The sequence below is a fragment of the Oryza brachyantha genome, chromosome 12 (genome assembly GCF_000231095.2).
Source record: "Oryza brachyantha chromosome 12, ObraRS2, whole genome shotgun sequence".
In the NCBI taxonomy this organism is placed as follows: domain Eukaryota; kingdom Viridiplantae; phylum Streptophyta; class Magnoliopsida; order Poales; family Poaceae; genus Oryza; species Oryza brachyantha.
Genome location: NC_023174.2, coordinates 14,471,857 through 14,540,445, shown reverse-complemented (window position 1 = coordinate 14,540,445; position 68,589 = coordinate 14,471,857). Strand labels below are relative to the sequence as shown.

At 41.2% G+C, this 68,589-nt stretch overlaps 10 protein-coding genes across 14 annotated transcripts; 6 read left to right on the top strand and 4 right to left on the bottom strand.

The window, feature by feature from the left end:
• The first annotated feature begins 13,259 nt into the window (after nt 1-13,259).
• On the top strand, nt 13,260-14,992 carry LOC107305432. 2 transcript variants are annotated; one of them, XR_001551586.2, is made up of 6 exons: nt 13,260-13,455; nt 13,814-13,951; nt 14,055-14,136; nt 14,285-14,401; nt 14,567-14,709; nt 14,797-14,992. XR_001551586.2 is itself a non-coding variant. In XM_015843119.2 (5 exons), exons 2-5 carry the CDS (start codon nt 13,830-13,832, stop codon nt 14,615-14,617), a joined length of 372 nt encoding a protein of 123 aa, XP_015698605.1. In that variant the 5' UTR covers nt 13,260-13,455; nt 13,814-13,829; the 3' UTR covers nt 14,618-14,992. The 2 variants fall into 2 exon arrangements, 1 of the variants encoding a protein (XP_015698605.1); XM_015843119.2 differs by having other exon boundaries at nt 14,567-14,992.
• Nucleotides 14,993-16,911: 1,919 nt separating this feature from the next.
• LOC102718046 (zinc finger protein 320-like) lies at nt 16,912-19,880 on the top strand. The gene is made up of 3 exons (XM_006664612.3): nt 16,912-17,183; nt 17,692-17,793; nt 18,425-19,880. The coding sequence occupies exon 3, from the start codon at nt 18,427-18,429 to the stop codon at nt 19,438-19,440; it is 1,014 nt and encodes a 337-aa protein (XP_006664675.1). The 5' UTR covers nt 16,912-17,183; nt 17,692-17,793; nt 18,425-18,426; the 3' UTR covers nt 19,441-19,880.
• Nucleotides 19,881-20,767: 887 nt separating this feature from the next.
• On the top strand, nt 20,768-23,751 carry LOC102717762. Of its 2 annotated transcripts, none has more exons than XM_015843290.2 (5): nt 20,768-20,872; nt 21,054-21,090; nt 21,224-21,305; nt 21,876-22,136; nt 22,703-23,751. In XM_015843290.2, exons 4-5 carry the CDS (start codon nt 21,974-21,976, stop codon nt 23,323-23,325), a joined length of 786 nt encoding a protein of 261 aa, XP_015698776.1. In that variant the 5' UTR covers nt 20,768-20,872; nt 21,054-21,090; nt 21,224-21,305; nt 21,876-21,973; the 3' UTR covers nt 23,326-23,751. The 2 variants fall into 2 exon arrangements, with proteins under 2 accessions (XP_015698776.1, XP_015698775.1); XM_015843289.2 differs by having other exon boundaries at nt 21,708-22,136.
• A 611-nt stretch (nt 23,752-24,362) lies between these two features.
• On the bottom strand, nt 24,363-27,351 carry LOC102708391. The gene is made up of 3 exons (XM_006664080.3): nt 27,274-27,351; nt 24,946-25,881; nt 24,363-24,796 (listed from the first exon to the last, which is right to left on the bottom strand). The coding sequence occupies exons 2-3, from the start codon at nt 25,849-25,851 to the stop codon at nt 24,695-24,697; spliced, it is 1,008 nt and encodes a 335-aa protein (XP_006664143.1). The 5' UTR covers nt 25,852-25,881; nt 27,274-27,351; the 3' UTR covers nt 24,363-24,694.
• Nucleotides 27,352-31,051: 3,700 nt separating this feature from the next.
• LOC102717487 lies at nt 31,052-34,871 on the top strand. 3 transcript variants are annotated; one of them, XR_001551644.1, is made up of 5 exons: nt 31,052-31,150; nt 31,294-31,373; nt 31,651-31,735; nt 31,813-33,475; nt 34,740-34,871. XR_001551644.1 is itself a non-coding variant. In XM_015843288.1 (5 exons), exons 4-5 carry the CDS (start codon nt 31,815-31,817, stop codon nt 33,222-33,224), a joined length of 1,218 nt encoding a protein of 405 aa, XP_015698774.1. In that variant the 5' UTR covers nt 31,052-31,150; nt 31,294-31,373; nt 31,651-31,735; nt 31,813-31,814; the 3' UTR covers nt 33,225-33,689. The 3 variants fall into 3 exon arrangements, 2 of the variants coding, with proteins under 2 accessions (XP_015698774.1, XP_015698773.1); XM_015843288.1 differs by lacking the exon at nt 34,740-34,871 and having other exon boundaries at nt 31,813-32,921; nt 33,114-33,689; XM_015843287.1 differs by lacking the exon at nt 34,740-34,871 and having other exon boundaries at nt 31,813-33,689.
• Nucleotides 34,872-37,964: 3,093 nt separating this feature from the next.
• LOC102717208 (probable galacturonosyltransferase 13) lies at nt 37,965-43,029 on the top strand. Its single transcript, XM_015843227.2, has 6 exons — nt 37,965-38,492; nt 39,717-39,775; nt 39,867-40,022; nt 40,704-41,291; nt 41,671-41,973; nt 42,316-43,029. The coding sequence occupies exons 1-6, from the start codon at nt 38,255-38,257 to the stop codon at nt 42,604-42,606; spliced, it is 1,635 nt and encodes a 544-aa protein (XP_015698713.2). The 5' UTR covers nt 37,965-38,254; the 3' UTR covers nt 42,607-43,029.
• Nucleotides 43,030-43,572: 543 nt separating this feature from the next.
• Nucleotides 43,573-47,864, bottom strand: LOC102707920 (heparanase-like protein 1). Its single transcript, XM_006664078.3, has 10 exons — nt 47,585-47,864; nt 46,533-46,753; nt 46,399-46,435; nt 45,723-45,906; nt 45,372-45,520; nt 45,044-45,274; nt 44,748-44,937; nt 44,539-44,664; nt 44,355-44,454; nt 43,573-44,127 (listed from the first exon to the last, which is right to left on the bottom strand). The coding sequence occupies exons 2-10, from the start codon at nt 46,740-46,742 to the stop codon at nt 43,735-43,737; spliced, it is 1,620 nt and encodes a 539-aa protein (XP_006664141.1). The 5' UTR covers nt 46,743-46,753; nt 47,585-47,864; the 3' UTR covers nt 43,573-43,734.
• A 2,370-nt stretch (nt 47,865-50,234) lies between these two features.
• On the bottom strand, nt 50,235-53,218 carry LOC102716924. The gene is made up of 3 exons (XM_006664609.2): nt 53,139-53,218; nt 51,154-52,609; nt 50,235-50,891 (listed from the first exon to the last, which is right to left on the bottom strand). The coding sequence occupies exons 2-3, from the start codon at nt 52,592-52,594 to the stop codon at nt 50,398-50,400; spliced, it is 1,935 nt and encodes a 644-aa protein (XP_006664672.1). The 5' UTR covers nt 52,595-52,609; nt 53,139-53,218; the 3' UTR covers nt 50,235-50,397.
• A 1,695-nt stretch (nt 53,219-54,913) lies between these two features.
• Nucleotides 54,914-59,994, bottom strand: LOC102716647 (chorismate mutase 1, chloroplastic-like). Its single transcript, XM_015842851.2, has 6 exons — nt 59,768-59,994; nt 57,547-57,763; nt 57,351-57,437; nt 56,290-56,433; nt 55,682-55,774; nt 54,914-55,510 (listed from the first exon to the last, which is right to left on the bottom strand). Exons 1-6 carry the CDS (start codon nt 59,950-59,952, stop codon nt 55,271-55,273), a joined length of 966 nt encoding a protein of 321 aa, XP_015698337.2. The 5' UTR covers nt 59,953-59,994; the 3' UTR covers nt 54,914-55,270.
• Nucleotides 59,995-63,522: 3,528 nt separating this feature from the next.
• Nucleotides 63,523-66,293, top strand: LOC102707636 (pentatricopeptide repeat-containing protein At3g29230). The gene has a single exon (XM_006664077.3). It carries the CDS (start codon nt 63,643-63,645, stop codon nt 65,464-65,466), a length of 1,824 nt encoding a protein of 607 aa, XP_006664140.3. The 5' UTR covers nt 63,523-63,642; the 3' UTR covers nt 65,467-66,293.
• Nucleotides 66,294-68,589: the final 2,296 nt, after the last annotated feature.

The window sequence follows — 68,589 nt, the reverse complement described above, 5'->3', positions numbered from 1 at the left end:
GACAATGGGGTGCTGAGGTAATCCGTGTGACCTCCTATCTGGAATATAATTATTTATTCACTTAATAATTTATTCCCTTTACTCCTGATGTTAGAATTCATTGGACGCTGCTGAGAGCGAATTAAGGCTGTTTATTCCGTTTTGATCGCTTCATTGAAGGTACTGTACGTATGACATTAGATGTGCTAATTTCTGGATTTCCCTTTGTATTAGCTGTCCGGAACAGCAAATTCACGTCCATGATTAGACTTTCAATAAATTTGACACTATCCCTGTGTGATTAGATTTTCAATAAATTTGGCACTATCACTGGATGATTAGATTTTCAATAAATTTTACAGTATCTCTCATGTATTCATATACTGACACTCGATTATCTCTAAAAAAATTATTAGGCTAGCGAAACACTCCTTTTCTTTTGCGTCACCGTATAGCCGCTGTATTTTGATGTAGATGGGGGAAAACAAAACGCCTTCACCACCTGGGAGAATGTCACTTTCTTGTGTGGCTCAAATGCAGATGTATGAGCCGGCTAGTAGTGAGGAGGCTAACCCAGTGATCATTGAACAAGAGCTGAAAAAGGGGGAGAGAGATAACAGTGCACGGGGGTGAAAATCAGTATCAACTATTTCTGGCCGTTGTTTTTATCTTCTAGCATCCAAGTCTCAGTCCAATAAAGCATTCACCTTAGGCAATCTTATGACATCCAAAGGTTTGGGTTGGGAAAACTATGATATCGAGTATATGCCAGTTCCATCAGGATACGCGGAATGGGGCGCTATAGTGCTAGCACATCACTCTTTAAATCTAAGGGGAGATGGGGAGGGCACTGATTATATTTATGGAGCTATTTACTGTTCACTATGTTGCTACTCCATCTCACCCTCTTTGTTGAAATGTTTGTTGGAGAGATGGAATCCAGCTACAAACACCTTCTTATTTCAGAGTGGTGAGCGTACTGTAGCTCTCTTAGATATGCATCGGATTGCGGGTTTGCCATTAGATGGAGAATTTTATGAGGAATTTATACCTCCTCGTCATAAACAAGACCCTTCTATGCTACTGTATCCAAAATGCTTATCCCAACTTCTAAAGGTATGGGAAGACCTGCAGGTGGGAGGTGAGGTATCGCTCCAAGAGTGGTGCGACCACTTATATAATCGGCCGGATGCTCCTCCCAACCATAATGACATTGAATGTTCTCTTGTTTATAAAGCGGCTTTCCTGTCGCTTTGGTTGTGTAGCTTCATTGTCATCGAGGGAGGACCACGCATTCGCCCTGGGTCATTAGTAATGGCATCTTGGATGGCTGTGGGGCGTCGATATGCTTTAGCACAGCCTGCTCTATGCTCATTATACTATTCTCTCCGATTGATCAGTACACACCCTGTTGGTCCTTCTTATATGAAGCGGTGTTGGCCTGTTCACTATATTATTGGTTGGATGGGAGTATACCTGAAAAATGTCTTTGGCGATAAAGTGAGGCGGACCTCTCTGCCTTTTTATAGCCATTCTTCCAGGAGGCCCCTGATGGCAAACACAATGTTTAGAACACCTAAGCGTTTTAGTCCTACATATGCATTTAAATTCTTACGCAAAGATGCCAATATCCTTTGGTGCCCCAAGCTAGCTCCTGCAAATCGCTCAATTGCACCGCCTTCGAACTGGGCCAATCGAATTTTTTGCTTATCTACTCGTCGTGGCATGCTCCCTTTTAGGCGTGCCGACTTATGCATCGCAGAACCATACCATCCAGATCGGGTGGCTCAGCAATTCAGACTTGATCAGCTCATTCCATATCCTCCACTGAAGAGCTTGTACACTGTAAAAGACTTTGGGATTGCGTATGCTTACTGGGCACATCTTTTACGTCCAACACAATAGGACCTAAGCTCCATCCCCGCTGAGAACGTATCGATAGCAGTTCAGTGTATTGGATCAAATGGTATAGGAATTTTTTTGAAACTTTCAATTCAGTTCTGGATAGCCTTAGCCATGGTAATGCTCATGGTAAGGTTCCTTATGAAGATAGAATTCAGCGAGCAGTGGACAGAGTCATGGTTCCATGCCGACTTTCCTCTGATGATTTTTTTATTGTACAAGTTGTGCCTGTACCGCAACAAGCTCAATATATTGCATCCATTAAGGCAAGCACAGAGGAAGCTAATGGGCCTTGGAGGAGGGTACTGTATGATTTTCTAAACAAGATGGTCGCCCCCTCAGTCCCGCCAGACCAAGTATGATTTTCACATATGTCAATTTTATCACCGGAATGTACGTATACATATGTATATATATATATATATATGTACATATGTACATATATATATACATATGTACATATATATATATATATATATATATATATATATATATTACCTATACTAACTTATGTCTCTCTGTTTTGTTACAGCAAGAGTATAATCTCTACGTGCGTCCCATAGAAGGACGCTGCACGGGGGTAGCCGATGAAATGGGATCAGATGGTGTCTTTGTTGGATCAGCATGCCCCATTCGGGCATCACCAAGAGAGAGATATATATACCCTCCCACTAGAGTGTACGCTTCTTCTTTGACTTGCGCTGTGACGTCTTGGATTTTTTGACCGATGAGGGGATGAACTCAGGTGCATCAGCTCGAAGTTGACTCGGTGATTTTGATGGGACTTCTCCGGGTACAGCTGCGCCTTGTGACCCCGTGTCGCCCGTCTCCACTGTCATTATGGCCTTCCCTTTGTCAAGTGGCTGCATGGGACAAGTGTGGTTCAACACCCCTTCTGTCAGTGCGGATGAAGGCAGCGCCATCATCGGCTCAGAGAGCGCAACCCCTAATATGCTTAGGGAATTTTCTGAAGATGTTACCCCTAGCTTTTTAGGGGCTACATTGAGTGGAACTGCAACCGGAGTCGATGGCGACTCCGCCCTGCACACTGGGGACATTTGGGTCCCTGAAGAATTGTTCTTTGTTGAAGCAACAATCTCGTTTGTGGAAGTTGCAGGCGTGCGCGTCACCGAGTCATGTGGTCACGTCTTTGGTGAACCGATTCGTATTTCACGAACAGGCACTCGCCCAGGGTCGTACGACGGAACCTTGGCGATGTTTCCTTGTTCTTGATGTTGATAGGTTATTTAGCATATCATAGAATTGGAACAATTATTTATTGCATGTATTAACAATACGCCAAGACATCATGGTGCGTAAGCGAAATGGATTTTCGCTTATCACGATAGTCGATTATCGCGACATTGTTATGAAGTTATAATATTTCACTTTTATTTTTACTACGGCATGTGTGGCTGTCAATCTGACCCTCCAAACAAATGGATGTGAAATATACAAATGTCGAAGTAAAATTATTTATGCTATGTATATAGCTTTATTTCTCAGAAAGGGGAAATGTTTTAGTTGATTAATTTTGTCTATCACCCATTCCTATCATAAAATAAAGTGATCCATTTATGAATACTCTTTCGCAACTCCACGCAGGTATTCATAGCAATTGAACCCCAGCGCGGAGTGTGGCGATGATATATTCTGTTAGCTTATTCTGACGTGATCTTTGGTATTCTTTCTTTTAATTGTGACTCATGGCAGGTATTCGTGATGAGCGAACCCATGCGCGGAGTACGGCGATTATATATTTTGTTATGTTATTTTAACTTGATTTTTTGTTTCTTTTCATTACGACTCATGGCAGGTATTCGTGATGAAAGAACCAGTGCGCGGAGTCTGGCGATTATATATTTTGTTTATATTTCTTTAATATGATTTTTGGTGTTGTTTCTTTTCATTGCGACTCATGGCAGGTATTCGTGATGAAAGCATATTTTGTTTATATTTCTTTAATATGATTTTTGGTGTTGTTTTTTTCATTGCGACTCATGGCAGGTATTCGTGATGAGTGAACCCGTGCGTGGAGTCCAACGATTTCGTTAGCTTTAGGAAGCATGATTTTAACATTTGCTCTTGATCTCGTATCAACGGACCGAGTCGAAGAAAAAGGCAGATCCCACCCTGGCATTGTATCAAAAGACCAAACCAAAGATTGGGGTCTTTATGCATCCCATTGTGATTTGTATCAAAAGACCAAACCTACAAACGGGGCTTTGATATGCTCTTGTTTTGTAAGAGAGCAATTAGGAGGAGGCCGAAACCAAGAGGATGGCAAGTTGCTTCATTTTCATGGAGCATCGAGGAGACGTTAGCACTTCACCTGTTCATTACCTTCTTGCCGGCGGAAGCTCACTGGCACCTCCCTCCTGTGTGGAACGATGGAGCAAGGAGGCAGAGTAGCAAGTTTGCAGCAGTGTATCCTGCGAGAGAAAAAGAAAATGACAGCAGTGTGCCAAGCCTCTCCCCCTCTTCTTCCTCTCTTCTCACTTTGCACCTCTATTTATAGGCAAGAGTAGAGCACTCGGATTTTTTTTGTGCGCAGGCAGCCTTGCGTGTAGTGGGTTTGACTGCATGCATGCTTTTTTTTATGCTCAACGTGCTAATCATGCATGCAGGAAGTGGAAAGATTGGGCTTGACTTGCTTGTGAGTTTGCGAGTTTGCTTGGATGACAAGTGGGCCCTGTTAATTTGAATATTTTATTAGTGAATATTTGCTAATCATAAGCGCATGGTGGTGAACATGTGAGGACTTGGTCCTCCACACGTCTATTATTTTTCGTGGCTCAACTAGAAAAAGGAGTGAGAATATTTTTCCACTGGTTGCACGTGTTTCCTTCTATTATTGGTTTTAGTTTAAATATTACCTAACATAAACACACACCCCTTTTATTATTTATTTATTTATTAAGCTTGTACATGTAATATATATATATATATATATATATATATATATATATTTATCCCATGTCCTTTTTGACGATTTATTTCTTGCCCTCAAGTCAACGATTATATGCGTGTGAACGAAGAGTCGATTTATTTTGTACGCGCTAATTAATTTATTTACGGGACACGCGTATGCATTATATTAAAGTCTACCTCTCCCATATTTTGTTTAGTGCTGACAAACATACGGGGCATTTCTTTATTTCGCAACAGCTAACCTGCACATATATAAAAGATATTATTTATTTTAGGCACCACTGGAAATAAATATTATACGGTCTGTGTATTTTTTTCTTTTTTTATTGCCTGTTGAGTATATGATATCACCCGCGGCTGAATATACACATATATTTTCGCCACACGTATATTGAATATATTTTTTATCCACGTTGTGAATATTTTTATCCACGTCGTGAATATTTTTATGCACGACGTGAATATTTTTATCTTTATCGTGAATATTTTTATGCACACCGTGAGTATTTTTTTGCATGCCACGAATATTTTTATCCACGCCGCGAATATTTTTATCCACGTCGTGAATATTTTTATCCACGTCGTGAATATTTTTCTCCACGTCGCGAATATTTTTTATCCACGTCGTGAATATTTTTCTCCACGCCATGAATATTTTTATCCGCGTCACGAATATTATTATCCATGTCGTGAATATTTTTATCCACGTTGTTAATATTTTTATGCACGCTATTAATATTTTTATCCATGTCGCGAATATTTTTATCCGACGCCATGAATATTTTTATCTACGTCATGAATATTTTTATGTATGCCGTGAATATTTTTATTCATATTTATTTTATATAACCTTTCGATCATTTCTATTATTTAGTCTGGATTATTATTTAAATATTAAATTCGTAGGGTATTAGGGACTATCTATTTAATTATATCTAATCGCGAGCCAAGACCCGCGTCAAAACAGATGGGGAGACAATTAATTAAGATGATTCTTGTCGCGCTCTTTGGCTGGCTGGCCCTACAAGAATGATCCCCTGGACGGACCTCGCCTGTACTTCGTTTCCTCCCCTCCGTCGAGTCACCATTCCCTCCCCTCCGTCGAGCCTAGAACGAACGTGTCGCCCCATCTGCATACTCCGTCCTAAAATAAATCAATTTTTCACTTTTTTTCTATAATTTTTAACTCTTCATCTTATTCAAAAAATTATTGCAATTGATATTTTTGTTTTTATTAGATGATAAATCATGAATAGTATTTTACGTGTGACTAATTTTTTTTAATTTTCTGAAAATTTTTCAAATAAGACGGTCAAACGTTGGACACGAAAACCGAAGAATTGTTTTTTTTAAGGACATGGGAAGTATATATGTATCACCTGATACATAGTAGGCACCGGTGGAGCTATAGGGTGGTCCAGACGGAGCTGTTTTTTTTTTTAATAACTGGGGTTCCGGTGGAAAAAAAAAAGTGGCGACGGAACCACTGTTATTAAAATAATAATAATAATAACAACGCAACCAATCACGCCGCATCTGCTGCTCCGCGCGCATGCCGTCATTAGTGAGACCGTGGAAGGAAACTGAAACCAAATTAAGAGTCTCACCACCACCAGCTAAGTGTCAGACTCATTTATTTCCTTTTCATGCACACAAGGTAGGTACATCGAATTGCTAAGTTCTACCCAAATGATTTTTCATGTTCTGAATTATTAAGACTATGCAACTTAAGAATTATATTGATCACGTGATAAAACACGATGGTTTTAAAGACCTAAACAATATATACTTGTATTGTACGTAAGTATTGACATCATTAGATTAACCGTGTTTAAGAAAAAAAATTCAGTCGCACCACCTATATTCTAAATCCTAGATCCGTTGTCCGATAGTAGGTACGTAACGTCCACGTCCACCCAGGAAGAAGTTTTTAGTACATGGGTGTATGTACACCCGTTGCTTGTATGTTATCTAAATAATCATTAAAAAATATAAAAAAATTTGACAAGATAGTTTAATATGAGTTATATCACTCCACCAACATGTAAGTTTAGTTATGTTTAAAGTTCTATTTAGGTGTCCGAATATTCGATACGATGTTTTAGGAAAAAATAAACGTGCCCTAATTGATGCGCTTCAGTTCCCTATTTATGTTGGGAATCCAGACAAAAAAAAAAACAACCATCCAAAAATAATTGTATATAGAACGTTATGTCTTAGCAATGAATACTTAATACACACACCACTCTCAAGGCGTTGATTTTGCGGGTAACCCTTATTTTATTTGTAAGCAACATAATTAAGAACAAGAGAAATTAAAAAAGATATATGGAAACCATTATTGCAATTATTCTTTGGAAACTGATCAAGAATGAAATATAGTTTTATTGTAAATTCAGTATATATATCTGCTCCGTAAAATTAAACTGGAGAGGCATTTCAAAGATAATAAATATCCTAATTAGGTATTGGCATACCGGTACGTAGATTTGTCATACTTCACACTTTCACAGATTACCGATCGATATAAATTTTATTATCCTTTAAGTAATCTGCACACATAAATAACAATAGTCCAAAAATATTGTAGAATTGTTATATAGTTATAAAGGCTGAAAAACCAGCGGGCCAGGTATAACAGATCACGTTTAGGCTCTCTTCGGAACACAGAAATTTTATAATAATTTTAGAGAAAATAGTTCAGTTCCTCCAAATTTCCTTTGAAAATCCTTCAAAGCGAATAGGTCCTATTAACCCTTGTCCATGTCAATTTGGTGCTTTAATTTCTTTTTCGAATAAATTGGAATACTGACGTAAGAACTTGTAAATTGTGTAAATCACTCGTTTCCGGCCGTGTATAAATTTGTCTAGTACGTGTTAACCAAAGCCAAAATGACATGTCATAACTAATTATTTTACTAAGTTATCTCATGTATGCTCGCACGGCAAAGACAATGCGTGCCATATGCAAATGCTCATGCTCATGCTCATCAAACATGAACTAGGTCGTGTTATGTATAAACAAAAGAGATATAAGATATAAAAGGAGTGTGAAGATACAAAACAATGGACAATAAAATTAAACAATGATTACATAAAGGATATTTGCATATGTGAAACATTTCTCATGATCTCATATGTGCACGTGACATCCTAATCAACCCTAACTCCAAGCATGATTTGTCACAATATATGTCGCTTTGGATTTGTTTGCATGCACTAAACAAGTTTGTGCATCATAATAAGTATTTTATGAGTTTATCTACTAAATTGCACTTGCTCGACAAATTTGCGTACCACTAACTAAATCTGCTATTTTTTTTTATTACATGCAACAGACATACTTACACATACTACCCTCAAGTGCACGTAGGGCCAACAACAAATCTTTAATCTCACTAAATTTATTTTGATATTTTCATAGAATTCCTTTCTTGGGCTAATTGATGTTAGCAAATAATCTTGTCATTAGTTCATATGCATATTTACTTTGGTAAGCATGTAGAGTGTATTTGTATAGGCTTTGCACAAGGTAGTATACTAATATGTGCGGCATTCAAGGTTATCTGAGGCAGTACGTGTGATATAATACGTGTGTGCTGAGATCTACGTGAATTAAGCGCCTGGACGAATTAAGATGCCGATGTCTACGATGTGCAAATAATTAAGGCCATTGCATTAACATGCACGTACTAGTGATTAGTTGCTGCATGCAAGCATTGAGTTGGATGTGTTGAGATGCATGTAGAGCTGCAGCTCAGGCTGGGAGGCCACTAATTAATTAAGTGATTTCTAGCTTAGTGGAAGAATAGGTCTAGCTAGTTAATTACCTTTGTTGCATGGCATTTGCACGCTGGATTAAGGCATGAGTCAAGGCTGCAATTTAGGACTTGTTTAGTTCCCAAATTTTTTTTCCCAAACATCACATCGAATTTTTAGACACATAAATAAAGCATTAAATATAGATAAACTAAAAAACTAATTGCACAGTTACGGAAAAATCTTGAGACCAATCTTTTGAGCCTAATTAGTTCATGATTAGCCATAAGTGTTACAGTAACCAATATGTGCTAATGATGGATTAATTAGGCTCAAAAGATTCGTCTCGCGGTTTTCAGGCTAGCCGTGAAATTCGTTTTTTCATTCATGTCCAAAAACCCCTTCTAATATCCGGTCAAACATTTGACGTGACATTTCTCTTAAAAATTTTCCTAATCTAAACACCACCTCAGTTGGCTGGTTCTTGTCTTTTGCATGTACTTTAAGTCTATATATAAAGAGGAAAATGGTGCGGCCGCATTGACCAAATCTCGAGTGTGTGTGTTCAGTTCTTGTGTGTTTGTGTCAGAGAGAGAGAGAGATCGCTGGCAATTGATATATATTGATGACATGGATAAAACTAAAGATAGCAATAATAGACCATATTATGACTTCATAATTAATTAAACTCGCTCTGGACACCACATCCACAAATAGTTCTGCAGCAAGTGCACACGCACATGCAATAACAGAAACCAGCACCAACTCAAACATACATGAAATGAAACATATTCCTCGAATTAATTAGCTAGTTTGAAATATATATATATATATATATATATAGATTTTATATCTCGTGTGTGTATATATATATATATAAAGCTTTTTTACCATCTTTGAGTAGATACCGAGAGATACGAAACTTTTAGTGTAAAATTTTGTACCTCCTACTATCTAAGGTGCCAAAGAGACACCAAATTTTACACTAAAATTGTCATATCTCTTGATGTCTTCTCAAGTACTGTAAAATTACTCATATATATGTAAAATTACTCATATATATGTATGTCACTCACGAGAATAATTTGTCCCCTTTGTCTTGGTTAGGAATTGATCAAGTTCCTCGGTGAGCCCTTTTCTCTTGAGGCACTTGGTGATGTGCCTTATGAGATGAGATGTACCGCCGATCGATTTTGCCGTCAATGGGTTTGAGCAGTGGATGCATGTTGCCATGTCTATGGAGGGTTCATCTATCTTCATGTGTTCCCATACTAGTGACCTCCTCCTTTTTGGAGGATTTCCTTTGCCATTTGGCATATTATTTTCCTCTCCCAACTGCCCTCCATCTCCCTCTCTCTCTCTCTCGATACTCTCTCTCTCTCTAGATCTCCCTCTCTCTCTCTAGATCTCTTTCTCTCTGCCGGGGGTGGATGGAGGGCCGGCTGGCCGGGTGTATGTTCGTCCGGCCGGCAAGTCGATCGGAGTGGCTAGCAGACGGCCGGCATGCACTGAGTGAAGCAAAGCTAGCGGGAAGAAAACACGAACAGACGATGCTAGCTAGCTTGGTGAAGAAGAAGATCGAGATTGTAATGTGACCGGGCAGTCGGGCGGGCTGTACGTACATGGAGTTGGCGGTGCATCCAGCAGGGTGTGTACTGTTCATCCGGCCGGCAAATCGGAGAGGTGAGGAGACGGACGGTGGCAGGAGGCGGATTAACTCGGCCGGCGCCTAGCTAGCAGCTAGCTTGTAAGTTGGAGTGAACGTACAAGGAAAGCATGCATGAGTTCAATTTTTTTTTTTTTGCCGGGATCGATGGCCAAGTAGACCATCCAAATTTCATTAAGATCAGAATGAGTTCACAGTTGTTGCTGCGCTTACGGCCGGCATGCTTGCTCTTGCTTGTGTGTGCACTGAGAGAAGAAGCAAAGTGCGCGGAAGAAGAAATTAACACACTCTAGTGATCGAACGATCATCCATTAATTGGTGAAGAAGATCGATGTTCGATCGAATGAGCCAAGAAAGATCTCTGATCGAAGAGCGCAAGCCATAACCATATACATATATATTACCTGCAGCTGGAGGGAGATGTAGATGATCAGCAGGCGGGACCTGGAAGGGATGAAGAAGATGATCCAGCTGATCATCCGCAACGCCGACGGTGTACAATTGGAGGCCTCGTCGTCCTTCCTCCATGGACGGACGAACGAGCTCGAGCTGAGGCGACTATGGCCTAAACTTCACTGCCCTGAAGGTCTTTATATAGAGAAGGGGCTTAGAGAGATCGAATATACGCAGATAATTCCAACCGGCATGAACAGTGTATTGGCAGATTACTTGCGGCCACTCAATAATACAAGTCAAGCAGTCACGACCGTTGCATTTTACTCGTAAGAAATTAAGATGCTCTGCGGGCGGAACAGATAGTTCTAAAAAGTGACTGTGTATTATATTTTAGAACAGAGAGTATCAAGCTGCGCGCCACTGCTCGGTTTTTGGCGCTGCATGCAGCTGGTTGAAATATTTATCTCTTCTTGTCACCGCTATAGCTAGGGCTAGGTTGTCAGCCCGCTACAGGTTGATTCATGTCATCGTAAAGCTAAGATATATTGCCACGCGGCAGCATGAGAACTAAAGGTGTGTTTGATTGCTGGGATTTTAAGGGTTAGGATAGAACCAGCCTGATTTTGTTCTTGTTTGAACGAGTGGGTTGGACGTAGAAATGAATATATCGCTCAGATTTGGGGCCAGGCCTTCCGTGAAATTTTGCCGGACCAGGCGAACCCAACCACGGGCGCGGCGCTCACATGAGAAGAGGGCCCACCCTAGCGTCACCGCTCCGAAAAAATCACCGCGACACCAGAGAAGCAGAGAGTTTCTGCCTCGGTGCGACGCCATAGCGTGGGGAGACGAGGCTGCGGCGGCGACAAGAACTCCCGGCCGGTGCCACCGGCGTGCTGGTTCTCCCCTCCCCTCCCCTCCCCTTCGTCTCCAGGTGAGGTCGCCGCCACCCTTCCTCTTCCTCTTCCTCTCCTCCCTCCGGGATCCTTCCTCTTTCCTGGTCAGTGAGAAGAGCTCGCCACCGCCGGAGGGGACAGGCCGGAGGTCGTCGCCGCCAACAGAGGGGACGGGACCGGGGGGGGGGGGAGAGCTCGTCGCTGCATGCCGCCCAGGGGAAGAGCTCGCCACTGCTGCCCGGGGGAAGAGCTCACCGCCGGATGGGATCGGGATGCTGTAGCCGGGTTGCTGTACTTGTTGTAGCTCTAGATTTTTTTCACTAGATGCTACATCGTTCTTACTGCTTCTTAATTTTATTTTATTTTTTGGCTCTGGATGCATGTAGCTGTCGCAAATGGTGGATGGTATATTGTGCTGTCATATAGCAAACTAGCAAATTTGTTGTTTGTCTGAATTTTGATTTGTAAAAATATGTCACCTTGCCATATGTGTGTCTCTATTTAGTTGTGGTTGTAGTTAATGGTAAAATGTCCACTCCTCATCATGTGTGTCTCTATTATTAAATTTTATTTAAATATTTTTAATACGTAACTATACATTTAATTACTTTACATTATTCCTAATATTTAATATTTTATTTTGATAAGAGGTAATCTCACCAACTTATTATAGAGAGGTAATCATATCCAACCATCTCACGTTCATCCCTCAAACCAAACAAATGATGGGTTCACTCTATCTCCTTCTATCCCTCCAACCAAACAAAAAACAGGGTACAACCCATCCCTCCAACCAAACAGAAAAATAGATCCAACCTATCCTGCAAAACAGTGATGAATCCAACCCACCATCCTATCTAGTCCACAAACCAAACACATCCTAAGGGGTTGTTTAGATAGGGCTAAACTTTTTAGCCTCATGTCACATCGGATGTTTGGACGCTAATTTGAAGTATTAAATATAGACTAATTAAAAAAACTAATTTCATAGATGAGTGGTAATCCACGAGACGAATTTTTTAAGCCTAATTAATTTATAATTAGAGCATGTTTACTTGTAGCATCACATATACCCAGCCCGCGGATGCGTACGAGTGTTGGGCCGGATGGGCTCTGCCTCGTTGGAGGGCTGAGGCCCACTTGTATTCGTGTTTAGCTCGAGCCATCCATCCTGTGCGGAATAAGTCCACTTGAGATCCCTCGACTTATCATCCAGTCTACTTTTTATCCTTGGATCATAAAACCAGATATAATCGGTCCCTGAACTGTCAAAACCGGCGCAGAAGAGGTCCCTCGGCGGTTTTGGCTGATTTGGCACCTACATGGCTAGTTGGCCTAAATTTCCGTCCCATGTGGCATTGACATGGCACTTACGTGGCAATTATATATCAAAAAAGCAGTGAGCCCACCTGTCAGCTACACAAAAAATGATTTAAAAATAACAGACCCACGTATGCTCACAGTTAGCTACCCAAAAGAAATAAATATAGTGGGGCCCACGTGGGTTCCACATGTTATTCCTTCTCCCTTCTCAGCTGATAGGTGGACTCACTATATTTTTGATATATAATTTTCACGTAAGCGTCATGTCAATACGACATGGGATGGAGAGCTAGTTAAACTAGCCATTGTGGCGCCAAGTTCAGTCAAAACCGTCGAGGGACCTATTTCGCACCGGTTTTAATAGTTTAGGGACTAGTTGTATCCAGTTTTATGGTCCAGACGGTATCTTAAATGGACTTATTCCATCCTGTGCTGCGCCGCGTGCGGCGGAGGGAGGTGCGGCGGCGCGAGCAGCGACGGCGACGGCGGCGGATCCAGGGGGGGCCGTTGGCTTGGCTCCCGTTGCTGGCGACGAGGCTACCAGGAGGCCGGACTGCATCCTCGGCCGTCCCCAGCCCGGCAGCAAGCCCTGCACCGATTCAGCCTGTGGGTATTTGGTTTGCCTTTTTTTTTTCCCTCTCTGTCTCGCTGTCAATTGCTGTGTATAATTTCAATTGGTAGGGTGAATTTTAGTCCGCAGAATTGATCCTAGTTGTGAGGGGATGTATATTTAGCTACTATTTTACGCTCACTTTATTTTATATTATAAGTCACTTTATGTTTGTTCCATGCCAAAACTCTTCGAGTTTAAAGCTAACCTTGATATCTATGATCTATGGCTGAAATGTTCTGCAATTGGCTGAAGATAATATATTGTCATTTTATTTACAGAGTTCTTTTCCAATCACTGGGCTACCGTTAACTGTGTGCATCAACTGATTTAATATTTCTTTCCTAACACCAGCATCACCTGCTGTGGAATGGATATTTTTTTCTACGAATGTAAGGAGGTCTTAAAGATCCAGAAGTTCCGGCGTATGGTGTCGTATGCTGGATTCTACTGCTTCACTACCCTCCTCACCTATGCTTATACGAGCAATACGTTACGTATAGTACTACTGAATTATCACTCCTTGTGTACTTGCAGTTGCAGAGTTTCCTCACTTGTTTTGCTTGCCTGCCAATAATCTCTGAACTTATTACAGGACAAGGGCTGGCATTTCTAGGGGCGACCAATTTTACGCCTCCTATCCTGCTGGTACTGAGCTATTAACTGACACTGCAAAGGTCTGAAAACTGAAATATATGTCTTGTGCCTACCATTTTTTTTTTGTCATCTTAACAGAATGTTGCATTTGAAGCAAGTGCTGTGTTGTTTATTTACTTGCTCACTTACTTCAGAAGGTGATGTTGGATTTCATTCGGTGGTTTGTAGCTTTACAAGGCTGCATTGGGTAATTGCTTCGAAATAGATGACTGGGGCCCATTAGAGTTCTCTATCATGGCAAAGCATTTTGATCGGCAAGGAAAACCTCCATATGCCTACCATGCAGTAAGTAGTTACCCACTTATGTTTCATTAACTGTACACTCCATTTGCTAAGCACTTGCAAATCTGCATTTTCTCTCGAAAGCGCATATATTCTTTTGTTTGTTAGGATATAACCTGTCCCTGCATAATTTGCATGTTTTATACATATTTCACTGTGCTTTTTCAGCAATACATGGCACACCTTCTCTCCCATGGGCAGCTCGATGGAAGTGGGTAGCTGCATGATCTACTAAGTTATGGTAGCGTACTGTTGGTATCACCATGACAATTAAATTCCACTGAGATGCTCTGTACAAATGGCCTGCCTTGGTACACTCTGAGTTCAGATGGCACGCGACAATGAAATAGTGCTCAAAGTATAGATAATTTCAGGGTTTTTTTTTTTATAAATTTCAGGATTTTTGTATAAGACATCAAGCACTACATTATGAACTCATCACTACTGTCAACGATGCAATAGTTCCTGGAGACGTTCCCTTTTCGAGAATACAAAGAAATGACAATGTCTGTTGATGAAGCATTAATGCTGTTCAATTTGTTGAACGGAACTGCTACATTTGTGCGCAAACAGCATGTTAGTTGTCTTCTGAACTTCGGCTGATCCCTCCCATTTCTCGCACATATTTTGAAGATTATGAAACATGACGTCTTGTTACAGTGCCTAAAGATGCTAACATCCCCACCATTTTTACCGGATCTAGCTAACGATATTAGATAGGTCTGAACAAGTTAGATAGAGTTTTAGTTTCTTTTTTATTGATTTTTGCTATAAAATTTTAGGGGTATCTATGGAGGCTCGAATAGCTTAACGGGAGTAACGGGGACTCGAGCCCCTGCCGTCCTCATGCTAGATCCGCCCCTGCCCATCTTTTGGTTGCTTATGCTTATAAGCCAAAATTTGAATTTTAACCTTATATTTAAAGTTGATTTTGAAGTTTTTTTATCGTTGTTTATTTTTCATATTTGACTTTTAGATCGATACGAACATGTATATAAAAATTTTATTTATAATTTATTTTCTATTTATAAATATATCGTTTGCTTTTTTTTCACTAACAAGCTAAAAGATAACCCGCTATACCAGTTATTGACGCCGATTTGACAATCCCATAGTTTCATAATTAGATAACAAACTACCTACCTCTAATCCTCTTAAGTACTACCTTCGGTATTTATTTGACGTAGTTTACTTTTAAATTTATATTTAACCGTTTGTCTTATTCAAAATTTTTATATAGATATGTAATATTATAAGTCATATTTAAAGTGTCTTTAATAATAAATTAAATCATAATAAAATAATTAATAATAATATAATTTTTTTAATACGACGAATCAGCAAAAGTAGACTCAAAAGTGTTGCTCGCCAGCATCCCTCCTCCGTGCTGCTCGCCGGCGCTGCGCTTCCACACTACATCTCCACGCTTCGTGCTACTCTTCGCCAATGTTGATCTCCGTCCTGCTGGTACATGATAGCTGGTACCAAATAGTATATAATAACAGGCTATAAGTTGTCTATATGTTTATATGGAGGAGAGAGTTGATGAGAGAGTGTAAACAGACTATAAGCTTATAGCCAACTTGGACACAGAAACCAAAAAACTATGGGAGAGTGACATGTATGTCCTACATTAATGATAAAGAGCTAACTAGTCTATGGATGAGCTAAGAAAAAACTATAAGAAGTCTTATAGTCAGCTTGTTGGCTATATTATTAGCCTTGCTCTAAGTAATTAATATTATCTGATATCGGCTGCGTCGCGAGGCTCCTTAGAGCAAGGTTAATAATATAGCCAACAAGCTAGCTATAAGACTCTTTGTAGTCTTTTTATAGCTCACTCATATAATGGTTAGCCCTTCATTTTTAATGTATAACCCACATGTCTCTCTCATAGAGTATCTTTGTTCTTATACATGAGCTGGCATAAGCTTATAATCCACTTCTCCTCTCTCATCTTCTCTTTCTTTCACGTCAGCATTTAGTCGGCTTATAGTCTACTATTATACTTGCTCTTTAACTTATCTTCCTTGTTTTCCGTACGCACGCTTCCCGAACGGTTAAACAGTTTATTTTTTAAAATTTTTATAGAAAAGTTATTTTAAAAAATCATATTAATCTATTTTATATTTTTAATAATTAATAATTAATTAATTATATATTAATCTACTACTATATTTTGCGTGCGAGACATAAGTTAACTTATACTGTGTCCGGCCGAACGTCGGCCCTAGTTTATAATTTATATCGAACGGGAGTAAAAGCGTAAGTTTTTTCTTGGCTCTGACCAAGATCAACCAGCCCAGCCCCAGCAGTATCCGAGCTGCAGTTGAGAGCTCACCCACGCGGCGCCACGTCAGCCGTCCGATGGATGCCACGCGTCTCGATCGCAGCCGCCCAAACCCTTCCAAGCCTTTTAGCCTTCGCCTTCGCCTTCGCCAGCGACAAGCCGGCCGGCGAGGCGCGGCGCTCTCCACGCGGCCGCCAGGATGAACCTGGCACAGCGCCGCGTCCACGTTCGTAGGCCGCACCGGGCCTATATTAGCCACTCTCGCGGGGCGCGCTTTCCGAGGATCGCGGTTGCAGTGTAGCCAGAGAGCCAGAGAGAGCGTAGCGGAGAGGAGAGGAGAGGAGCAAGAGGAAGGTGGGGAGGCGAGGCGAGGCGGCGAATTCCTCCGAGGGGCTGATCGATTCTCTTCGCGCATTCTCGCCGTCGTCTTCGCTGCTGAGCAATCCGGCCGCGCCTGTTCTGCGTCCCTTCTTCTTCTCCACGCCGATCGGCTAGGTAAAGAAACGCCAAGCTCTGCCTTTCCTGGGGTTATACGATGGAATGCCATCTCTGTGTTCGCGCAAATGCTTCGAAGGAGCAGGAATCAGTGGTTTCAGTTCATGTTTTTGCTTCGTCTTGCGTCCCCCTGTGTTCTTGCCGACCTTCATGGACAGACTGTAGATAGTGATTCTGCTTTTGTTTTGCCGGGTCGGATTCTGCTTTTGTTTTATATACAGCAAGCAGCAAGCTGCAGCAACAACAGCTGAGTTCATATGTTTGCAATGTTCATAGAATATCCAGTTTGGCTACTGTAGATAGTGATTCTGATTTTCCATACAGCAAGTCACAGAATGTTTTTCCCCCTGAGTGGTGAAGGCCATGGTTCTTGATTCTTGTTTTGCTTCCATGGCAGAGCAGTTCTGTAGTTTGTTCCTCTGGTTGAGAATTGGAGCAGTTTGATGAGCGTTCTTGATCGCTTGCACCTGCTTTGAGGGCTAATTCGCTTCACGCATTCTTGTTTCAGCGATCGAGTAGTTGTCTTCCCTGAGCAATCAAGCGGCGTCCCACCTGTTCTGCTTCCTCTTCTCCTCGCAGATTGGAAAGACAAGTATCAAGAAGCATCCAGGTAAAGAAAACCGCCACACTCTTCACTTGTTGAGTTGTTGCAACCATTAGCTCCGGTTGTCTTTCCTGACCACCAGTTGCTGCAAACATGCTTGAAAGAATCAACGATAGCTGAGCTCATGTTTGCTTTATCTTACAGTGTTAATGTAACATCCATTTTGCTCAGTGTAGACACAGATTCTGCTTTTGTATACAGCTAGCTGAAGCAATAATAACTGAGTTCATGTTTGCTTTATCTTACAGTGTTCATAGCATAGTTTTGGCCAGTGTAGATAATAGTTCTGTTTTTATTTTGTATGCAGCAATATGATTATTGTTTTCCTGAGTGGTGGAGGCCATGGCTCTGGATACAACGTTTGCTTTGCTTCCATGGCAGATAAGCTCTGTAGTTTTCACTTTTTCTTCAGTCACTCGTACTGTTTGTGCGTTTGACATTAGTACTTACTTTCTAATATTCTAATGTGTCTTGTGTTGTCTCCAAGTTTTGTGGTTTATGGTTAACTAAATAGCTCTTTGTTGAAATTTCTGTTTTGAAATTCATCTGTTAATTTTACTCAGGCAAATCTCCCAATTCTAAAAATGTTTTCTTCCTCATGCTATGTTCTAACTTAGCATAACTTCCGATGATACAGATATGGCACCAAGAGGAAGGCCTCGGAAGTATTGCTGCAGCAAGTGCAACAAGAGCTTCCGTTCAGGGAATGCTCTTGGAGGCCACATGTCATGCCACTGGCGTATTGGTAACCAGCCAAAGAGCACGTCAAGCCCTCCTGCTGCTGTTGATCTGCGCTTGCCGCTGCTGAGGCCCTGCAATGATAAGCCCTCGCTGTTGTCCCTGGAAACACAATGCCAGATGTGCTCAAAGGTGTTTTCATCCTCCAATTCTCTGAGGGGGCACATGAGGATGCACGGTGGCGAGAAGGTGGTGGCCATGCCTGAGGAAGAAGCTGCAGGGCTGATTGAAGCACTGGCCATTTCTGATAGCATGCAGAATCTAATGGTGTTTTCTTCAGTGAAGCGTAAGCGATCATTGCGATCAAAGAGGCAGACACCAGAATTCAGTTTGGAGGAGATAGATGCTGCAGATGCTTTGCTGCTGCTTTCAGAGCGCTTTCACAAGATGTCAGCTTATGAGGATTGCTATCTAGGAGACAAGGACGACAGTAGTTTGAGATCCATTGTGCTGACGGAGGTTAACACGAATGTTCTAGATCATTCTTTGGTTCGGTCTGTTGACTCCAAGGTGCCAATCAATGATAGTAACTCAGCCTATGCGAATTGCTATGGGCAGAGTGACAAGGAAAACTGTTTGGTCCCAATTGTTCCCAAGAAGGAGATGGATCTGAATGATTTTGATCATGAACTTGTTGGTGATGCTGCGTTAAGGAAACCAAGAATCAACAGTTCAGATGAGGAGATGAAGTTCGGTGATCTTTCAGTTGCTCTCAAGGAGAAGAGCCACCGATGCATCACCTGTGGAAAGTCATTCGGGTCAGGTCAGGCACTGGGAGGCCACAAGCGATGTCACTATGTTTGGAAGTGCGATCGTCCTCGAGGTTTTGCTGGCCGTCCTGATTCTGTTGTGCTGAAAGAGCGAAAGCTGAAACTTGAACCTCAGCTGTGGTGTGGCACGAGCAATCTTCGGTGAACCAATCTGGTGCTCGGTGTTGTCGGAAGCTGAAGCTTTTTGTTTGTGGTGAAATATGGGGTGCTGTCTGAAACTGATACAGTTCGTTGAGTTGTCTGTAGGTGGTTCATCAGTCAGGAAAGGAAAAAAAAAAACTTCTTGTCTTCTGATGGATAGTCACAAGCTTTGATAGGAGTAGTTCTCTTGACTGACAAACTTTCTTGGGCGTCAAAGGCCATGATCTTAAGTGATAGCTTGGTTACTGAGCAGTGAAGCTGATTTCCATCCTGCATGTGCAATACAATGCATTAGCTTGCCATCCTTTTGTACCAGCAATCTGTAGATCAATTTTGCTCTGCTTTCTGTAAATGTTTGTAACATGATTCTTGGTTCAGAATGAACTGTTCTTTTTTCGTACTAAATGGTGTGATATCGTCATTGTATGTACTGATCAGCCAATAGTAAAGTACACTGTCATTTTTTTTTTTTTGACAAGAAAAAAGGATGTGATGTTTCTTTGTCTCCTTATGCCATATTTTGCAGCTAATATGCTCTGAAAGTTGTCTAGCTTAATGCAGTGGCACTATGCATGTTCTGATGGGCGCGGCTCTTCTAACGTAACATTTCTCTTACTCTGTAGCAAACATGTCAATCACTGTGGCTCCTCTGACGTAACATTTCTGTTGCTTTGTAGCAAACATGTGATTGTGTCTCTCTGACACATTAAAGTTAGATAATCTCAATCTTGACAGTGTGGTTTGTACTGATTTTATTAAAAAAAATTACAACTGAACCCGCGCGTAAAAATTTCATCATTGTGGCCACGTTACTCTCCTAACATGGCAAAAATGATTGTCACGCCAAGATAGAACACCACCCCGATAGTATGGCAGCTACTCAGCGGGGTATATTGTCTTGTCATGCCAGATAGGGTGGCGTAGCGAAAAGGTCAAGATCATAAAAATATTTATTTAGAAGGTTTAGTAATAAAATTATTTATTAAGTTCTTAAAAATAAATTTTAAAAAATCTGTCTCGTGTAATGAAATGCAGGTTCAGCTCCGGAGCAGCACAGCCGTCCGATTGTGACACGTGTTCTCATCCTGTAGCTCAGCACAAGCCCTCTTCTTCCCCCAACGAACTCAATCCTCCCTCCCTCTCTCTCTCTCTCTCTCTCTCTCTCTCGCTCGCTGGCTTCCGAAACCAAAACCCACGGTTCGCCGCCGCGCAGCGAGACGGCGCGGCTGCGCCAGGATGAACCTAGGGCGCAGCAGAGTCCAGGTTCATAGGATGCCGCAGCCTATAAGAGCACGATCGCCCTCGCGCTCGGTGTCAGTTTACTCGCGGCGTCCACCGAGAGCGAAAGAGAGAGAGAGCTCAAAGAAGCGGAAGGGGAATCGGGGGATTAGGAAGCTCGATTCCCCAAGGAATTGCTCCCCCAAGAACAATCTGAGGTGGGATCAGGTTCTTGCGGTTCTTGCCTTCTTGGTTTACCGTTCATGATCAGGTTCCAGTTGTTGGTTAATTTGGTCCTCCGCCACCCAAGAATCTGACGTGATTCCTTTCTGGGTTCTTGGTTTGTTTGTTTGCCTAATCTGCTTGGTTCCTGCTAATGCATTTCATCGCTTGTTTCAGCTCTTCGGCCCGCAATCCTACGATCGTACAATCTGAGGTGTGGTTCTTGGTTTGCTGTTCATGACCGGGTTGCAGTGAAGAATCTGATACGAGATTGTCTCTGAGTTCTTGGTTTGTTTGCCATATTCGATGACTTGATGCTAATGCATTTCCTGCGTTCTTTGTTTCAGCGGTTCGGCCTGCAAGATTTTGCCTCTCCTGACGAATTTGATCTCGCTTTGCTCATTCGATAGAACCCCCGCATATTCAAAGGTGCAGATTCCGTGACCATCCTATGATCTGAAGCTCTAGTCTTTATTTTACCCTGTGAATTCAATTCAACATTGCACTGGCTATTAGGATAGTTTTGTCTTTTCTTGGTTGTGTGTCGCATTGTGTAGCTCTGTAGCCCTAAATTCTATGGCTGTGTTTCAGTTCTTGAATTGCTCTGTTCATGCCAATAATATTTTGCCATCAATCAAGAATTTGGCTCGGTTCTGCGAGTTCTTTCTGATCCATTTCTTAGCTCTTGTTTCTGGAGCAAATTGTTTGTTGTTTCCTTGAGAAATCTGATTACTTCATATCCTCCTTAATTGATATCATATGGTAATGTTCGGCATTTTGCAAGTTATTGCTTGATGATGTGTATTTACTTACTACCTTCATGTCATCCAGAAATGGCTTCTGATGGTGCTCCAAGGCACTTGTGCCAGTTCTGTGGCACCAACTTTAAAGACACAGATCATTTGGTAGAGCATGAGCGGCAGTGCAAGCACAATCCTTATGTGCACGTTCGAATAGAATCATTAGGCGATGTGTTATTAAGCCAGCATGAGAAATTAGTTGCAAGTGTTATAGCGAGTTTGAGGACTCGGCCACGCCCTAGAAGAGCTACACTTTCTGATGATGAGCCAGGCACTAGTAATCCAGATCAGGTGCTGATGACATGCTCCGACAAGAGTTCATCATCTTCTGTGGAATCCTATGGAGGTGATGAGAGGAGGAGGGTCGATGCTCTGGCAAGTATTGCTCAGATGCAACAGCAAAACATGAAAGCTGGTATCAATATTGATGACCAGGAACATCCCTCTGTGATGTTCAGAGGTACAGATTCCGAGCCCATCCTATGATCTAAAGCTCTAGTCTTTACTGCACAAATTCAATTCTCATTGCGGTGCCTAATAGGCTAGTGCTGTCTTTTCTTGGTTTTGTGATCAAATGGTTGTTTGCCTGACGAATTGCAGTGCCTCTTTTATTTGGTTATATTTTGGTTCTATGATCAAATGGTCTCACCGTATTTGGCTAAATGCTTGAGATAAATCATGAAATAGCGAGTGTAATTCCTGCTGAATAAGACACTCTAGCTCTAGGTTAGTTGATGATTCAGTTCTTGAGTTGTTCTGGCCATGGCAAGAATATTCACCATTAGGCAGGACTCTGTCTGCTTCAGCAATTCTTTTGATAGTTCAGAGAGTTCGCAATTGGGTTATTACTGATCCATTTTTCTAGTTCTTCTTCCCGTGAATCTGACTAATTATTGTCCTTCTTAAATGTTCACATGGTAGTAGTGTTCTGCATTTTGCAACTTCTTACTTGAAAGAGTAGCTTGCTTGCTTAGTTCTCCTTCTCAATGATGTGTCTTTACTTACTGCGAGCATGCTGTGATCCAGGAATGGCTTCTGATGGTCCTCAAGAGAACAGTCGGTGCAGTTTTTGTGACAAGCACTTCAAGGGTAGACGTTCTTGTGCAGAGCATGAGCTGCGGTGCAAGAACAATCCAGATGCGCATTCGCATACGCAAATTCAATCTTCAGGCAATGCTCAGGGTGGCATCGATGTTTTGAATTTCCATGTGCCAAGGAAAAGGCGAACAGCCAGAATCCCAGTGCTGCCAGAACAACCTGTGAAGAAACCAGCTTCTGATTATGCTCAGGGTGGCATCAATGACAATGATGCACCGAGGACTCCACCCAGGCCAACAACGAGTGAAGTAAATGCGGATCCTTCTGTGATTCAGAGGCAAAACAATGATCTCAGTGCCATTGATACAAATTCAGACAAGCAGAAAGAGACCATCAGTGGTGGTGTTGACACCAATATTCCTGACCACAAAGATCCTTCTGTGATGCAGATGCAAAGCAATCTGCCGCCTCATAACAACAGCTCAGATCACAAGGCACCGACCTGCAGTTTCAGCTCTACGGATGATCTCAATGCCCAGGTTCCCGTTGATGCAAATTCAGATATGGAGAAGAAGACACATGCAATTCAGATAAGAAGACGGACACATTGATCTCAATATAAATATTCCTGACTGAAAGATCCTTCTGTGACACATGCAAAACAAACTCGATCTCAATCTGGCACCTCGCAATGACAGTTCGGCTCTATGGATGATCTCAAAGCTCAGGCTCCCATTTGTACCAATTCAGATAAGAAGATGGACACCGTCAATGCTGTTGTTGATATCAATATTCCTGACCACAAGGACAGTTTAGATTCTATAGTCTGAAATGAAAAACTCCGTTTTTGTCTACTGACTGGTGTATAGTTACAGGCTATACTACTCATACTATCTTTTTGTTTCATAAGCAACAAATGTACATACCTGTTCAGAATGGTGAAGTCCATAGTTCTGTATTCATTGTGCGCTTGCTTCCATCATGAAATGGATGAACATTTTACTTCTGATAGTGTTGGAATTCTGATGCATTTTACTTTGGCTATAATTTTTCTATTTCTTTAAATGTTGATATATTAACAGCATGAGACGTAAAAAGAGCTGGAGCTCGGTGTTGTCTGAAACTCTCTGTTTTTTGGTGAAAGTGTTGTCTGAACTGATACAGTACCTTGAGTTGTCTCATCAGCCAGGAATCAAGAAACCCTATGTTGTCTTCTGATTGGTAGTCAAGCTTTAATACTGACAGTAGTTAGTTACTGACAAATTTCCATGGAGAGCTGAACACAGTGAAGTTGATTTTTGCACATCAATTTTGCTTTGCTTTGGACTTTCATCTTTCTGTAAATGTTTGTGTCTTGAAAGAAATGCTGGTCAGAATGAGGAGATTTTTTGTAATACTAAATGGTAGCCTCTTTGTATTTGTATCTACAGATCAGTCAACAGTAAAACACAGGGTAAAGTAGTGCTAGTATGAGGTGATTTGCGTCTCCTTAAAGTATACTCCATCCTTTTCCTATTACAAGATGTTTTGACTTTTATAAAAGTCAAATTTCTTTAAGATTGAAGGTCAAAGTTGTGCCATATTAACTTTCACAAGTCTAAAATGACATCATGTTGTGAGGAGTAGCATTTAACTTCAGCTGGTGGGATTAGCTGATACGAGAAAGAGAATTTTTATAGATGATTCTCAATTTATATGCCAAAATGAGTTCCTTGGACAAATTAGGCAAGGATACAATAACGGTACTTTACATCATAGAAAGCTAGCCCATTCTGAGCAAAATCATAAGGGGAAAATATTGTTGTAACAAAAAAAAAGCATGCATAATTGTGTACCTTTTTCTGTATACTGACTTACTGAGTGGAAAAAACTCTTCAAACTAAACCATGCAATATCCATCTTGCATTTTGAATTTTGACGCCTTCAGGTGAGCTTGTATTTTCTAAAAAAAAAGTATTTTGCTACATACATGCCACGACTCTAACTTGAACCATCATCTTTCATCTTGGCTTCAAGATTCTTTACAGCATTGGTAAGAGATCTCACATCCCAAGATTTTGCCAGCTTACCATCATTGTCATACTGCAGAAAAAAGAAAGATCATTCCAGATATCACATAACTGCAGTCCATATCTCCTTCCGTCACAATGATTTGACAAGAAGTTTCCAAAGCAACAAAGAGGGCAGCCATTTTAATTGAAAAGCATGTGTTACACATTGTAAAGCCTAACCTTTTCAAGCTGTAGAGCATGGTCCTTGAGCCCATCATCTGTAAAACCTTTCTTATGAATAACCTTGAGGATCTTAAAGAGGTGTGACTGAAGAAACTCAGAACAGTGTTGCTCAAGATTGCACTCAGGAAAGGAGGAATCACAACCAAAAGGGCACTTCATGGGCCTCATGGGGCAGACAGTCACACAGTGCCTATCCATATCACATCTCATAAGACGCTTCTCGCAGCTCTGCTCACATGTAATGATCTTAAATGGGCAAGCTGAATCATGGTCTTGCATGCAGCGAACAGAAACTTTTGCTCGGCATCCCTCATTGGGGCAGGTAATAGGTCTGAAGTTACATTGGGCCTTATGATCAGCGAGATGTTCTTCATTTTCATATTTCTCAGGGCAGTGGTACTTGGTTTTCAGGTCTACATTCTTGAGGAGGACCTCAGCAATGGCTTCTCTCCTTTCCAGTGGCCAGAAACGCGTCATCTCCATTTCTTGGACAAAGTCATCAATCTTATCGTCACGGCTGTCACTCATCAGCCACCAAGAGACATGGCCGATAATGTTCCTCTTGGTGCTACTAAAATCATCCATGAAAATGGATATAATCTCAAATGGATCCTCCGGCATCTCATTCTCTTGATCCTGATTCACTTCTGATTCGATAAGCGAATCGGATATGAATGTCTCACTTCTCTGTGTAAAATAGTCAACCATCTCTTTCCTCAGGTCAACAGCGACAACAGATGGCTTCTTGAAGAGATCACCTGTGGTGCTGTCAACACATACTGCAGCCAGGCCAGGGAGCAGGAGCTGCGCAAGTTTGTGCATTGCCTCTGAATCACAATAGCTGCACTGGAGAAGCAAACCTTCAGCCCTTACCGGTCCAGGGTCCGCAACTGGGAGCTCCATTTAGCACAGTGATCAGCACCTGCAGATGCACTAATCCAAGGCAACATGTGCAGGAGTCAGAATCAACATTGGAAACATAAGCATGAATGAAATGGGACCTTGTGTTTCTCCTGAATCTGGGTAATGAAAAATTGCTTGATCCCCCCAACACCCACAAAAAAATGAATTGGGCTGATTCAAGGTGAAAGACAATTGCTTGTATCACCAGTGAAAATTTTGGGATTTAGAAAATTACCGTTTTCGATTGAAAGGAGAATGGATTTATCATCTAGAATTCGATGGCAGAGGAACCAAGGAGACACGTTACATAACCACAACTAACCAAAATCCCTCTCCGGCAGCATAAGACCAATCTATTTGCCCTCACTCGATGAGCTCCCTTCCCATTTCCATGAAAGAAACAGGGTTAGCACATGCCGACAAATAGAGAGATCCCCATAAACAGAACGGAGGAGGGATCGAGCAGTGCGACAGAAGTGAGGCACCAGGAGTGATGTTTTTGTAATACGTGCAGCTAACACGTTTGTGACCATTAATATCCCTTGAATAATTTCTATTCATTTTTTAAAACTGATATGGTTAGATGTCTCTTTAAAATATTATTTGTCTGAAATAATTTCAAAATATTACAATTTCACACATTTTTATATGTATTAGCAATTAATAATCAAATAAGTATCTTGTGTCCATATTCAAAATAACACTTATTTGTAATAGGAGAGAGTAATAAATTTACGATGTTATGGTAGTATTTTAAAGACAAATCTACCCATACCATTTTTTACAAAAAAAAAAGCAAAAAAAAAAGCAACTGAGAAGTTATTTATAGCTAAAATTTTAAATTATAAGCCAAAATTATCGTAAAAATGTCACATTTATTACCACTGATCGCAATAACTAAGGTATTATGAAATCCACTCAAGTGATAACCATAAAACCATCATAACCATATCAATATATCATACATGATGCATGGTCGAACGACAACTGCTCTACGCTATAACCTATACACTCCCCAAATCATATCCAGTTCATGCGCCCCCAAGTTACTAGCTTCATGCCTATTTTGCCCTGAAACGCTTCCTCGATCAAACCGAATACAAAGTCGGGACAAACACCGTCGCAGACTCGCAGTCACAAGCATGTCTTCTTGGTAATAAATTCGTCTAATAATAAACAAAAGAAAGCTAAAATTTAAAGCAATTCCATTTGCATCACCATCAAACTACATCCACGGCAGAGGCGGATCTATTGTGGGGCACCTCAAAACTTTTTGGGAACACAGAAAAAAACTTGTTATTGTTAAGGGAGATTAAGGAAGATCCAGAAGAGAACCTATCTAGGGTTCATAATGCAGATTCCAGAAGAGAAGAAAGTGCGTGGATAGAGAGATGAGAAAAGAGGATGTGGATGGATGCTCACCGGTGAGGTTGGAGGACGACAGCGCCACTGCTCGCGGCGGCAGATCAGCGCAGGCGGCGGGAGGAGAAGCCCGTCCTGGGCCGCCGCAAGGGAGAGCGCGGAGGGGGGGAGCTCGCCGGCCGGCCGGCTATCCCTGCCGCGAACGGGAGAGAGACGACGGAGAAGAGAAAGACAAGACACTGTGGTTTACGTTGAAAAGAAAAGGCTGGGGGCATTTTGGTATTTTTCAGGTTGCTGAAAATTTGTAACTGTAATGATGCTAGGAAAAAGAAAATGCTCGTGCGTTTCCACGAAAAAAAATCAACATTACGATAAATAGTGCTACCTGGTCATATTTTTTTTGATTTGTATGTAAGTTGAATTTTAAAGATATTGACCATCAATTGATTATAAGATTAGAAGTTCATTGTTATGTAAAAATTGTACCTATAGATTTGTATTAGAATGTGTTGTGGCAGAATATTAGTTTTATATTTAGCTGGCAAAGCATGATTTTGTAATGGATGGGTACATATGAAGCATTACTTAGCATGATCCATTTTTCTTGTTCTTTTTTTTTCATGTGAGCAACTTGTTCGTTTTCAACCTTCAAGAATCCGACTATTTCTTGTCTTTCTTAATTGAACACGTGGGTAATGCTTGCATTTTGCAAGTTCTTGTCTAAGTTGTCTTGCTTGTTAATCGTCCTTTTCCATGTTGTGTGTTTACTCACCCCAGGGCGACCTTGCTGTGCCTGTGATGCAGAAATGGCTTCTGATGGTGATCTTAATCTGCCGCCTCATGACAATAGTTCAGATCACGAGGCACCGATCTGCAGTTTGAGCTCTACGGATGATTTCAGTGCCCAGGTTACAGTTGATACAAATTCAGATAAGGAGGACAAGAAGAATGTCAGTATCAATATTACAGACTGCAAAGATCCTTCCGCGACACAGATGCAACAACAAGCTCGATCTCAATCTGCCGGCTCGCAAGATCGAGCAGTTCAGATTCTGAAATGAAAGACTCAGTTTTTGTCCTACTGTTAGATAGTTACAGGCTATGATACTCATAATGTCCTTTTGTTTCAGAAGCAACAAGTGTACATACCTCTTCTGAATGGCAAAGTCCGTAGTTCTGTATTCTTTGCGCGTACGCTTGCTTCCATTATGAAACAGTGTTGTTCAGTTACATGCATCGGATGAACTTTTTACTAATAATGATATGGAGTTCTAGCGCATTTTACTTTGGCTGTTACATTAGTCTGTTTCAGTAAATGATGTAACAGTGATACGATTGCTGTGTAAGTGTAAAGCGGTCATCTTTTTCTCTTTTTACATGCATAAGCGAAACAATGAGTATTAACAATTAAAAAATAATTTATAGATAAATTTTTATATACTTGTTCCTAGTGTTTTAAAAGTAAAGACTAAAAAATGAACTGTAACTAAAAACATCTAAATCAACTTTAAATTTAAGTTTTAAATTTAAATTTTGGCTTATAAGTATAAGTGAAAAATGTAGGTCCAAGAAGTTTGTTGATTGATGTTTGTGTGATTTGGATGTTGCTTAGATTAAGTCAACCTTGATGACCATGTTTTTCTTCGAGAATACGCCGAGATTGCATTGCGTATCATCATTGTATTAAAACTGTGGGGGGTTACAGAAGCAGCAAAGTGGACACAAAAACCAGAAGGAGAAGCTAAGAGCTCATAAACTGATTCCTCGAGACATCAGTATTTCAACCCAGGGGTACTGAAGTTTCTCAAGCCTAAGGCTCAAATAATAGAATATAAATTGTTTAGATAAATTTTATCTAAAACTTATTATATTTCTAATGTATTTTTAGCCAGACGTAGGACTTAAACCCAAACTGCCCCACTTCTATTTTTGCTCTTGTTTCAACCTTGCAGGACAATTTCTAAGTCAGAGTATTAGTCCTGCTTGCCACCAGAGCGTCCATGGGCGGCCGTTGCGATCAAAAGACATGAGAGTTCCGTTCTTTCTAGATCGACCAAGCCACAAGGGTAATAATAAACCTCTCCTTTGGTATATCTCGAAATGATGATTATTCTACTATTGTTTTTTCGACATAAATGCTTGTATATCTTGAAATGATGATTGCTGATAATTGGTAAACAAGTGCTAAGAATTACTACCAAACTTCTCGAGTTCTCAACGACGTCACAGCCATCCGATCATGACACGTGTCCTCATCTCGTAGCTCAGCACGAGCCCCTCATCTTTTCCCACGAGGAAATTGCTACTATAACATCCTCAAACATAGGTTTTACTAGAATAGCATCCTAAATTTTAGCTTCGCTAAATTATCATCAGTTTCTACATGGTAGAATACCATCACAGACAAAAAAAACACTTGCACGTCTCTTCTTCCTCCCTCTGTGCTCGCCGGTAGCCACCGCGCACCATGGCCACACTACTAGCCAGGGGCAACGATGCCCCTCTCCTCTTCGTCGTCCTCCACCACCGACGAGAGTGTACTAGGCATGGAGACGGTCATGCAACTGGAGAGGAGGTGAGGCAGCCGCCGCCTCATCACTGTCATCGGTGCAACCGCTGCTTCGGCTGTCAGTCGCCCGCATCGACTCTGGGTTGGCGTCGTCGTCTCCTGTGCCCAATGCCCAAGCCCCACCACATCACGCCGCCTCCGTCCCTGCCACTCGCCTTCTTCCTGTCACGGCAATTGCCCACTTACGACCGTTGTCCTGGCACTCCTCTCTATGCTCTTCGCCACTGTGCGGTGTGCTATGAGTCTTCCTAGTCCTGTCTCTAGGGACGGAGTCATAGGCACATGTCGCGGTGTCGGGTGTGGCTGCGGAGGTGTTTCGTGGCAGCAGGGGACGACATGTCCTCTCCGTTGTCACTCGGTCACATCGTATTCGAGATTGTGAGCTCGGCGCAACTATGGCCGCAGAAGCGGGAGCATCCAGATGGGGTGGGAGGCCTTGTTTGCTCCGACTCCCGCGTGTTGTCGCCAACAAATCACCCATCGGAACCAAAGAGAGAGTATACCACCGTGGTCACCGGTGAGCGCATAGGGAGGAGGAAAAGAAATACAAGAGTATTTTTTTTATCTACAACAATATTATAGCGTACAAAAACTTATTAAGGGGCTGTTTGTTTAGAGGGACTTATCCATAAGTCACTCCACTTTAGTCTCTTTTAGCCTCTAAAGTACCAAACATGAGGGACTAAAAGAGACTAAAACTATCTAGATCCATAAGTCTCTAGGGGAGGTGCTAAAAGGGATTAAGAACCTATAGTACACCTACTCTACTACTCTATGTCTATAGCTATGTGCGTGTGATGTGTACTATTGAGTATGTCATTTAATGAGATTTTAGTCTCTTCAAACAAACAGAGTAGGACTAAAAATAACTTATGTTTTAGTCTTAGAACTAATTTTTAGTCTTAGGACTTATGAAAACAAACAGTACCTAAGAGTAAAAGTATAGTGAAGACAAAATTCAGAATAGTATTCTAGCGAAACCTAATTTCGATAAATTTTCGCTTGCCCAACTCTGCTCTCGCTTCCACAACCCAAAACCCGCCGCTTCCACGGCTCGCCGCGGCGGGGCGGCGTTGTCGCAGCCGCAGCGGCAGGCAGGGATGAACCCAGCACGCAGCAGCGTCCACGTTCGTCGGATGCCGCGGCCTATAAAGAGCAGGAGCGCCCCCGCGCCCGCGCTCGCGCGCTCGGTGCCCGTTTACACCGAGAGAGGAGCTCCAAGGAGCGCGAGGGGAGGAGGGGGGGGGGGGGGGGATTAGGGAGCGCCATTCCACTTCGCCTGCGAAAGCGAAGGAATTTCCCGCCAAGAACCTGGAAACCTGCGAAGCTGCCTGGGACCTGAACGGCTGAACCTGGATCAATCTGAGGGTGGGGTTCTTGCTGTTCTTTTGGTTGCTGTTCATGGTGGTCTGGGTTCCAGTTCTTGATCTTGTCTCTGCGTTCTTGGTTTTGTTTGCCTGGTTGGTTCGATGAATCGATGCTAATGCGTCGCGTGCGTCCGTTTGTTTCAGCTGTTCGGGCCTGCAGGATTTTGCCTCTCCTGACGAAGCTGATCGCCTCCCGAGTTGGCTAGAATCCCCCGCGCATTCAGGTACAGATTCCGTGCCCATCCTATGATCTAAAGCTCGAGTATTTACCGTGTAGATTCGATTCACATTGCAGTGGCTACTAGGTTAGTGCTGTCTTTTCTTGGTTCTGTGATCAAATGGTGCCTCCGTGTTTGGCTAAATGGTTGAAATAAAGCAACAAATCGCTATTGGTTCAGTTCTTGAGTTGTTGTGTTCATGCCAAGAATATTATGCAATGAGCCAATCTTTTGGGTCGGTTCTGTGAGTTCTTGCTGATCCATTTCTTTGTTCTTGTTTCAGGAGCAAATCGTTAGTGTTACCTTGAGAAATCTGATCGTTTGTTCTCTTTCTTAACTCATCACAGCATGGTGTTCACATTTTGCAGGTTATTGCTTGATAAAGTTGCTTGCTTGTTTAATCCTCCTTAATTGATCACTCTGACATGACCTTGCTGTGATCCAGAGATGGCTTCTGATGGTCCTCAATGGCACTTCTGCCAGTTTTGTGGCAAGGGCTTCAAGAGAAAAAGTAATTGGTCAGAGCATGAGCCGCTCTGCAAGAACAAGCCCGACGCTCAGGGTGGCACAGATATCTTGAATTTTCATGTACCACGGCGAAAGCGATCTGCGCTGCCAGAACAGCATGTGATGAAAGCGGATCGGCCACCCGAAGAAGAGACAGATGTTTTAGATGCTCTCTTGCTTCTCAAAGAACAACCTGCCTATCCTGGAGAAACTGAATTTTCTGATGATGAGCCAGCTGCTAATGATCTGAGTCAGGTGCTGACAGCGTGCTCTGATGATAGATCATCTTCTGTGGATTGTTATGGAGGTGATGAGAGGAGGGTCAATGTGCATCCCAATGTGGTGGTGGAGACGGATGATCTCAGCCGAAATGTTGGTTCTCGGGGTGTCACCAATTCTGTTGATGATTCTGATGTGATTCAAAAGCAGAAAAGGAAGCCTGATCTCAGTATTGCCGATTGCAGGGACCTTGTTGAGATGCAACGGCAAAACATGAAGGCTGATATCAATATTCCCGGGCACAAAGATTCTTCTGCAATGCAGATGCAAAATGAGACAAAGACTGTCAAAGATGGTGCTGATATCAATGTTCCTGAACACAGAGTTTCTTCTGTGATGCAGATGCAAAACGAGAAGCTTGATCTCAGTCTGCTGCGTCACAATAACAGTTCAGATAACGAGGTATCGACCCTCAGTGACAGCCCTATGGATGATTCCAATGCCCTGGTTCCAACTGATACAAACTTGAATAAGGAGACGAAGACTGTTGATATCTATATTCCTGAGCACATAGTTTCTTCTGTGATGCAGATGCAAAACGAGAAGCCTGGTCTAGATCTGCTGCCTCACAATAACAGTTCAGATAAAGAGGAATCAACCCTCAGTAGCAGCTCTATGAATTATTGCAGTACCCTGGTTCCCACTGATATAAATTCAGATAAGGAGACGAAGACAGTCAGTGGTGATCAAAATGCAGCAGATGTTATGGGCACATTTGTTGTCAGGTATTACAGGCGCAGGAAGAAACAGTTGCAGAACGATCAGGAGGCGTCAACGGTGATGCATTTGCAAAACGAGAAACCTGGTCTAGATCTGCTGCCTCACAATAACAGTTCACATAAAGAGGAATCAACCCTCAGTGACAGCTCTGTGAATGATCGCAATGCAGCAGATGTTAGGGACACATTTGTTGTCAGGTATTACAGGCGCAGGAAGAAACAGTTGCAGAACGATCAGGAGGCGTCAACGGCAACATGGCCAGCTACAGTACCACCAGGTTTATCTTCAGAGTCACAGAATTTGTTTGAGTCAGCATGGATTACGTCTAGGCTAAAGGGATTAGGCTGTTAAAATCGAGTCACAGGGATAAATGTTAAGTCTTGGAGATATTCCCTTGATCTATAAAAGGGAGAGCAGAAAAACAAACAAGTTAGTTCAGGCGTGTTTCAGAGCCTCTTCACATCCACCGGAAACCTGTGTTTAGCCAATATCCTGCACAAGAGTAGAAGTGAAGTCCCTGCTGACTCTTGCAGTGAGAAAGGAGGTCCCTGATTCTTCTTGAAATGAAGCCTGAGGGTGAATTCTGAAGTGCAGCCATGAAGGTTGGTTCAGTGTGAGCCTACATTATTTTGTGTTTTGTCAAAGTTTTGATGATTTTTTGATTCATCAGTCTGAAACTAAAGACTTGATCTTCCTCTACTGGTATATAGTAGTTATAGGCCTTCTCATAAGCAACAAATGTACATACTTCTCCATTCATTCACGCTTGCTTCCATACTGAAGCAGTGCTGTTTACTTACATGAAATCGATGAACATTTTACTACTAATGATGAGTTCTAATTCATTTTACTTTGGCTTTACTCTTCTCTGTTTCTGTAAATGTTGATATAGTAATGGGCCTAATGGCATGGTACCTGCGTACAAAGGGCTGGTTAATGTGTGTGCAACTTGGGTTTTGCTTGGATTAAGGCAACTTTGATGACCTTATTGTTTTCCATGTCATGTACTTGATCTATGAATGTGATATTATGGTTTTGTTCTCTTTTCTTAATATCTTGGATACATGCTGGAACAGTTTTCTTCAGGTTTAGTAATGCACTTCTTAGCATTTTCTTATCATGTTCTGTATATGCTGATGTATCTTGAAATGATTGTTGGGTAAATATATGCCAATGGTGAAGATGTTTGGTGCTCTTGCACTGTGGTACTGAGCCTATTTGTAGCTTGTTTATACTTACCAATTAGTAGCAGTTGGTGTTATATATACTTCTCGGTTACTAACATCCAGTAAATAAGAAACTTCAAAAAACATCCAGTAAATAAGATGCGAGTTTGGTCTCACTAAAAGTTGGTCATGTTTTGCTGCTACATCGGTTCTGAAAGCCATTTGCTGCTATCATGGTATGTCTTTGCAGTAGCTTCCTTTTCTGATTAGTTTATATAACCTCATCTCATCTAGTTGAGTAGGATATGCAGTGTTAGATCTAACGATCAAAAATAATTTGGTACATGAGATACCGGTATCTCGAGATATTTTTTGTTATTTTTTGTTAAACTAGAGTAAATCTCTAATCGATTAGGTGCCTTCTTGTCAAATTTGATTAGTTACCAATGCACTCAGTTTAGATGAGCTCATTTCAAGCTGTAGCTCTACCTTCTAGAAAGAGAAAAAGCATAAATAAGTTATGATACTATCTGAGGTCAGTATTTGTACCACAGCTACAGTGATAATCTCAATGCTGTATTTAACAGAGAATTAATGGAAATATGACACTGGATCAAAATGGCTTGCTTTTTCCATCCTTGTTCACCACTCTTAGGATCACATATTTATGTTGCCTGTTCACGCAAATGTGGTATTGCAGGGAGTGCATATGCTGCTTACTACCTAGATGCAGAAAGAAATTGATTCTCGCTTTTGCCAGAGTGTAGCAGAAAAGGGAAGAACTGATGCTCACCATGTGCATAGATTGCTCCAAGTAATTATGTTCCCTCAAGCTAGGCCAGAAGACATTACCAGAGTAATTGCTTTGCTTAGGCTAACTTCACATGTATCACGTGATATATATTTTTTTCCCTAAAAACGCATTCCCTTGGTTTTTATTATTTGAAGCAGTTGGCTTTTGCGTCTAATTCGCCTCATTCAAAAATTTATATAATTATTAATTATTTTTTATAATTTGATTTATTACTAAAATGAGCTTTAAGTATGACTTATAATTTTTTATTTTTACGCAAAAAGTTTGAATAGGACGGACTATCAAATGTAGATCCAAAATTTAACATCGTCAAATAAAAAAATAGAGGGAGTATATGATATATGACACACTTTTTTTTGAAAAAAAAAGTTCGAGGTCAATAGGTTTTGGTCAAATTTCACGATAGAGAAATCCCAAGTGATTTTGTGTGTTTTATGTTCGGCTCTATAATCTCTCCAAATTCAGCCTTAGCTCTCTTTGTCTTTCATTTCTCTATAACCATCATGCCTGGGTTTTCAGGCAAATATCTTAAATAAAAATTCAGGTGAGGAAGCTCTCGCCTTTGATGACCTTTCGAACATAGGGTTTTGGTCCACAAAAATATGATTGGCATGGTAGGTCAAATCCTGGGTTCCCAATTGAAAACAAGTCAAATTTTGTGAGTGCATCAAACAAAACACCTAGGGTGTTTGGTTGTAGGGGCTAAAGTTTAGCCCCTAGTCACATCGGATGTTTGGATACTTATTATAAATAGTAAACGTAGTCTATTAATGAAATCCATCCATAATAATCTTGGACTAATTCGTGAGACGAATCTAATGAGCCTAATTAATCCATTATTAGTCTATGTGATGCTACAGTAAACATTTGCTAATTATGGATTAATTAGGCTCAAAAAATTCGTCTCGCGGATTAGCACTCATTTATGAAATTGGTTTTTTTATTAGCCTATGTTTAATAATTTAAATTAGTGTCCAAACATCCGATGTGACATGGGGCTAAAAAGTTTAGCCCCATCTAAACGACCCCTAATCCTACATTTCCATCTAAACATGACTCAAATGAGTGCTCCATACCACATTCGTAGCCCTCAACTTCTCGAAATATCATCTGGTTAGAATATAAATTACGCTAGCCAGAGAACAAACATAGCGTGCACACAAAAATCATGGGGTGATTGTGTGGCTTCCTGAGGAAAAAAGCCAAATGATATTTGTAAATAAAAAATAATTTATGAATAATAGTTTTATATATATGTGTTCCTAGCGATTTATAAATTAAGGCTAGAAAAATAAACTATAATAAAAAAACACCAAAATCTACTCCAAATTTAAGGTGAAAAAAATAAATTTTGGCTTATAAATACAAGCAAAAACAAAAAGATAGGATTGCATTATTTGACAACTTATCCCCAAACAACATCACATTTTAACCCAGTCATAACATTCACATAGCACTTTGCATTTAATCTCTTAATTATCGTTAGCTATTATTCCCTCCAATCAGAATATTTAATATTTAGAACTTGATTCGATCAAACTTTTAAAACTTTAACCATAAATAATCCTCAACTGCTCAATTAAACAAAATAATATGCATATATTTTCCTGAAAAAAATTCTAATATCATAAACTTATTAGATCTTGTAAACTTATTGTAATATGTAATTTCTAGTCGGAATTTTAAAAGATTGATTAAATCTTATTTTAAACGTCAAATATTTATGATCTAACAAACCATATTATAACATTTGGTTGCATATATACGTTCTGGGCGTAAAACCGGAATTTAACCATTTTTCTTACAAAATAATACAAATTAGGTAGTTGGTTTGTGTAAATTTATAAAAGGAAAAAAAGCTAGCAGTAGCATGCCTACCAATAATACTCCTACCACGTGGGCTGTGCTAGTTGTATGTAAGCAATGTAGCCATCTCCTTCCTGGAAATTCCTGAAAGTACACCCTTTGTTTAATTGTTTTCCTGTTTGACATTATTGAATTTTACGTCCATATTTAACCACTTGTCTCACTAAAAAATTATATCAATATGCTAAACTATAAACATGTTTAAAGTACTTTTAATAACAAAACAAATCATAACCAAACAACTAATAATTATATAGATTTTCCATTAAGATAAATGGCTAAACGTTAATCCTAAAAGTTCAAAGTTCAAGTAAAAAAATATAATCCCTCTGACCTGAAAAGACGCCCACTTCATATATATCTATGCGAAGCTAAAAAAACTAAAATATCATTTACCTTTTTTAAGTCCCAATATATTTATCCACTGATTTTCAAATTTAACGTATTTATCTATAATTTACTGAACTCACGCACATTTATTGCTCAAACGTAGTACTCTCATTTTCCTATATTATAACACTTTGTGAGTTTATCTATGTATTTACATGATGTCAAAAAATCTTATAATATAATAGATATGTAATAAAATATTTATTAGATAAACAAGAGAATCCGACCAAATATCGAAACGACTATGGGACGGAATCCCGTTTAGATGGATTTCTTAAGATTCAATAGTATAGACAACTACTAGCTCCAATCCATCTATAGTCAATCTAATAGCCAATTCATACAATAGTTACCTACCAAAACATTAGTACATGGTCTCACATGTCATATACACACTGTGTTTTGGAGTTCGTATGTAGCTGGCTATAAATTAGGAGCTCACCTCTGTTCTCTTTTCCTTCCTATCTCTTTAAAATACGTTTATATCTCTTTAAAATATATTTATAATTGGCTTATAGTTTACTATTGTACCTAGTCTAAGAAAATAAATCATTTTAGACGGAGCTAGGTAGTAGTAGCAGAGTAGCATTCCATTCCATGCCCGGTTGGGTTTGACCCGACCCAACCACGCAACAACACTCCGACCCGACCCGGCCTCTTCTCCTTCCTGCGGTCTTCCTCTCGTCGGGGTCAAATCCCCCCTCCTCCTCGCCGCCGCCGCCGCCCGCCCCAATCCCCCGAGCCCCAAACCCTTCCCTCCCCGCACGATCCCCACTTACCCACCCCCACCCCTCCTCCACTGCCTTCTCCCTCCCTCCCTCCCTCGCCCGCCCGCCCCCGCTGCGCGCCAGGGGCCCGGAGATTTCTTGATCCGGGGGGAGTCGAAGAGGAGACGCGGCTGGAGTAGGCGGCGGGGTGGTGGTGGGGGTCGATCGCCTTGGCTTTCTTCGGACCGAGCTGCGGCAATGCCGGATCCGGCCGGCCCGGCGTGCCCTGTCGGTGCCTCCGCGCTGTCATGCCGTCTCTGAGCCGCGTCGTTGGCGGCGGGGACCGTGGATGCGCGCCGGCTGCGGAGAGGACGACGACGACGAAGACGAGGAGGAGCGAGCAGCGGGGGCGGCGCCCGGCGGCGGGGCCCAGCGAGGATGCAGATCCGGCTGTCGCCGAGCATGAGGAGCATCACCATCTCCAGCGGCGGCGCCGGTAGCAACGGCGGCAACGGCCATGGCCTGCTAGACTTGATGAAGCTCAAGGCCGCCGCCCGCCACTTCTCCTACCGCACCGTCTTCCACACCGTCCTCATCCTCGCCTTCCTCCTCCCCTTCGTCTTCATCCTCACCGCCCTCGTCACCCTCGAGGGCTTCAACAAGTGCTCCTCCCTAGGTACTCCACCCCCCCCCTTCTACTCCCCTTTCTTGCAAATGGTGCTGTTCAAATGGCCTACGGATCTTTACAGCAACCTACTTAGTTTGCTACCTCTTCAAGACTTTATATAGTTTGCCTCTAGATTACCTCTACACCGGGGGATGGTGTAATGCGCGTGCCGCACCGTGAATTATGCAGCTTGGTGGGTAGATATCAACCAGAGGGCTCATAGCTTTGTCATGTTTAACCTAAATTCATGAAATGGAGAGCATGCTTTCGCTTTGGTGGTAGATGACTACTATCACTTGCCGTCGCTAGAATATTGTGGCCCCCTATTTAGGCCTCGTATTTTCGTTGCATATTTGCTTAGTTGGCCGCGTAGCTGTTTCCCTGGCTTACCTAAGCTTCCAAAACCGCTTATTTTAGCCTCCTATAGAAAAAGGTTACTACAAAGCAGGTTGTGTACTGTTACCACTTATCTCATGATATAATGATTGCTTATATCGCTTTTATGTGTGATGACATTCATGATTCAAAATAATGTATCTTGATGGTTCTGTGAGAAATTAGGCACTTTATTTTTATTGCCCTAACATTTTTGTAACTAAGCTGTCAACGTGAAATATATGAAATGCCGCTTGCTTTCTATGCTAAAAGCAGGAACAACTTTCACCATTTATGCTTGGAGAGTTGGAGTTGCTAAAGCAATCAGAATACCAAATTGTGCCCAGCGAATGATTTTATTTGTTCTAATAAGTCATTTGTCTGGCATAAGCTGTTATATATACCTACTTGGTTTTTTGTCATTTATATGGACCGGAAATCTTGCCCTATGCCATTTTCATATGTTGGATACCTGAATTCAATACTGTAGCAGACTGTTTGTCTCTGATTTTAGCAATGTAAATGGTAGTGATTTCCTTGTTGGGAGAAAAAGGACTGCTGATCTTTTTAGTTCTAAATGTGTAACAGCATTTAGTACAAGCTTACTTTTTTTCCTCAATTCAGGGCTTAAACAGACATTTCCTAACCTTATGGTGGTTATCTGGGCCTTTATGTTAGCTCTGTTTTAGTCGGTGCCTATGTTGTTTTTTTGTCATGTATCAATGATTCTTTATCTACTTATCTCTCCTTTTTGTTGTGGCTCCTGATCCATCATACTCTTCATTTGTTCAAATTTGTTTATAGTTGAAATTTGTTTGGTCAGTGACTGGTTATTAATTCATGAGTTGTTGCTATCAGATTGTTTGGGCAGACGGTTAGGCCCACGCCTTCTTGGTAGGGGCAATGATGGCTCAATGGTACTAAATCTCCTTTGACATTTACCTTTTTTCCTTTCAGTTTTGAGGATTTCCTAAGTTTCTTATTTGATTTCTTTATTCTAATGTGCAGAGGATCGTGAGGGATTTGTATAGGGTGCTTGATGAAATAAATTCTGAGGAAGTACCTGTTGATCTAAAGGTCCCAGACTCTTTTGATGAATTTATCTGGGACATGAAGAATAATGATTATGATTTAAGGTCATTTGCTTTTAGGCTTAAGGCCACGGTAACTAGCTTCTTCCTCCCCCCCCCCCCCCTAAAATCATTGAACTAGTAGTCATCTTATCTTTTCAGTCCGAACATGTCAAGTTTCTCAAATGGGTTATTTTGGTGCTGAAACTTATATTAAAATGGACATCACTTTTGGATTTCTTTCTTCATAATCCACTGTAAAGCTTGTGTCACTTATTGGGTAATATTGCTGGTTATCTTTGAGTAGCAGTGATGCTATTGTGTTGGATGGTGATGGACAAACTGTCTTGTCCAGGCAACTTTTTTTCTCGCTATTAATTAGGAGCATTACATGCTAAAATTGATAGCTTCCATATAGCTAAAGATTGAATGTGAATGCATATTTTAATAGTGAAAATAAATAACTTGTTTACACCAATAAATGCAATATTAGTACTATCTAATGGCTCTCAATTTCTCATCCTTCTAAATTTGCACTTGAGGGTCTCCAACTCCAAGTTAAGTATTACTTCCGTTCCAAAATACAAGTTAGAAATGCTTATATTTTGGAACAAAAATTAACCACTGAAGTGACTAAAAGGGAATCTCTTGACATCTCCTTAATCTATGCCAAACAACCTAGAAATGCTTATATTTTGGAACGGAGGTATCAGCTAATATGCATCTCTTGTTCAGCAAGTACCTTTCTTTTCATTGCCTGAATCATTTCATGCAGATGGAGAGCATGGATAGGGAATTGAGAACCTCGAGGTTATCGGAGCAGTTAAACAAACACTATGCAGCAATTGCTATTCCAAAAGGCCTTCATTGTCTTTCATTGCGTCTAACTGATGAATACTCATCCAATGCTCTTGCAAGGAAACAACTCCCGCCACCGGAGTTGATCCCTCGTCTTTCTGACAACTCCTATTTCCACTTTGTTTTAGCATCAGATAATATCCTCGCAGCCTCAGTTGTGGTTACTTCAACAATTAGATCATCATTGAAGCCTGGCAGGATAGTCTTCCATGTCATTACTGACAAGAAGACTTACCCTGCTATGCATTCATGGTTTGCTTTGAATCCTCTGTCTCCTGCCATTGTTGAGGTGAAAGGTGTTCACCAGTTTGATTGGTTGACAAGAGAAAATGTGCCAGTTTTTGAAGCTATAGAAACTCAGCATGCAGCCAGAAGTCGTTTCCATGGAAATCACCTTGCAAGCACCAGTGTAGGTGATACCCCAAGGGTTTTTGCTGCCAAGCTACAGGCAGGGAGTCCAACATATACTTCTGTGCTCAATCATATCCGAATATACTTGCCTGAGGTATGCTAATTTTTTCTAACTTATTTTCAGTACAGTTTCGTCAGCTTTTGCATAGTTTAATGAACACTTAAGGATGTGTAATATGTAATAGAAAGCTGAGGTGAAGCAATGTCAACAGGGTCGAAGTTTTTTCCCTTGTTTTGATTGTAAATAATATTTGTGCACATTCATATTTTCTTGTAGAGTCTGTAATAAACAACAATTTGTAATGTTCCATGGTTAGTGTGACGCAAGTTTCTTTCATTTTTTTAAAGTTTCTGAACTTTTCCTATAACTTACAGATATATAGTGGTGCAACTTAGTATTTTTTTTTTCAATCTACATTTTTTTCCTTGAAGGTCTAAAATCAAATAATAACACTTGCACTCTGTGACAATAGTTGTTCCCAGGCCTCAACAAGGTTGTATTTCTTGATGACGATGTTGTTGTCCAGCGGGACTTGTCATCGCTTTGGGGTATTGATCTAGCTGGGAAGGTAAATGGAGCTGTTGAGACCTGCAGAGGTGGAGATGCTTGGGTGATGTCCAAGAGGTTCAGAAATTATTTTAATTTCTCCCATCCCCTTATTGCCAACAACTTCGACGCTGCAGAGTGTGCATGGGCGTATGGCATGAATATTTTTGACCTGAGTGCATGGAGAAAGACAACTATTAAAGATAAATACCACCATTGGGTCAAGGAGGTAAAACATCTATGCCATTACCTTTTCATACATACACCGCAGTTGCTAATCACTTTTATATTGTATCCTTTTTTCCATTGTATAGTAATTAGGTGAATAGTTTCAGCTATTGGAAGTCTAATATGCCATATACCCTTATTTATATATGGCCATTGAACTGTTATAAACTTGGGAATTTTCTCTTGATTGCTTCAAAAGGAATATGGAATGATGCTGGATACATTTTATGAGCATACAGCATACATTTGAGAGCTATGTTTGGTCCTTATTTTAATGTTTCTAAATACATTCTGATGTGATTGAGCTACATTGCCTTATTCATGCAACCTTCTTTCTCTGCAGAATCTGAACTCAGACTTCACACTTTGGAGGCTTGGAACATTACCACCAGGCCTTATAGCATTTAGAGGTCATGTTCATCCTATTGACCCATCATGGCATCTTTTAGGCTTGGGGTATCAGGAAAAGACTGATATCCCTAGCGTTCAGAAAGCAGCAGTCATACATTACAATGGGCAAAGTAAACCATGGCTGGATATTGGTTTTAAACATCTCCAGCCATTTTGGACAAGACATGTGAACTACTCGAATGAATTCATAAGAAACTGTCATATAATGGAGCCTCAGTTATAGATTGGTGAGATATACACCATTCTATAAAGTAAAGGCGTAAATTATGGAGTTAAATTCATTATTTTGGAGACCAATACCAGATAGTCCAGAAGGATATCCACGAAATGCTCTCTGAACAGTAATCCGGAGCTGGTACACGAGCTGATGGAGGATATTTAATGAACACAAAGGAAATACGTTGTTCCTGTTTACACTAGGATCTCTTTCCCTTTATTTATTCCATTTGTATCATAGCTCATGAAATCACAATATTGTTTAGGATGGTTCTTTTGTATTTATTGGAGCAATATAAAATTGCCTGATTTGGCGGGATTGATAGTAGGCCCATCGCTATTGTAATTGTTGGATCCAGTTCACCTCATGGACAGCATATGGGTCAGATTTTGATTTTGCAAAGCAAGCCCTGTACATTTGCTTCTTGTTCCTATGCCCTCTTGGTCATCTGGTATGATGCACTGGAGACGCCGGAATTGGATTATTACAATTACTGTAAATCTGTATCTCCTGTTATATCTGTTCTTGACTATCTCAAACAATCTCAAGTTAGTATATGTTGATCATTTTATTGTACATTGTTTACAAGAAACAATAACTTGAATGGATTTTTTAGATGAACTTCCACTGTACATTGGTTATGGTTAGTAGGTACAACAATACCAGTTTGTGCTTTAGGTGTTTCTCATGAGGGCTTTGTTTTTCTTTAATCTGCATTCTTTTTCAAAATTCAATCGTACCATAATAAACTTCAGGAGAACATTTTTCTCACATGTATATTGTTATCCTTTTATATCACATATGCATATTATCACTACCATCAAATGACTGACCCAACCAAACGTAGAAATGGAACGGCAGACTTGCTACATATGAAAGTTCCTGAAATTTTAGTGTAAAATTTGGAACATTTACACTGAAATTTTGGTATTTTCTTAAGAACTGTAAAATTGCTTGCTACATACAAATCAGTAAACACTGGAATCAAGTTATTCTTTATATATATATATGCCCAATTGGGGCAAAGGCCAAGAAACACTTGATACAAATCCTTACAGCAGATGTAACCTTGAGAACAGCTACATTATCACAGCAGAAATAAGAACTCATTGACATTCTATCTAAAGTCGATGATCATCGTTCGCAACCTTCTGCCTCGAAATCCGGGAAGACGACGAATGTGATCGACAATGGAGCAACATAAATTGGGGAATTGACTGAAACCAGCACTGGAGGCAGTGAAGGGATGTCACCATTTTCAGTGAGCTGAAGGGGGCCTCCATTCAGAAGCACTGTCCTGGCATAAGGGTTACCACCCTGTGGCGTCAGGTGGTACTCCTCCCTCTTCTCCAGCCCATCAGAAGCTTTGCTCCCAACCCAAGAGACCGTCCTCTTCAGGCCATGGACGAAGGAGCTCTCCCTCCTTATCCCTGCCATCTCCCTGGCATTGATGTTGAGGTCGTTCCTGACCGAAACCATGAACCCCATGTTCTTGTTCAGGTTGAGCATGAGGAGCGCCACGCCGCCCTGTAAAGCGAAACGCCATTTCAAGAACACATAGATCGGTACTCTTTACTTTCTACTGTACCAACCTACATGAATGTATGATGCTAGAGCACTATAGCACTATGCTCATGTTACCAAAAAGTTACTACCATGGCATCATTACAGTTCCATCATCTTAGGCTATTTCAGTTGTTTCGAGGTAAATGGGTATAACCAGATTCTCTTTTTGGACTAGTCATAACGCATACCTTTTGCTTTCCGCAATGCGCATAGGCACGCAAGTATGAAGAACCGCTGGTGTCCAAGGAAATAACTCCATTCCCCATGAGCCGATGCCACAGCAAGGCACTGAACATATACCGCGATTTAGTCCGAAGGTATGTAAGGTAGTGAAGCAAAGCTTGTGGTAGAGCAAAGTATATGGATACTTGCCTGTAGTAATCAGGGTTTGGCACAAAAGTCTGCGTGTCAAGAAGGCCATAGTTGCCTCCAATCAAAGTCTGTCTGCAGTAAACCTTTGTGTCATACTTTGCTGACTGACCAAGTTGATCAAGATACCTGGTTGAAACGGCAAATTTGAGAATGAAACAAGAAAACTCCCATGGTTGAAATAATTGATTGTTGAGCTGGCAAGTACTTACCAGAAGCTGTTCAGGAAAGTATTAGACACGGTACGGCTGCCGCTGTTATATGCACCACCAGCCTCTCCAACCCAGGGAGCAGACCATGGTCCATGTCGTTGTATCGTCATTTGGAGATCTCTGAATGTATCTGAAGTTTGGCCCAAGTACTGTGGATTCAAGATTCTGTTTGCAACTTGTGGATCGTTACCTAATCAAAATTGATTGTGTCAGTCATCTTAGTTGCGTGGAGTAGAAATGTAAAAATGAAGATGACTTAAGGAGTGGTTTTAATATTATATCCAAGAAACACTTACCAGCACCAAGATTGTAAATATGATGAGTCATTGCGTCGAGAACATTTGGACCAGAGATATCAAGAAGCCGAGCATACCATTTCTGATCATAGAATCCTCCTGGGGCAACCACCAATGGTTTCCTAGAATTTCCATATAACTGGTTGATGATGTTCTTGAGCTCGATTATATCTTTTCCATATTGTTCAGCTCCAACACTGGCACCAATTCCATTTCCACTCAACTCATTACCTAGTACAAGAGCACAACTACTGATGTAAGGGTTACATAAATGGCTGATATTTCCAACTTTGTAGGCAGCAAATGAAGGTTTTCGTTTCATGCATACCAAATTCCCATGAGTCAATAGGATAGTTCATCGAAACAGTGTATTCCATTAACTCTAGAGCATTGCTGGAATTCCAAGCACCTCCCCATACACCTTTGCCCATCTGCTGTCGCCCTTGAAGTGCATTAAGGCCAAATGTAATAACTGCACTGAAGGGATTAAAGGAAAACTGGGTTAGGGTGCACCAACTGCAGGTGTACAAATATAATACTCGAAGAACAGCACAATATTTTCCATTATCATATAATAGGTTCTAATATGTGATCTGTTTAACATTCATCTGATAATCTATCAGAACTCTCTGCAACAAAAATTCGGACAGCAGAAACAACTGCAGAAGGAAGGTCTTACCCTGTATTCACAAAGAGATTATTAATAGCATCCCATCTTTCCATGGTTATGCATCCTTGAGAAAACCCAAACAGGCCACTTGAAACCTTTGAAAATGGGGTGCATGGAGATCCTAAATTCGGCGTGCCATACAGCACCTGATCTTGTAAGGAACCTCCTAACCTGATACGTAGAGGGCTAAAGGCTACAAAATAGAAAGATGGAAAATGTCCCTGAATCATGGGGAAATATGAAAATCCATAAGAAGACAGATACTTTTTGTGGATAGTAGATCTAAACAATTTCCAGGCTTCATAATACAATACAATACAGCATCCGGTGCCAAATGTATATTTTCTGATCGAGTCAATATTAGATATTAGAGCAAACTTTAGTAATCAGCCATAAATTTCAATTTTATTCCTAAAAGGTGGGTTTACCCTCTAATCTCTGATGTTCGGCAGTGTAACAAGTAAACCTTCACATGGGGGAATGAAATTAATCACACTTGCTGGCATATGTAGTTCCAAAGGAACTGTCCTTGGGGTCAGATTCCTCCCAAAATATTTCTTTGGTTCTAAAAACTTGTAGCATTAATGTTTAACCCTTTTTACATTTCAGTGGGGAACCCCCCTACCGAAGTAAAAAATTGATTACAATAGTAAATTCTCTGGCAGAAAATAGTCATAATATTCACCTTGGATGGCTTTAGCTAGCAAAGGATTAGTCAAGTCCTGGGAGATTCACACACGGATCAAAATTAGTTCTTTGGAGAAACATCAATTACAGCATGATAAAAACAGCACATTCTTGGTGAATTTAGTAGTTTACCAAATTTAAGATCGAAGCTTGCCCCCATGGACACTGGTCATAGTTGCACTTTTCCGGAGGCCACCAATCAATGGTGGCGCAAATAAATTCATCGCTGGTTGAAGCGATTGTCTCGGAGCCCCGAACGACAATGGTTACATCCGAGTAATCCTCCGATCGAATCAATGTAGGTAGACATAGAGCAAGGGGTATGAGCAACCATAGCCTCATGCCTTCTCCACCTGCAAATGGCGTTGTCCACCCACCCACACGACAACCAGAAAGGTTCAGACTTATTATGCTCCTTAAATAAGCAACTACTAGTTGGTAAGGAGAAGGTCTAAGTTTCTACTTTATCCAGATGGATGAAAGTGACCCCTGCCGTTTCATCACCTTCTATATGTACTCTTTTACATGTTTAAGTGTTTAACAGGTCAATTCAATATAGACGAACAGTTTAAATTTTGTTTCCATGCAAGCAAACAACTCTGTTACTATCTCAATTATTGAATCAACTTCAAATACAGTACCTAGAAATATTTGGGGAAACCATGCATGAACTAGCACCAAACAACATAACGCAAAAAAGGAAGATATTTCATTGAAGAAAGGGGAAAGTTTGTCAGTTTAGCAGAGTGAAATTCCGCAGTTCGCATAATCATCCCAAATTACAAAGACCCTGAACTTCAAGAAAGAAATCCTTTTGACACGCAAAACGAGCGACTTGAGTACGCCATTCCAGCTCAAATTTCGAGAAAGCTGAAGATCGAAGTTTTGTCTGACAGTGGAAAAAAAAATTCAGCAAAACCGAAGATAAACCCAGCTGAATCTGAACCTCGAACTAAAAAGAACTTCTCGAACTGGTTGATGGAAAACCACTTACCCAACCTGCTCCAAAAACTACACCTAGACAGCATCAAATCCTCAAAGGCTCGAACAAACTAAAAACCAATGAAGCAAACCACAACCACAAAAAGCCAACACAGCCGCATCGCAATTCACCACAGATTTTATCTACCAAACAGCAGAAATACTACCCGGAATCCAAGAGAAACCAAGCAGAGTTCCATTACCTGGGAACCACACCCAATCCAAGAATGTCCCGACTCGCAAGCTCTCGCTCCCAAGGACGCCCAAGAACAGCAGCCCGTATCTTATTTTTCCCAATGCAGGGGAAAGAAATCAAGAAAAGATCGTATCTTTCCCGCGCGCAATCTCTGCCCAGAATCAAGAAATGGCCGGGAAGACTTAAAAAGGATTGCGCAAGGTTCGAGCTTTTGAGGCTATTGGATAGAGAGGAGGAACAGAAGAGAGATTCTTGGGGAAGTCTCTGTCTCTCTCTCTCTTGGGTGGTTGTTGCTGCCTCTCTTTATTTCTCCCTTGGAAGCTACTCACTCTCTTTACTGCAGCAAGCTAAGCAGCTCCTGATTAGAGTGCTAATGATCCTACTAACCTTTGATTGAACAGTGATGGTTTTGTTCTTTACCTGTGTTGTGGAAAGTTACTGCTCAGTTGTTTTCTGGGTTGAGAACTTCATATGAACCGGTCCAAATCTGAAGGCAACAGAAGAGGTATTTTAATATAACAAAAGCAAAAACAATGTTCCGAGTTCTGACTCAGGGTTTTACTTAAAAAACAACTTATTTATATCCTGATTCCTGCATGATATTGGAGGAATTTTAGTGTAGTTTCTGGGTTAAAAAAAAGCATAATGGATTTTACAATAATATCCTATTCACATGTATAAATAATAGTGTGGTGTAGTAGGTATGATGAGATAAACGACATACATGTGGGCCCCAATACTCAGCTGTTGTCTATTGACTAGATAAAGTATGGGCATAAGTTGATGACAATGTTCCAATTAGCTGCAAGTCATTGTGGAACAAAACGATTTTTTTAACAACATAAACAACTGTTAGACTTTTTTTTGGTGCCAAAACAACATCAAAGATAATAATGGCACAGGATTGCTAATTCTTGGCTTGAAGAAAGAGCAAGAAATGGAGGCTGGTGTGTTTTCAGCGAGAAGTCCAAATCCTACGTTTGATACTTTGATTTATGGTACGAAAATGATTTGGGGGTTGCAAGTCAAAGATCAACCAATCCACATCACAGTTTCAATGCAAATTGCATGTTTTAAAAGGACAAAAAAAAATCCAAAGTGGAGAGAAAAAGGTGACCTTGCTTCTATCCACTTTCCTCTATGCAACTTGCACTTGTTGAGTGGATAGGCTTAGACAAACAAACCCTTTAATCCAATGTATTGGTCCAAAAACCTATCCTAGTTCATGTCCATTATATATGTTTCATGTCCATTAGTTGCAACTGTAACCATGATTGTGATGATGTATAACTCATTAACTCAGGCATTCTTTATTCTTCTTTATTATTACCAGGATCTTAGTAGTCAATGGCTACTAAGTAATGCAAACATGCAACGGAGGGCAAAAGTACTTGCCAATTCGTCATCACTGTCTACCCTGTGCAAATCTTACTGGGTAATATTAGTAATTGCCTGGCCATCTTTATTTGCAAATTACACATATTCTTAGTAGTCACTAATCCGATTAATGACTTTTAAAAATAACATGCGGACACTGATTGAAGTAAATTAAATTTGTCACCCCCATCTTTTCGTTTTTACTTATGTTTATAAATCAAAATTTGAATTTTTAACCTTAAATTTAGAGTTGATTTAGGATTTTTTTCATCATATTTTTTAATGTTGGTTTTGTGATCACTAAAACTACGTATATAATTTTTTAATTTATAAATTATTATTGGTTTATAAATATATCGTTTGACTTTTTTATTTAAAAAATAAAAAGATGACCCCATGTAAATGGCAAGAGCTGTAATTGCCTTGCCCCCACCCCAAAAAAAATCAGTGATGATGTTGATCTCATTTTATATGGCATGATTCTTTTCTTGTCCTAAAGCTTAAGATTAGAATATTAGAAATGGTCTACATGGAGAGCATGTCACACAAGGCATGCTCATCCAAGCATCCAACTACTTCAAAACAAACCTTTGTTTTTTTTCCATATTCAAATAATAATATTATTGTCTATACCCTTTTGGATGCTTCCAATTTTCGTTGTGTCGTCATGGTAATCATACTGTCACAACTGGTCCAAATCATAGGCTTGATTACGTGCTGGAATTCTCTGGCCGCTTCTTCCCTGAAATGTTGACTCTGAATTCCATTTCATCGGCCAAACAAATCCAGCTTTGATTTGGGCATCACATTTTTTTACTTGAAATTCTACTAGACAGGAGCCCCCTGAATCCATACATGAATGGTGGTTTGGGTGAGTCTGACCTGCTCAACTAAATCGCCTCAGCGCAGACTCCACGATCAACGTTGCAGTCAAGCCACCAAGAATGATCAAAATGTCCTTGAATTCACGAATGTAAATTGGTCGATTTTAACATTCTTCAAAAGTTATCGGGAGGTACGATATTTTTTTAACATAAAATTCAGTATTTTAAATGTTATGTATTTCAAGTTACCAAAATTTTGCTACCTACCTATACTTTCTTAGTAATTGTAAAATTGACCGGTAATTTGGGATACATTGAAATTGTTGCAAGTGGGAAGCAAATACATGTGGTTATGTGCCACTTACCAAATATGGTTTTGTTAAACTTAGCCCATAATACGTGTAGTTTCTGAAATTTTCCTCAGGTGGAAATAAAGCAAGTGAAGAATCAAAATTGGCAGAACACAACACAATATAAATTAAGCCACTGAAATGATCACCTGTTTAGTATACAATCACAGCATATTTATTATTGCACAGACACAAAACATGCAAAACTTGAAAGACTCCATATTTACAAGAAGTTCACAAGGTCGAAAACCAAAATGGCACATTTTCATTCAGGTCAGAGCCGCCTTCCTTTCCTGAAGCGAGATCACGGTCTCGAAGGCGCCAACGAGGGCCTTCACCTTGCTCTTCCTAGTCCCGGAGAGCCTGCTCGCGGCCTCCTCGATCACGTCGTTGAGCAGCCACCCTTGCTCCTTCTTCTTCTTCCTGTGGTCCCTGGCATCCCGATGCTGCCTCAGGACGACAGTTTCAGCTCTTGGAGAGCCTGAATCTTTCGACCCAGAAGGAGCTGCACTGCCCTTGTTCTTCTCATTCTTGGTAGTGGACTCCTTGCTCCTGTTGCTGTTGCTGTCTTCTGCAGTCTTTGCAGGCCTGAGCTGGAGTCGTCTCGCTGTGGTGTTCGGCTCTGAGTTGCTCTGCAGGTTCAGTACCTTTCCTCGACGGAGAGTTAGCTTGCGAGGCGACTGTAGCATGATGCTAGAGGATGATACGGTTGTTGCAGACTTTGGCCGCCTTGTGTTTTCGGTTCTTGGAGCGGCAGATTTTTCTGTAAAATTTCAATGAGCTTGTGTCATTCTTGTGTTGAAAACTCAGGGTACATGTTTGCTCGGAGAACAAGTGGTTTCTGCATATGTCCAGAATCTATCATGTTGGACAAGGTTGCCCTATGATTAGGATGGCATAATAGTTAAGAGAAGGTGTACTTAGAGACAATTGATAACATAATTATGTTGTGAGATATACAGTACTGTTCTCTGTAAATTAAGCAAATCAACACAGGGTGTTTGACAGGTGTAAATAAAATGTACCTTTCAGAGGATGGCCTTCTTTGTTATTCACTGCTACTTTTGTCACTTTAGGTGAAGCTGTCTTGAGATTTTTCTCCTTAGTGTCAGCAACCGCATTTTCTGCTCCATAAACCTTACTGTTGCTCTTACCAGGGGGAGCAGATTTAGCAGTTTTTTCTTTCTTGGCTGCTCTCATCTTTATGCTCAAAAGAGACTTGGCAGACATGTTTATAGAACGAGACAGTTTCAGCGGACTTAAAATTACCTTCTCTTCTACCTTCTTTTGCCAGACATGAGCACTCTTGACATTTGTCACTATCATCTTTCTGCCAGTTTGTTTCACAGAATTAACTGATGGAGATTGATCATCTTTTGCCATCAGAACCTTCAACTTTGATTGCCTGGCAGGTTTGGAAGATTGATCCATCACATTAGCTGGTGATGGAACTTTGACCTCCTTCGCTTTTGGCACATCGGATGCGACAGTAGAGCTGCATTTCTTGTCCCTGTTGAACTTGATGGTTCTCACTAACTTTGATCCATTGGGGTTTTCAACATCTGTACCTGAAGACTTCCGATGCGATGTTCTTCCACTTTTCTGGTTTGAGGCATTGCTTCTAGATGTGGTCAACGTCTCTTTTGCCTTTGGTTTTACCGACTCCTTATGTAAACTCTTTGATTCAGTTTCAGTCCCATGCCCAGAATTTCCATGCTTCTCTGAGGTCATCACAACCTGAGTGTTCCTCTTCTCTGAACCTGCACACTTATTTTCTGGTCGATCAGGCATGTTATCCACACGTTCAGAAGGCAAAATGACATCTGCAATATGATCTTCAGACGTGTCACTGTCCTGGATGGCCAACAGCATCTCCAGCTCAATGCTTACAGCTCCCTCTGATGATTCTCCATCCACACAACATGGCACATTGTCATCAGGGATCAACCATTTACCATCATCACATGGCAGAGTTCCAGCCTCAACACGTTCAGATGCTTCAGCTGACAACTCTTGCACACATGGTGAGCTTTCAGAGTTGTCAAATGCCATTTCCATGGGCAGCTTCACCTTGATGAGTTCAGGCTTAGCAGAAGCATTGCCATCACTCACAAGGGAAATCTTCAGTGACAGGTTCTTGTTTCTCTGCCTGCCTTTCCGTTGCAAGATTTCATCCTGGTCTTGCTTCCTGCACCCGATATTGGCACTGCCCTGACGCCTGCGATGATCAGGCCAGTACTTCTTGGATTCAAGCGAATGGTGGAGCCCAGATTTGCAGTTGTCATGGCAAGAACCAGTGGATGCTCTCTGGTAATGTGGCACTGGCTTCTCCTTCCTCTTCAGGTCAGGTGTCACACTGCTGCCATCTACATTTTCAGGAGAATTTACCGGGCAACCACTGCTCTTCGGTCTAACCGATTCAGGAGTTGAGACTCTGATGACCTCCTTGATCACTTCCTCAGTCATTTCGAAGCACAGATGCTGCAATGTTCACAATGCGTCAATGCAGACACAAATGTGAGCACATAAAGAACTGAAATACGTAAATCAGATACATACACAAGACAGTGTAAAATGTGTAGATCACAGCCAGACATGGTATGCTAAGTACACAATCTTATTCCACTAATTATTTTTTTTATTGCTGACAGAATTAAGTTGAAATCCCGGCAAAAAAAAAATTGTTTTTATTGCTGCAACCTGCAATGCAACAGTACGTTTGGGTAGCCGACTTGATGGCAATACCAGCCATAACTCATCAGCAGGACATGCAGACTTAATCAAATAATTAGCTAATTAATTAATTAATCATACGATCAATCAGTTCTCCAAAACACAAGAAATCCGTTCGTTGATCAACTATAATCAATACATTGATTAAATCGAAAGGTGATCAACACTGCCATGACCATCAAGACCGTCTCATCAAAAAGAGATAGAAGAACAAAAAAACGAAACTTTGAATACTTGATAAGCACAAGAACGGCAAAGAAAACCCAGGGATACTCACCGCCGCGACACGCAGCGCCCCCGCCGCCGCCGCCGCTGTTCGGTTCTTGGCCGCCGGCAGAACGACGGGAAGGGACAGCGGAGGAGTAGGAGGAGGAGGACAAGAACGACTCTCGTCGTCGCTCGCAGAAATGGGAAAACCAACAGTGTCTTCTCCGCCGCTCGCGCCTTAATTTGCAGCAGCTGCTGCTGCTCCGGTGGGTTTCCTCGGCCGCCGCCTCCGCGGGAGGCGACGATCCAACGAACAACTAATCAACCGCGCGTGCTGTTTCTGCTCCACCTCAACAGCAACTGCCACTGCAACTGAACGAACGGAAAAATGGAACGGAATGACCGCCGAGGAAGAAAGCGAGCGAGCGAGAGAGAGAGAGGTTGGAGAGGATGCTGATGGTGGATGCCGATGAGTTGGAAGGAGGAGAAGAACGCGTGAGGGAGGGGCGATGGCTGAACCCGGTTCTCCATGGACCATCTGCTCGCTCTGTTTTTGTAAGAAAATCTGGCCCCGTCAGTTATAGACAATCCTATTTTTCTGCACATTACTTTCTTGGATTCAAAGTTGGAAAACAAAATTTAAAGTTTTGAATTTTTTTAAATTATGATAAGTTCAAACATTACTTTCACCCGAAAATTGAGAACTACAACTATATATTATTTATGTTTGAATTTCTGGGAAGATGAATGTAGTTCTTCAAATTTTAGCTGAAATTTATTTAATAATTTCAAATGTGTTTTTTAATTTGTGATAAAATATTTTCATCCCTTTTTTACTATGAATCTTTTTTCACTACATATTTGTTGAAAAATTATTTTCAAATTTGTTAGAGATATGATAGTTAGAGTCATATTTGGATAGGATTGATTTCTGTGGATTCCTTCTATATCTGTAATCCTTTTTTATCTCTACCCTACCCTATGTACTTCTATATATACCGCCCTCCTGAGGCTCAATATAACAGATTCAATATTCGCAGTATTCTCTCCCTCCTCTACTATCTAACATGTTATCAGAGCCAGAGGTCTCGAGTTCGAATCCTGGCTGGCGCGCAATTAAATAAAATAATTACAGCGCCCACTCTAATATTCCACGCTTGAGACTTGAGAGGTCTCGCGTGAGAGGGAGTGTTGGAGTGTACAAAGTGAATTGCCCGTCTTTTCCTATCGGCTTATACTTTTAAGTGTAACTTGCTGGTGCATGCAACTTAACATGGTATTAGAGCGGACAATCTAGCCGTGGCTCTCAGGCTTCCGCCGCCGCCGCCCTCGGGAGTAGCGATCTAATCTCCCGGGGTGGTCACTTTTTTAATAATATTTCTTTTGAATTTTTAATGAAATTATGTTTTATTTTTAAAATTCATAACAAATATTTGGTAAAAAAGGATTCTTGGATTAAAAGAGTTTTATTTCATATTTTTTTGATGGACTTCTTGTTGTGTGCTTCATGGTCCATAAGCCGAGCCTATGCAAAACTGAAGGGCCCATATCTCTAATATGGTTGACAAGAAAACTTAGATGGCATTTGCTCAACTAAACCACCGACCTCTCCAACCCAACTCCCTCTCTCTTCTTCCATTTGACAATCTAGCATGTCACCATCTTGTCATTCTCACCACAAGACCAACACCTTTTGCATTGCATGCAATGCAAGCCTAGTGCAATTTGTTTATCTTGTGCACACACACACAAACTGCCACTCTTCTGCCTTAGCCGGTGACCTGCTCCTGGTGCCAGTAGTTCTTAGCAGCGCCAGGACATGACCATCAAGTATAAGTAGATCAAATATTAGCACTGACAAAACAATGGAGGGACAAATTCTTAAGACAAACCAATAGGAGACCAGGACAAGATCAAACAAGGGCTGAGCTAAAACCTTGGCTTTCAGTTCAGATCATCTCCACTCAATTTGTAATTCAGTAAATTTGCAACTGCATAGTGTTCCACTGAAAACTGAGCTGCAGCTAAATGATTACAGGAAGATACTAAGATGCAATTACTGGAAATAAAACTGAACTGAAGAAGAATCTGGGGAACAAAACAAGGGCCTAATTATTTGAGAAGTAAACTGCTGTCCACAGATGAGGATTCAGAACTGAAATTGGTGAGTATCTTGAGACAGGCAGGCAAAGGATGGGTTGCTCAATCCAGCCTCCTGAGGAGGTACTGCACTTGCACTTCCTTGGTCAGTGGCATGACCCATTTGTCATACAGCTCTGCAGCCAGCTCAGGCTTGATCTTGAGTGGCACGCCGTCGGCCGTCGGAGAAGCATCGGAGCTCACCACCACCTGGCCGAAGGCCATGGCCTTGCTCTTCACGCGGCGCTTGACGTTCTCCTCCACCTTCACATAGGTCAGCATTTCCATCAGCTTGTCCTTGTCCTGGAAAGACGCACAATGTTGTCAGCGATGTACAGTGAGATGCACAATGTTGTCATGCAATACAAGATGATTGCAATGTAATAGAGATTAACTGAATTGTGACTGTCGCGATTCTAACGAATCAGACTGCCCTGATCATAAAGAGAGACAGAGAGAGAATTATGTCCTTGCCTGTGCTTTGATTGCAGGCTTGTACTTAGCAGGTGACTCCTGGAACTTAGCTTCTGCCACAAACTTGCCATAGTGAATCCTCTTGGAGAGTGCCTGCAAGAGTTTCCAAAGTTCAGTCCAAACCATGTACAGGTTACTTTTCAAAAAAAGTAAAGTATATGGCTTGTGGCGCCGTAAGTGTCCATAAACTTAGAAAATGCACATTTAGATTCATGAACTCGTTTTAACGTCTAAAATCATGGACCTGGATGGTAGATAAAACGAGCTTATGGACCTGTATGGTACATTAAAACAAGTTCATGAGTCTGAACGTAAAAAAAAAAAGAAAAGAGAACTTCTGATTACACAAATTTGCTTCAGGCTCAAAACATGTTTCATATACTATCTTTTTTGCCAGGTTTTGACATTGATTTGAACAGGTTTCACTTTAAAATTTTAGAACTTTCTGTAAACTACAGCGATGAATCATAAGCAAAATATTGTTTCAGTAAGAAGTATCCAGTAATTAGGAGTACTAGAAGCTATCCATACTACTACATTCAAAGGTTCATGACTCAATTATGACGTGATTTTACATGTGTGGTGATCAGATTATCAAACAAAATCACCTGAAGAATTATGGTGTCACAGAATGCACTTGATCCACAGTTGCCATCACTTCCTTCATTCACAAGCCTTGGCAGAAGGTCATCAAAGTACACACTCCAGATCTTTTTGTTTATGTTGATGGAAGCAGCAGCAGGATGCAGAACCTGTGTACACAAGTACCAAAGTTGTAAAGTACAATACGAAGAACAGATTTTGCTGAACTAGACAGAACTGGAGACACAGCAACAACAGTCAATTGCACTGGCAACTTATTCTGAATAAACACTAGCAGGCGACTGAATATATACGGATCCTTATGTATTGACCTGAAAGTCCTAATTTTAACATGAGTTTTACTCCCATCCTTCCTTTTGTACCTCAAGGTATCGGTACCTCGTAATATCAAATCGTTTCTGATCGTTGGATTCAACAGTATACATCCTACTTAGCTAGATCTAATGGTGAGAAACGATTTGGTACCTTAAGGTAGGAGTAAAACTCTTTTAACATACAAATAATTGCCACCAATCATAAGTATTAAGCTCAGAAGATAATATGAATCATTTCAGATTTCTCATCTTTAACATGCTTAGCAAGAAATGTAGTTAGATTAATGGAAAGAAACAAATGAAACCACTTGCAGTTTCTAGTTTTAAACAAAGTTTTTCTTGGTATGTAAAGAAAATAAAATGGCATGTATGGGTAAATTGCATTTCCTGTTTCTAGAAATTATAGTAAACTCCAATACCAATCTCATTACAAGCATGCCCTTGCAGCTTGCTAAACTGGAATTGACAAAGTGGTTCTAAAAACAGAAAAGAGACAAAAGGATACCACTTATATAAACTAGATTCTGTTAAATCATAGTTAGTTTCTAGAGGTTATTAGAAACTTTAATACCAATCTCATTATCAGCATGGCAAGACAGGGAGATTGAAGCATAAACCACATTATCGCAAAGTGGTCCTAAAATTGGAAAGTTGCACATTCACCTCATCATGGCACAAAACAAGATTCAATCATAAAGTTGCTGAGAAGATACTGGGAAAACAGAAATCGCAGGGCAATGTTCAGTACTTACATTCTTGTATCGAGCAGAAGGCAGCACCGGCTCCAGCAGCTGCTCAGGGAAGAAAGGGTGCTCATCTGGGCTCTTGTACCTCCCCATCTGAAAACCAAAAAACACCAATGATCAGGATGTACCATGTCACAGCCTTTCCGGTCCCTGAAATCAACCAAACTGAAGAAAATTCAGAAACGCATGCATAGACACTGACCATGGCATGGCACTTCTCTGTCCCCTGAACCATGAACTCGACGAGGGAGCCATTGAACCCCGCTACCCCGGACGCGCTGCGGTCGTAGGTGCCGGGGTTGTAGCAGAACTGTGACCTCTCCAGAAGGCTGAAGATGATGGTGTCCTCCTGCTTGATCAGCGAGCTCCTGATGCTGTCCAGGGTCAACACATTGCTCTCCTCGCTCTCTCCCTCAGCCCTACGTACACACAACGTCAAATTGGAGATGCTACATTGTAACATGCAACATATATACGGATAAATTCATAAATCCAAGCTTCTTCATCGTATGATTAGTCTAATATTGAGAGACTAATATGTTGATCAGAGTAAAAAAAAAGACCAATCCTTTACAATGAATAGTACTACATCCGTCCCGAAATAAAGTTATTTTTTAGTTTTTAGATATAATGTATTGGTTCTTCGTCTTATTAGAATTTTTTTTATGATTAATATTTTTATTGTTACTAGATGATAAAATATGAATAGTACTTTATACGGACTAATTTTTTTAAAGTTTTTGTATAAGTTTTTTAAATAAGACGAATGGTTAAAGCATTAGGCACAGAAATCAAAAAATGACGTTATTATGTGACGGAGATAGTACATACTTACCATGATTGCGAATACATGAACCTTATCATATCCATTGATTTTACATATTAATATATCTAGATAATTTTTTTTCATAACTATTTAAATGGCATGTAAGCAATAAGGGACTTCCCCTCGAGACTTAAAAAAATGCGAGTGCAGTGCATGAACAGTAAGCTCTTAACAAATATAGATGAATCATATGAATGTATATGCAAAATTGCAAACTAAATAACAAAGATAGTCATGCAAATTATCTATCTGAAAAGGACAGGGATTATCAACACCTTGCACTAGATAATGTTGTGACAGAATAAGATAAACTTGTAGAACAAAGTAACAAACACAACAAAATAACTAAATGGAAAATAAACCAACAAAAGTCTCTCTGATGAATAAGACAAAAATTTGAACAAAAATCTCTCAAGAAAAAATGGATACAAGAACAGAGGAAAACACCAAAAGAAAAGAAAGGTAGAAAGTCTGGTGCAGCAAAGGGATATTAACTTTTTAACCCACTCTTGGCAGTAAAACACCAAATAAATCCAAGAGAAAGAAACGCAAAAATACTTCCCAAGAACCCTAAAAATATTGCTTACCGAGAAATTAGTCAAAGTTCACAGTAGGAAAGAAAATGGCACCACAAAAAAAAGTGAGTGATCATGGCATGTATAAACGGAGAACAGAAAGCAAAGAAGATCGCAAGAAATCAAAAGCGAGTGAACGCAGGCAAAACGCCACCTTGAACTGCAGCTTTTCTGATCGTCCTTGAGCTCCAATGGAGCCAAAACCAACAAAGAAAAGCAAAAGGTAGCTAGCTCGAAAAACTCGTTCTACTACTAATGCAAAACAGAGTTGAGCTGCAACAAATCCACGACATGAAAACCAAGAAATCAACCCAGAGAAAGCTCCTCTGTAGCTAGCTAGCTTTGAAACTACACAGCTCGTCAACTTTTTGAGCAACACACAGAGGTGATGCTCCTGGATAGATCATAGATGATAGATCTACGATTTACTGAGAAACTGAGCCGACAAGAAACCTAGAAAACCAACCAAAACCTGCCAAAGAGAACAAAAATCCAACCAAAAGATCAAAAACCACATCAAGAAGTGCGCCAAAATAGTCAGAAAACCAACCTGTCTGCATGCATGCATGTATGAATGTAGTGCAGCGCTGCACGCAGAAGAAACCCAAGAACATGCATGTATGTAGTGCAGCGCTGCACGTTTTTGCCACGCAGTTTTGCTTCTAACAGACACCCAAACCCAACCAAGAAACAGAGATCGATGAACGCAAACGCAAGAGCATCTGTGTAACCTAACCTCTCTCGGTTTTTGCTCCAAGAAACATAGTGCAAAAACCACCCAAGGAAACCCAGGAACTGAACCTAGCAAAGATCAACTCGATCATGCGCAGAGTCTGTGCAACTTTAGCTGCAAACGGAGTCCAGCTTGCTTTGGATATCAAAACATCCAGCAGCACAACTTCTCTCCCCGTTTAATTTCCTGTAAGAAACCAAGCAAAACACTACCGAAGAAAACCAAAGAGCACACCCGGATCCTCCAAGAACAGCAAAAAAAGCAGACCGCATCTCGCGTGTGTTCTCACCCCGACGACTTGGACGACGCTGCCGCCGCCGCCAGAGCCGGAGCGGCGCGCGCGGCGAGGGGCCTAGCGCAGGCGGCCACGGCTGGTCCCAGGCGCAGAGACGCCGGGAGCTGGTGCGCCGCCGTCGGCGCCGTGCCAGCGAGCGGGGAGGAGCGCGACGGGATCTTGACCACGGGAAGCTCCATGGGAGGAGGATCGAGGTGATGGAGGTGTTGGTGGCTGGAGGTGGAAGAAGCTGTATGAGGGGTGCAATGGCGATGGACTCCATTTATAGAGGGAAATGGTTGGGGGAGGAGTGATCCTAGCCGTCCGATCAGATCATGGACGGCTGCGATGCGTTTGAGGGGGACAGGGGGAATGGTTTGAGGAGTGATCCTAGCCGTCCGATCAGATCATGGTCATTTTCAGCAAGCCTTACGTAGGAAGATTTTACGAGTACTGCGAAGGCTACTCTTTTTAACAAACCATGAGTGTACATAGCCGTGTCGACGAACGTAGATAAGATATAAAAGGTACGAGTGAACCAAAATATTAAAGTGTAAACCACACGAAAAGCAATATATAACGATACATCTGTTCTATCCACGTTTAATACACATCATGATCTTATCATCTTTTAGCGTCCTAGTTATCTTAAAATTTTGCTTTTGTTATATTGAAGCGTGTTTATATACATCTCGTGGTAGTAGAGTATAACAAGAAGCATGATTCATGCTTTCAAAAAAAAAATCAATTGAACGAAATTTCAAGGTTTCAACACGGAATTCAAATTCCAAACAGTAAAATTTAACCAAAACTTATCAAACTTTGACAAAAGAGTCTAAATCTAGCGCTTAAATATCGAAAAAGATCGACCCTGGTGGGTGGAAGTAAGCCAATTAACCCCCAAGGTGTTGCGGGGTAAAATCAAAAAGAAATTAAAAAAGAAAAGCATAATTAATTACCCAGTTGTAAAAGAAAAACTACAATGCGTCCATGCATGCATGGATACGTAACGGCGAAGAAAGCGATGCATGCATGCATGCAGCCAGCTAAGCAGCGATCCTGTCCGTCCATCCTCATTGGTTTCCGGATGGCCGTCCGATGGCGGAAGGAATCTCTCCTCCAGCTCTAGGCTACTGTCTACGTGGACATGCATGGCGGTTAATACTTAATTACTACTACTAGTTCGTTAGTCACCTGTACTAATTGCAAGGTAGTAACTGTGTAGTTTGGATCGTTAGAACATATATATCAAGGAGGCAGGAGCTATCTCAAAATAATTCTCCGCCTGAATCTGTCTCAAATCCAATTATCCTTCTATTTTTAGCTCGTTGGAGGGATAGGTAACATCTTCATTTCTGAGTCGGTATTAGGAGCACGATAAAATTAGAAAGATACACTGGACACTGTTGAAAATTGAATTTTAGAACAATTTTCAAATTTTTTTTTGGAGACAGATATTAGACAGTACAGTGAGAGATACTCTTGGTTATGCTAATCGAAGAGGGATTAGGGTTAGCACGCGTTCGGATGCATGGCAGAGGCGGTTGGTGAGTCAGGGCCACGTACTGTCAGTCAATCTGATCCACCTGGTCGATCAGAAATTCAGAGCAGAGCTTCCTTCCCTTTTTCACCTTTTGTTTTCTTTCGGATTCTGTTTCGCTGTTTCCTTTTTAATTACACTTTAATTTTGTTTGAAAAATATACATATGCATCGGATCCAAAGCATGATCCGTGTTGCATCCGGCTATGGAATAATTGGCATTAGCTAGCTAGCCGTGTTAATCTTCTCGAGTCGGTCTTCTTTCTTTCCTACTAGAATTCTGGATGCACACTAACTTGTGATATTTATTCTTCGTTCGACTACTGCATTTTAAACTATCTTATGAACCTTTGGTTATATTTTTCAGCAGTTGATTAGACAGAGCTTGTGTTGTTATTGGTGTTTCAAGAAAGATACTGACATTACTGAGTTATAAAAATGCTCATCCGAATTAAATAAATTATACCCCCTCCATTTCATAATACATGATGTTTTAGTTTTATCTAGATTTATCTATTGATTAAAATATATTGTTGATACTAGCATATTATCCATGCGTTGCAACGAGATCTTATTAAAAAATATCATTAGCATTTTATTAAAATATAGTTAATAAAATTGGTTTAACATATAGGTCTTAACTTTTTTTTCTTTTAAAAAATAGAAAATAGAAGGGAGTTGGTGGTAGGGTAGGTGGTAGATTCACCACCACCCACCACCACTACTCACTTTTATAGTAGTAGTAGATATATGTCTAGATTTATTATCATCCATATTAAAAAAAATCAGCTTGACCATCTAACGAAGTTATGGCAGCGACAAGATCAGGCTGTCTTGCGTTATCTCTCAATTTTACGAGCCAGTCCCACATGTCAGCCCATCTTACTCAATGCACTACCATTGTATAACCACCTTAGGGGGTTATGGCTGCGTTCGTTTGCACTAGATTATTCTTCGGTTTTTGCGCACACTTCTCAACCTACTGAACGGTGTATTTTTAAAAAATATATATATAAGTTTACCATCTCAACATTATAAAGTAGTTTTTAAATTTTATGGTAATTAATTTTATTATTCATACTAGTAAATAGCTCTTAAAAATTCGATAATTGTTCATATATCAAAAAGAACCTATTCCTAGGAACGGTTATATGATGATGGCCCATGAAGAACCAACTCAGAAATTGGACATTATGCTATCTCTAAAAGATGGTTTCGCTGGTATACCACTCTGCAAAATTGCTTCATTAAAATGTCACTTTCAACTGGTGGATAATATTTGTTTTGCCATTTTTTACATTTGGATCAATTTTTATCTCTTTCTCACCCCGTGCCGGACGAAATTGCCCCTGGGCTGAGAGCTGCTTCATCTCTTCCTCTAATTTCTCGTCCAGATCCAGTCATATGCTGCGACCGTGAGACTTCGGCGACCGTCGCCGTCGTGATTGCGTCGTCGCCTCCGCCGCTCCCGCTCCTGCCCACGCTGCAGCCCCTACGCCGCGACCGTCGTCGCCCGTGCCAGTCCTACCCATGCCGCAGCTTGTTTGCCGCTAGCGTCCTCGCCTCCCCCGCTCGCGCCCTCGTCTCCCACCACCTCGCCGACCGGTCGACGCATCCGTAATGCTAGTATTGGTGGATGAACGCCTCGTGCTTTTATGTTACGGTTTCCAATCTGATCTGATCTGCTCTCCCATGCTTCCTCCTTCCTCTGTCCATGGATTTTTTTTTATCACCCTGGCTTTCTTTGCTTCGTCGTCCTCTTTCGATACTAGAATCCAATCCATGCATCCATCTGTATCCAGCGATCCTTGGAAGTGAAGATATCAATGGAGACAACGGAAGGACTGCCGCCGGTGGATGAGCATACGACGACTGAACGAAAGAGATGAAGCAGCTCTCAGCCCAAGGGCACGGTGAAATTGAGGCAGAAATTGATTCAAATACAAAAATAGCAAAACAAATGCTATCAGCCAGTTAGAACAACGAAGCGATTTTGTAGAGTGGCATTCTAGCGAGACCATCTTTTGGCAGTGGCATAATGTCCAATTTCTGGACCCATGCCACAATGGACCCAAACTTATAGGCCCACTAACAAACGGAACCTAACTGCGTTACATAGGCCCAGCCCATATATAGTCAGGCCCAACGAAACCGACGCCTCACGACATGGTTGGCCCACCTGGCGGAGGTTTTTCCCGGGTCCACATGTCAGCGACCGGAGACCACATCCTTAGCCCCCTCTTCCTCCCATCCCTCCTCCTCACCGGCCTCTCCGCCTCGCCTCGCCGCCTCCCCGGCGACCACCACGGCCGCCTCCGCCGCCGGCGAAGAGGAATTCTAGAAGGCGTCCATGTCTGCGGCGGCCGCTTCGTCCGCGCTCCGGCCGCCGCCGGGGTGGGGCGCGCCGTCGCAGCGGCGGCTGGTGGAGGAGCACCTGGCGTCGCTGCCGCACGGCCTCCCGCGGGCGGCCCACGTGCGGGAGCTCCACGCGCAGATGCTCAAGCAGGGGCTCCACCGGAACCCGCGCGCGGCGGCCAGGCTCGTGTCTGCCTACGCGCTCCTCCGCCTCCTCCCGTCCTCCCGCCGCGTCTTCGACGCGGTCCCGTCCCCGCACGCCGACGCGTTCCTCGCCAACACGCTCCTCCGCGCCTACGCGCTCGGGGGCGCGCCCCGCGACGCGCTCGCCGCGTTCTCGGCCATGCCGCTACGGGACAGCTTCACCTACTCATTCCTCATCAAGGCGGTCTCCGCCGCCGGCGTCGGCCCGGTCCGCGCGGTGCACTCGCACGTATTCAAGCTCGGGTCCGTCGAGGATACCTTCGTCGGGAACGCGCTGATCGACGCCTACTCCAAGAACGGCGGGTTCTTGGACGCCAGAAAGGTGTTCGACGAAATGCCGGCACGGGACGTCGTGTCCTGGAACACGGCTATGGCGGCGATGGTGCGCGAGGGGGAGTTGTCTGGCGCGAGGAAGATGTTTGACGAGATGCCAGAGAGGGACACGGTGAGCTGGAACACAATGCTGGATGGCTACACAAAGGCAGGGGAGGTGGACGCAGCGTTTGAACTTTTTCAGCGCATGCCGGAGAGGAATGTTGTGTCGTGGTCGACGATAGTGTCAGGTTACTGCAAGAAGGGTGACCTGGAGATGGCTCGGGTGATCTTTGACAAGATGCCTAGCAAGAATTTGGTGACATGGACTATAATGGTGTCGGCATGTGCAGAGAAGGGGCTTGTTGATGAGGCAGGCAAGTTGTTTGCTCAGATGAAGGAGGCTGATGTGGAACTTGATGTTGCTTCTGTTGTGAGTATCCTGGCGGCGTGTGCAGAATCAGGCTCTCTTTCACTTGGAAAGAGGATTCACCGATACGTGCGGAAGAGGAAGCTGGGGAGATCAACCCATGTGTGCAATGCACTGATTGACATGTTCTGCAAATGCGGGTGCGTGAACCGAGCTGATTATGTCTTTGACACTGAGACAGTTGAGAAGGATTCGGTGTCATGGAACAGCATCATTGGAGGTTTTGCAATGCATGGGCATGGCGAGAAGGCGCTGGAGCTATTTGCTCAAATGAAGCAACAGGGATTTAACCCTGATGCTGTAACAATGATCAATGTTCTTAGTGCATGTAGGCACATGGGGTCTGTGGATGAGGGACGCCGGTATTTCTCCAACATGGAGAGGGACTATGGTATCATGCCCCAGATAGAGCATTATGGTTGTATGATCGATCTTCTTGGTCGTGGAGGGCTCATCAAGGAGGCTATCGATCTGATCAAAAGCATGCCTTGGGAGCCTAATGAAGTTATATGGGGGTCCCTTCTCAGTGCATGCCGACTGCACAAGAACGTGGAGTATGCAGAAATAGCAGTGAACGAGTTGAGCAAGCTTCAGCCCTCCAATGCTGGGAACTTTGCTGTGCTCTCAAACATCTATGCAGAGGCTGGGCAGTGGAGTGACATGGCGAAGGCAAGGATGCAGATGAAAGGAACTGGGTCGCAGAAAACTGCAGGATCAAGTTGGGTCGAACTTGATGAGGCATTCCATGAGTTTACTGTGGGGGATAGAAAGCACCCAGATTCAGACCAGATATCTGAGATGGTTGATAGGTTGAGTTCGCATGTTAAGCGTGCTGGCTGTGTTCCAGCAGGCCATGAGCTGCTTGTGCAGTGAGTCATTTGCTTAGGGCATGCTTATATGCTAATGCGAATTTGGAATGCTCCTCTGCCTGGTGATTAACCTTGCAGGTCATGCGATCTGAAGAAATTAAGCGTCATTCCTGATACTGCCTGCAATAATGAAGATGATAGGACATGGTGCAGAAGGTTCTATGATTGAGTGAACAGCCTTGAATGTGTCGGAGGCTTGATGCATTTCTCAGCATCTGTGCATCTGCCAATCAGGTTTGCTGTGTTAATGACTGTTACCATGACGACAGATGATGATGGAGTGACTGACAAAACACTGACAATATGGTTCTAGGTTGGTCGGATAGTTCATAGCTCAGTTTCAATTCTTCACTTCATCTGGTTAGACAAAACCAAAACAAAGGTAAGGTTAGGCCCTTATAAAGCACAGAAGGCAGAAGAACTCAGATTCAACACAACACCATTTTTCTCTTTCCAATGTAACAGTAAGATGTTGGAGCGCATGAATATTTTTCTTAGTGTTTTACAGGTCTTGACACTATAATTTAGATGTACCATCACCTTAATTAATGAATGTATGAAACTATAGACGAGGGATTGTATATTGTTGTATAAAATTTTAGTGCAGACAGCCCATACCTGTATGCACTGAGAGCATGCTTCTTGTGTTTGAGACAACACACATGTAAACCATTTATTCAGTTTTATCGTCTGAAGCCTTTGGCACTTTGGGAGTTGTTGTATACTAGTACCATCCATCATTTTGACCGATGGAAAGAAGGTAAAGAATAGTACCATTTATGTTGCTGTGATGCTAAGTATTCAACACAATAGTATTTCTGAACTTTTGCAAGCTGGGTCAATCATTATCATTTGGTTCTAAAAGAGAAAAAAAAAACATTGGCATCTGTGACTGGAGATGTACCTAACCTGAATAATTTAGGTTATCGAGTGGAATGTTTGGAGCTCCAATAATCAGTTAACCAAGCTCAGACTGTTCCAATGATTCGCTCTTGTAAAAGAAAAGCCATTCTGATGCTATCACTAAAAGAAAATGATATGTGTGGCTTAAAAAATGCTCCAGGAACTCATTCTAAACAAAATGTTCTGGCTGGTTCATATTTATTCAAAGTAATAGAATCCAGATAAGTTTACACAGTAATCAAGATCAGAGTAAGCTTTTTAAAAATACCATGAGTCCATGACCCGAAGCTGACTTTGCAGTTGGAAAATAAAGAGAGATGTTCTAATTAAACTATAGGATTAACAGTATGTGAGATACCTATGGAGGCAGTTTCATTGGCCCTAAAGAAAGATATCTTCTCTGGTACATTATATATTCTCCTTTACAGAGAAGATATCAAAAACAATCTGCAAAAAGTATACTGACTTATATACTATTATAGACAAGAATATTTCTTCAGATGTCTAGTCAGTTTGAGGGAAAAGAGAAAGGGCATTTTCTTTACTCAAAAAAGGATATGAGAATTTCTGGTGACAGATGCATGAATTGCTATGCAAGAACCAGAACAATTTTTTAATCTGAAAAAAAGACTCGAATGGTACAGTACTACACCTAGGTGACTGATTGACCTTTTTATAGAAAATGTCAAATGAAATATTTATAAATAAAAAATAATTTATAAATAAAAATTGTATATATGTATTCTTACTGATCTAAAAGCCAAGATTGAAAAATAAATTTTGGTAAAAAAATTTAAATTAACTCTAAATTTAAAATTGAAAAGTTAAATTTTGTCTTATAAGTATAAAAAGAATAAAAAAATAAGGATGTTAACTTGTTTAAACTGTTTATTGTAAACTATTTTCATGCAAAGCTTGAGATGTCTGCTCCATGTTTTTGAACCGTTGATTTACTATTGGACTTTATTACCCCACCAGCTTCTGCCTTTAAAGCTTGGAGATTTGTTCAGGCCAAGGAATCCGATCTGGGGGATTTTTTGAAGGCAAGCCTTGTGGAACCCTCTGTACAGCATTGGTCGATGCATTTGGGTACTCTAAGAAGCCAGCAGTAGTAGAGATTCTATGTTAGATTACTGGTATTATAAAGTTTAGCATATCTTAGACATACATAATCGTATATTAAATCTAAATTTGAGTAAGCCACAATTGGCTAATTTGTTTCAGTCTTAAATTGTAAATTTATATTTGTTAGGCATAATAATAGACCAAGAATTGCAATCCAGTCAAATAAAAAGGTATCTTGTTCGATATAATTAATTACCAGCACAACATTATCGTTTCACTTAAATAAACATAAGCAAAATGACATATTAGCAATTAGAAAATAATTTTAGGGTAAAACTTTTATATGTGGGTTCTTATCATTCTAAAGCAAGGAAACTATAACCAACTCTAAAATTAAGCTCTCTAAAATTCAAATGTTGGCATATGCTTATATGAAGTTGTCAAAACGATAGGGTCCATAATAAACCAAGGAAACTATAACTAATCCCATCAACTTACAACAAAATACACCATTTGTTTTATAATGGAAAACTTTCTAGTCTTACTTAGATTCCTATAGGTGCTAATAAATCTAGACATATATATATATATTTAAGGCTAGAAAGTTTTACAATGTGAAACGGGGGTAATAGTACTTATGAAACCAAGATGTTTTTAATCAAAATGTGATATACAACATTAACCGATTGACCTGCTTCATTCAACACAACGGTATAACCATCAAAATGGAAATTACACGCACACGTAACATGAACCACGCTCCCATCATCCAAGAACACATTCAAAAAGAAATTAAAATACTATTAAAAAACCGACGATGATTCCCCTACGCCCCCATGTATTAGGATTGGACTGCGCACGTGAGGCACGCAGGAGCAAAGAGCGCAGAAGATCCATGGTGATCAGGGGGGCCGTGGTCGGTATCGGAAAGGAAGAAACGGCAGAGAAGCAGATCTTAGAGACCGTCCTTTTCCTTTGCTTGGTCGTCGTCTCGTGTAGTTTGAGCTCATCACCTCTCAAGCTCAACCTCATCGTTGAGTATAAACAAATCGAGACATCCATCCATCACGTGACCCACGCAAACGCCAACCACCACCTTATTATTATTATTATTATTATTATTATTATTATTATTATTATTATTATTATTATTATTATT

Bases quoted from the DNA above. Each gene is read 5' to 3' on its own strand.
- LOC107305432 (XM_015843119.2), top strand. From the start codon at position 13,830: ATGGATATTTTTTTCTACGAATGTAAGGAGGTCTTAAAGATCCAGAAG. The intron at 13,952-14,054 runs GTTACGTATAGT...AACTTATTACAG, and splicing joins TATGCTTATACGAGCAATAC to GACAAGGGCTGGCATTTCTA. The intron at 14,402-14,566 runs GTAAGTAGTTAC...GTGCTTTTTCAG, and splicing joins CTCCATATGCCTACCATGCA to CAATACATGGCACACCTTCT.
- LOC102718046 (XM_006664612.3), top strand. From the start codon at position 18,427: ATGGCACCAAGAGGAAGGCCTCGGAAGTATTGCTGCAGCAAGTGCAAC.
- LOC102717762 (XM_015843289.2), top strand. From the start codon at position 21,710: ATGGCTTCTGATGGTGCTCCAAGGCACTTGTGCCAGTTCTGTGGCACC. The intron at 22,137-22,702 runs GTACAGATTCCG...GCTGTGATCCAG, and splicing joins TCCCTCTGTGATGTTCAGAG to GAATGGCTTCTGATGGTCCT.
- LOC102708391 (XM_006664080.3), bottom strand. From the start codon at position 25,851: ATGGAGCTCCCAGTTGCGGACCCTGGACCGGTAAGGGCTGAAGGTTTG. The intron at 24,797-24,945 runs GTTAGGCTTTAC...TTTTTTCTGCAG, and splicing joins ATGCTCTACAGCTTGAAAAG to TATGACAATGATGGTAAGCT.
- LOC102717487 (XM_015843287.1), top strand. From the start codon at position 31,815: ATGGCTTCTGATGGTCCTCAATGGCACTTCTGCCAGTTTTGTGGCAAG.
- LOC102717208 (XM_015843227.2), top strand. From the start codon at position 38,255: ATGCAGATCCGGCTGTCGCCGAGCATGAGGAGCATCACCATCTCCAGC. The intron at 40,023-40,703 runs GTAACTAGCTTC...CATTTCATGCAG, and splicing joins CTTTTAGGCTTAAGGCCACG to ATGGAGAGCATGGATAGGGA. The intron at 41,974-42,315 runs GTAAAACATCTA...CTTTCTCTGCAG, and splicing joins ACCACCATTGGGTCAAGGAG to AATCTGAACTCAGACTTCAC.
- LOC102707920 (XM_006664078.3), bottom strand. From the start codon at position 46,742: ATGAGGCTATGGTTGCTCATACCCCTTGCTCTATGTCTACCTACATTG. The intron at 45,275-45,371 runs GTATGCATGAAA...CTCTTGTACTAG, and splicing joins TATTGACTCATGGGAATTTG to GTAATGAGTTGAGTGGAAAT. The intron at 44,128-44,354 runs GTATGCGTTATG...TTCGCTTTACAG, and splicing joins CGCATTGCGGAAAGCAAAAG to GGCGGCGTGGCGCTCCTCAT.
- LOC102716924 (XM_006664609.2), bottom strand. From the start codon at position 52,594: ATGACTGAGGAAGTGATCAAGGAGGTCATCAGAGTCTCAACTCCTGAA. The intron at 50,892-51,153 runs GTACATTTTATT...GAAATTTTACAG, and splicing joins AGAAGGCCATCCTCTGAAAG to AAAAATCTGCCGCTCCAAGA.
- LOC102716647 (XM_015842851.2), bottom strand. From the start codon at position 59,952: ATGGAGCTTCCCGTGGTCAAGATCCCGTCGCGCTCCTCCCCGCTCGCT. The intron at 57,438-57,546 runs GTCAGTGTCTAT...TTTGGTTTTCAG, and splicing joins CAGAGAAGTGCCATGCCATG to ATGGGGAGGTACAAGAGCCC. The intron at 56,434-57,350 runs GTAAGTACTGAA...TTGTGTACACAG, and splicing joins CTTCTGCTCGATACAAGAAT to GTTCTGCATCCTGCTGCTGC.
- LOC102707636 (XM_006664077.3), top strand. From the start codon at position 63,643: ATGTCTGCGGCGGCCGCTTCGTCCGCGCTCCGGCCGCCGCCGGGGTGG.